Source organism: Cebidichthys violaceus, unplaced genomic scaffold, assembly GCF_023349555.1.
Source record: "Cebidichthys violaceus isolate CVI_PGR_0920_01 unplaced genomic scaffold, fCebVio1.0.p SCAF_75, whole genome shotgun sequence".
Lineage (NCBI taxonomy): Eukaryota > Metazoa > Chordata > Actinopteri > Perciformes > Stichaeidae > Cebidichthys > Cebidichthys violaceus.
The window spans coordinates 879,854-940,801 of NW_027176959.1; the positions used below are offsets into that span (position 1 = coordinate 879,854).

General features: G+C 42.4%; 3 protein-coding genes and 1 pseudogene across 3 annotated transcripts; all 4 read right to left on the reverse strand.

Annotated features, from left to right (window-relative positions):
• Positions 1-8,525: 8,525 nt before the first annotated feature.
• Positions 8,526-13,653, reverse strand: LOC137892117 (deoxyribonuclease-1-like; annotated as a pseudogene).
• A 1,803-nt stretch (positions 13,654-15,456) lies between these two features.
• On the reverse strand, positions 15,457-26,713 carry LOC137892120 (deoxyribonuclease-1-like). The gene is made up of 9 exons (XM_068737046.1): positions 26,413-26,713; positions 22,625-22,766; positions 22,274-22,362; positions 22,028-22,114; positions 20,099-20,211; positions 19,599-19,711; positions 19,314-19,465; positions 19,032-19,125; positions 15,457-15,647 (listed from the first exon to the last, which is right to left on the reverse strand). Exons 2-9 carry the CDS (start codon positions 22,763-22,765, stop codon positions 15,600-15,602), a joined length of 837 nt encoding a protein of 278 aa, XP_068593147.1. The 5' UTR covers position 22,766; positions 26,413-26,713; the 3' UTR covers positions 15,457-15,599.
• Positions 26,714-41,899: 15,186 nt separating this feature from the next.
• On the reverse strand, positions 41,900-46,998 carry LOC137892102 (deoxyribonuclease-1-like). Its single transcript, XM_068737020.1, has 9 exons — positions 46,912-46,998; positions 46,151-46,292; positions 45,231-45,319; positions 45,039-45,125; positions 44,093-44,208; positions 43,683-43,795; positions 43,418-43,572; positions 43,236-43,329; positions 41,900-42,119 (listed from the first exon to the last, which is right to left on the reverse strand). Exons 2-9 carry the CDS (start codon positions 46,289-46,291, stop codon positions 42,054-42,056), a joined length of 861 nt encoding a protein of 286 aa, XP_068593121.1. The 5' UTR covers position 46,292; positions 46,912-46,998; the 3' UTR covers positions 41,900-42,053.
• Positions 46,999-48,767: 1,769 nt separating this feature from the next.
• On the reverse strand, positions 48,768-60,073 carry LOC137892103 (deoxyribonuclease-1-like). The gene is made up of 9 exons (XM_068737021.1): positions 59,715-60,073; positions 55,952-56,093; positions 55,601-55,689; positions 55,355-55,441; positions 53,426-53,538; positions 52,926-53,038; positions 52,641-52,792; positions 52,357-52,450; positions 48,768-48,958 (listed from the first exon to the last, which is right to left on the reverse strand). Exons 2-9 carry the CDS (start codon positions 56,090-56,092, stop codon positions 48,911-48,913), a joined length of 837 nt encoding a protein of 278 aa, XP_068593122.1. The 5' UTR covers position 56,093; positions 59,715-60,073; the 3' UTR covers positions 48,768-48,910.
• Positions 60,074-60,948: the final 875 nt, after the last annotated feature.

Genomic DNA, 60,948 nt, shown 5'->3' on the forward strand with positions numbered 1-60,948 from the left:
AGAGGTCAGTCAAAGTGGGAGGCAATGTCACTGAAGGAAAAGACCAAGGGACCTGTGCTAACTGTAGAAGAATGTGAAGATGCACTCAGAGACCTCTTTCTCGCAGCTCAGGAAGGTGTAACTTTTCCAGACACGACTCTAAGCAGATTAGCAGTGTACAAAGATTTGGAATCTGGACTTCTTGTTTGTGGGGGTAGGATTCAGATGTTTGATGATGACAAGACTGCAGTGCCAGTTTTGCCAGATGAAGCATGGGTGTCTACATTGTTGGCACAAGAAGCCCATAACTCAAACCATGAAGGAGTGGCGGGGACCCTTCTCAGAATGAGGAAAAAAGCCTGGGTGATAAAAGGCAGAAGACATGCCAAAAAAATAGTAAACAGCTGTGTGGTCTGCAGGAAAAACAAGGCAAGGCAGTGTCAACAAATCATGAGTGAACCACCAGAGCAAACAGACACAGCTGCACCATTTGAATTCACAACCATGGACCTGTTCGGCACTTATGAAGTGAGGGATGAAGCAAAGAAAAGAGTCAGATGCAAAGTGTGGGGAATTGTGTTCTGTTGCATGGCCTCCAGAGCCATACACACTGATGTGGTGAGTGACCAGTCATCGAAAGGATTCCTGCTGGCTTACCAGAGGTTCACTTCACTGAGGGGATTGTGAAGAATTTAAAGTTAAAAAGCAATGTTAATGTGTTTAATAATCACTCCTAGTGGTGGATATAATGTTATAACATGTTTGTTTGGAAAAGTGTTAAATCATAAAAGTATAATCATTCTATGTATCAAACTATAAAATACAGTTACTGAATGTTTTGAGGGAAAGAGAGAGACCTTTGAGACAGGCTTTTCAGATCCGAAAACAACTGTATGATAATGTGATGAGTTTGGTGAGCTGACTTCAGGAACGTGGGGTGTTAACAGTGGGGGAAGGAGACGTATTGATCAAACAGAGATGTAGATGAAGACAGCCCTAAGAAAACATGGGGGTCGGGTAAACGCAGTTTTATGAGGAGGAGGACAGGTCGGACCAGAGGACACTATTCAGACATTATGCGGATCACTTAGACCAATGGAGAGCATTGTCCGAGGACAGGAGGAGACAATCGGATTCCAGCCAATCACAAAGCTGATAATGGACTTTTGAAAGTAAACTACTGACTTTTGGGTATAAAAACATTGTTCGGAGAGATGTTGTTCAGTTCTTGGCGATCCTCTTTACTGTAAACTGGCGTTTGTAGGCCGGTAGGGGGGGAGAGTCTTTGAACTCGGTTTCGCGATTCCTTACTGTCGACAGTGTAATTCAGTTTGTAATTGTCTTTTTAGCATTTGTGAATTATAAATACTTTTTCATTGTAAGCCGGATCCAGCTGATTTTTTTTAGCGTGACTTCGTTGCTCAAACAACAACGAAAGAGCGAGAGGTCCGCGGCCTCCTGCGAGCAGAGGTCTCACTCCATTACAGGATACCCCAGGAATCTGTGGTCAGACGCTGGCACTAACTTTGTTGAGGCCAAGCCTGCTCTGAAGCAGCTTCACAAATTTTTGGACCAACTGAACAAGTCTGAGCTTGAAGAAAATGCTGCCAAGCATGGAACAGAGTGGTCTTGGCGGATCCACCCTGCAGACTCTCCCCATAGGAATGGGGCAGCTGAGGTAGTTGTCAAGATTGTGAAGCGGACCTTGAGCAACCTTGGTGGAGACGGAGGTTTCACCTGGGGGGAATTCCAAACATTTCTCTTCGTGGCAGCCAACCTCGCAAATGAGAGACCCATCGATGCCAGAACTCAAAGCAGGGAAGAATGTGTGGAGTATATCACCCCCAATTCTCTGTTGCTAGGACGGGCCAGTCCAAAGGGTGACCCAGGAGACTTCAAGTTTGACGGCTACCCATACAAAAGACTCCAAAGTATTCAAGGAGAGGTCAGCAGATTCTGGAAGAAGTGGTGCCAGTTGGCTGGTCCTAATCTGTTTGTAAGAAACAAGTGGCACACCAAGGAGCGAAATGTTGCAGTAGGAGATTTGGTATGGCTGGCTGACCAAAATGCCCTGAGAGGTCAGTACAAGGTGGCTAGAGTGGTCAGTGTCAACGCTGATAGGAAAGGCATCGTAAGGCATGTATATGTGAGAACCTTTCCCAGCTACCCCGTCCCAGTCACGAAGCCAAACAAAGGAGAGATCACAAAAACAAACAAGGAAGGAACCAACAGGCTCTGAACAAAAATCCCTGCAACAATTCTGCATAGGGATGTCAGACGCCTAGTCATCCTACTACATTACATTACATTACATTACAGTCATTTAGCAGACGCTTTTATCCAAAGCATCTTACAATAAGTGCATTCAACATTGGTAATCAAAAGAACTACTCGTCACCAGAAGTCATAAGTACATTTCCTTTTCCAAACAAGCATCTAAGAGCATGAAGCAGAGCATAACTCAGAGCCAAAGTACAGTGCAGAAACAAGAAAAACAGTTAGTGCTATAAGTAATACGAATACAATAAGTGCAACAAGCTAGTATGAAAACAATAAGCACTAAGTGGAAGGCTCAGGGTAGCACTTCCTGAAGAGGTGGGTTTTCAGCCTGCGCCGAAAGATGGGCAGCGACTCCGCTGTCCTGACGTCAGTGGGAAGTTCATTCCACCACTGTGGGACCAGGACAGAAAACAGCCGTGACCGGGTCGATCGGCCGCCAGGACCTCTGAGCGATGGGGCAACCAATCACCCCGAGGCAGCAGAGCGAAGTGGTCGGGCGGGGGTGTAAGGCTTGACCGTGGCCTGGAGATAGGAAGGAGCTGTTCCTTTCACTGCCCTGTAGGCTAGCACCAGAGTCTTAAACTGGATGCGAGCTCTTACAGGTAGCCAGTGTAGAGAACGGAGAAAGGAAGTTGTGTGGGAGAACTTGGGGCGATTGAACACCAGGCAAGCTGCAGCTTTCTGGACAAGCTCCAGAGGTCTGATGGCTGACGCCGGGGCTCCGGCGAGTAGTGAGTTGCAGTAGTCCAGGCGGGAGATGACAAGAGCCTGGATGAGAACCTGCGCCGTCTCGTCAGTCAGGAAGGGACGAATCCTTCTGATGTTGTAGAGCAGGAATCTGCAGGAGCGTGTAACGGATGAAATGTTATGATGAAATAACAGTTGGTCATCCAGGGTCACACCCAGGTTCCTCGCAGTCCGAGTTGGCGTCACCACGGTATCATCAATGGTGATGGACAGGTCCTGGTGCGGGCAACCCTTCCCCGGGAGGAACAGTAGCTCAGTTTTGTCTAGGTTGAGCTTGAGGTGGTGTGTCGTCATCCACTTCGAGATGTCAGCCAAACACGCAGCGATGCGCGTCTCCACTTGGGTGTCACCGGGGGGAAATGACAAGACCAGCTGGGTGTCATCGGCATAACAATGGTAGGAGAAGTCATGTGAGCGAATAACAGAACCCAGAGATGTTGTGTAGAGCGAGAAGAGAAGGGGGCCCAGGACTGACCCTTGCGGAACCCCCGTAGTCAGCATGCGTGGTTCCGACACGGCCCCCCTCCAGGTCACCTGGTAGGATTGACCCGTCAGGTAGGATGCAAACAGGGAGAGTGCAGAGCCTGAGACGCCCATCCCCTCGAGGGATGAGAGGAGGATTTGATGGTTCACAGTGTCAAACGCCGCAGACAAGTCCAGGAGAATCAGGACAGAGGAGAGAGAGTTAGCTCTCGCGGCGTGAAGCGACTCTGTCACCACAAGGAGGGCCGTCTCTGTCGAGTGACCCACTTTGAACCCGGACTGGTGGGGGTCCAAAAGGCTGTTTTGGTGGAGATAGGAAGACAGTTGGTTAAAGACAGCACGTTCAAGTGTTTTGGATAGAAAGGGTAGAAGAGAAACCGGTCTGAAGTTCTTGACATCAGAGGGGTCAAGTGATGGTTTCTTCAGAAGGGGGGTGACTCTGGCGGCCTTGAAGGCCGTGGGAAAGCATCCTGAAACAAGAGATGTGTTGATGAGGTGGGTGAGGAAAGGAAGGAGTTCAGTCGCACTATCCATTAAAGAACAACCAGAGGCTTGAAAGACTGGTGTGACATCCCTGGGTTTAAAAAACCAGGAGCTCAAATGGGAGGTGTTGAGACAAAACGGTGGAACTCCCTGGAATTTTGCCATTTTTCAAGTTTAATTTCAGTTCCTCATCAGATCAGCTCACTTGACTTTGCCTAAAAGACTGCAAGTCCCATAATTCACCACCAGCAGGGCAGTGCAGGCTGCTCATTACTTTGAGTTGGAACACCTGCAATTGGAAGGTCTCTCTCAGCAAACATTTCAGCAGAGAGAGAGAGCCAAGGAAGGATTCAACTCATGGTACAACCAAAGAAGCCACTGGTACTGCAACAATACTTTTGTTGTAGTGATTGTTTGGTATTGGGAGTGGTTCTAAAGTCATTGATGGTGGGATGTATTGTTTGATGAATTTTACAGTGGTAAAATGCCAGCATGCATATCGGTTTGCTGAATGCGTGTGAGTTTGGCTTTTTGTTTGAGTGTACTTGGTTGATAGTTCAATTTGTATTGATAGTTTGATGTGCTTTCTTGAAACACCAGTGCTGCATACTGTTTGCATTAATTTGTTGGATTGAAATTGTTTGAAGTTTATTTACATTTCTGTATAACTTTAGCTTTTTGTGTTTTGAAGGTTTTCAACCTGATGGACCAACCAGTCAACAAATAAGGAAAAAATAAATATTGAACTTTGTTGGAAAGAGTTGTTCCGTGCGTCCTTTGGGGTTCATGTACCAGGCCATTTCAAGTTGGGCAAGAGTTGAACAAACACCTAGGAACTTGACAGTATGACAACAGCAAATCAATCAACTCTGCTGATCCCCTGCACTATTTCAGAGTATTGACTGTGGTAAACAATTGGCCATTCGCTAAGTCCCCGCCCCTCGAACGCAGACTAAAATAGAACTCACCAGAACCGCCTTGGTTTATCTTTCCACTTTTTCAACAATCACCAAATCTGGTTTTGACGAAAAATACCCTAAATTCACTGCCTTGGGTGTGAATATTTCTTCAGGGAGTGCAGTTAGTGACAGTGTGGGCTCCGTGCTAGCTCTGACAGCTCGACTGATCAGCTAACAAAGGGGCGCCGCTGAGCAAAAACTGAATTGCTGTCTGCAGGTTAATGGACACCATGAAAAACACATTGGGCCACAGAACCACAGCGGTGGCTCTTCAGTTGGGGCTGCTCTACAACCCATCAGAGGCCCTGAAGATAGGACTGGTGGACCAGCTGGTACCTGAAGACCAGATCCTCACCACAGCCAAGCAGACCATGACCAAGTGGTTGGCTATTCCAGGTATATTGGCACCTTTCATGCATGACCAGTGAACTTGCCAGTCTAGCTACATTTTTGTACTCTTCCACTTGTGGTACTTTAGCTTCAGTGTGCGTAGTCACATGTAAGACTAAGTTGTTACTACCTATTGATGCTACCAATAAAAGTACCACCGCCAGCATTAATGTAGGGGTAAAAAAAACAGAGACTTCACTTCACCTTTGGAATCGCTGCGCTAATTGTTCATCTGTCCACTTCACAGACCACGCCAGAGCGATCACCAAGTCCATGATGAGGGAGCCAACCATCGACAATCTGACGTCCAACAGAGAGGCTGGCATCAAACACTTTATCAACATCATCACCAAATGCCCAGAAGTCGCTGGGCATGTATATGGAGATGCTTAAAAAGAGAAGGGGCTAGAGGAGAGAGCGGAAACTTATAGGAACACTAAGGTCCCTAAATTAAAACCACGTATCATTTATAAGAGGAATCTTAAACATTTTAATGAACAAGGGTTTTATCATGATTTGTTTAATTTTAAAATTCGGATCATTTAAAATTTAAATGATCCGAGGAGATTTTGGAAAACTATAAAATCCCTCTGTGAGCAAGAACTCACAAGCTTTACCTGCTTTTATTATGAAGGATTCTGTCGCTGTTCATGACAAAATGGAGGTACTGAATTGTTTTAACAAACACTTCATATATTCTGGTTCTCTGTTTGACTCTTGTTGTCCAAGGTCTGTGAAACCCTGTACTGGTGTTCCAGTTTATACTGGTCAGCCTTTTAATTTTACCCCATTTTCTGTGCAGGAAGTTCATCAAGCCCTAAAAAGCTTAGATAATAGGAAATCTTCAGGGCCTGATTGTATAGACCTTTACTTTTTGAAATTGGCTGCTGATTTTGTTGCAGAGCCACTTGCATATCTTTTTAATCTGCAATGAAAAATAACGAAATACCAATGAAATGGAAATCTGCCTTTGTTCACCCACTGTTTAAAGGTGGTGACCCAGCTAGTTAAATAATTATAGGCCAGTATCTAATTTATCTGTACTTTATCTGTACTTCTTGAAGCTCTTGTGAGCAAACAACTTAAGGAGTTCTTATACACCAATGCCATTTTATCAACCGAACAGTCAGGCTTTAGGAAAAACATAGCACTATTACAGCTGCACTGAAAGTGGTAAATGACATTTCTGTTGCTCTTGACAAGAAGCAACATTGTGCGTCACTATTTATTGATCTGTCTAAAGCATTTGACACAGTTGACCATGATGTTTTAAGGCTAAGGCTCCTCAACTCGGGGCTCTCGGAGCAAACGGTTGCTTGGTTCACGAGCTACCTTGAGAATAGGTCTTAGTGCATCAGATATGAGGGTCTATCCTCTGATATTGCAACCGTCTATAAAGGTGTGCCACAAGGCTCTGTATTACGTCCACTTTTATTTACGGTTTATATAAATAATCTGGGCCAAAATGTGGTGGACGCTAACTTTCACTTTTATGCTGACGACACTGTGATATATTGCTGTGCGTCAACTCTTGTGCAGGCAATTGATCTCTTGCAAAATGCTTTCAATGTTGTTCAAAATACCCTTTATCAACTGAAACTGGTTCTAAATACAGGTAAGACAAAACTTATGTTTTAAAACTATCGGAGTAGGCCACAGAATATCCCTTTGGTGGTCACTCTTGAAGGAAGTGAAATAGAAGTTGTTCACTCTTATAAATATCTGGGTATTTTGATTGATGACTCCCTCACTTTTCAGCCACATGTGCAGTTCCTGGTGAAAAAGTTGAGGTTAAAACTGGGTTTTTATTTTCAAAATAAGCTGTGCTTTTCAACTAAAGTAAAAAAGCGACTAGTTGCTGCTACTTTTTTACCTGCGTTGGACTATGGTGATCTTCTTTATAAGCATACCTCTGCTAACTGTCTTCGTATGGTAGACACAGCTTACCATGGTTCACTGCAGTTCATTACCAATTGTAAAGCTCTGACTCACCACTGTGAGTTATACTCTCGGGTAGGATGGCCCTCTTTGGCCACCCGTAGGCTCTGTCATTGGTACACCTTCATTTATAAGGCAATCCTTGGTCTGCTCCCAAACTACCTGTGTGTCTTCATCATGCTGAAACGTGTCAGACAATACTCCTTGTGTTCTCAGGACTTCTTTATGCTCACTATCCCAAATTCCAGAACGGAAATGGATAAAAGGGCTTTTGTGCACCCTCATCGTGGAATATGTTGCGGAATGATTTAAAACTCAAAGAACTGATATCACTTACTGCTTTTAAATCTAAAATTAAAGAAATACAGGCAGGTTCCCAAAAATGTAAATGTTTTTAAATGAACTCAGATTCGTCATTGTCTCTTAACTTTTAGTTTCTTTTAACTTGTCTTGTTCTGTATTTTCTGTCTGTAACTATGTGTTTCTGATGTTGCTGCCTGTCTTGGCCAGGTCTCCCTTGAAAAAGAGATTTTTAATCTCAATGGGATTTTCCTGGTTAAATAAAGGTTTAAATTTTATTAAATTCATTTTATTTTGAGATGTATTCAGTAAGCTAGTTAGCCGGACATGCTAACATTTTAAGTTTATGACGAAGCAGATAAACACAATTCCATGTGTTACACTTTTTGCTCATTCTTTTCTTTTTGAAAAGCTAAATTCACTGCTTTGGTTTGTACAGAAATCCAAAACTTCACAAACATACCATGCTGGGTTACGGTTGCTGAACTGTGATTGGACATTTGCTTTTTTGGGGGCGGGCTTTAGTGAACAGTCAGTTATTGCCACGAACCGGTGGTCTCCAAGTGCCTAGCATTACTGTACCTTCAAGAACCATAACTAATGAAAGTGACCTTGGGTGCATTTTAACAGTCCACAGTGGGCGATGCCTTTGTGACAGATTTCTCAACATAACATGACTTGACTGCTTCTTAGCCTGAAATTGCTTGAGCAATGGGAGTTTTTATGTGGTCAGAGAATTGATTTGTGTGATTAAAGAATAAAAAGATTCACTTTCAGTTTTGTCAGTGTACTTCATCTTAAGAAATGATCTCCATGGTCGCATTAAGAAATAAAGTATCTTTCGATTTGTCTTTGAGACAGTCGTACTACTACTACTACTACTACTGCTGTATGCAGATAGCTTCAGTTTTTTGTGCAACATTTTTCGATACCTACCACTACAAATTGTGCTGCCACTTGATACAATACAGGTGCGTGGACTTCTGTTTAATAGCAGAAATTATTTGTTTATTTTGGTCTCATAAATTTAAGGCTGTGTGATTGCAAAGAGTTCCCCCACTGATCTCTCATGACTCCAGTTCAGCCTGGAAGTTTCTGCAACACTTGTGGGAATCGAGATTCAGGCAGCAGCAGCCTGGTCAATCAGCTCCACCTCCACAGGGAAATGGTCGCTGACAGCCAATGCCTGAGGGAGATGGAGAGAAAGCGTAGTAGGTTTCTCCTGTTGCACAATTTCTTGTTAGTCCAGCATAAGCATATAGAAGATTGCTTCGGTTAAACAGAAAACAGGCTTTTCCATGTAAAACATGATTTAGTATGTTAAAAAAATATATATATATATATATACTCAAAAGGTCGTCAAAAACATTTTTCACTTGCATCACTAAAGGACTACATACAGTACTGGTTTTACATTTCAGCCTTTCAACCAAAACTGCTGACCATTTTCCAAGTGTGTGCATTAAAAAAGAAAAAAAAAAAGATTAGACGCTTTATTTGGGGCTTTGAGTAGGACTATTACTCGGCTGATCTTGGTTTTGAAGCCTCGAGTTTGCCATTTTGGTCGTCGCCATCTTGGCTTTTTGCAACCGGTGAGCTGGAAGTGACCACATTTGGACTGCGGAGGAGTGACGTAGAGATGCAGTATACGACTCTGGTAGCGGTAGCGACATGTCAATAACAAGGTTGCCATGCCTTCAAGCTGACCCTGGAATTCAGGGTCTGCTTGAGGGCGTGGCTTGAGACCATAATCCAGGGCTTGGATTATGGTCTATTTGACTCTAAATGGACCATAATTTACTAAATGAACATCATGATGTATTGAAGAAGACTTGAACCTAGACACTGAGATTTACAGTGTTTACTGAGGTAATAAATCAAGTGAGCAGTAGAGTCATTTTCTCATAGACTTCTATACAATCAGACTTCTTTTTTGCGACCAGATGGCCTTTAGAGAGAATGCAAGTTTAAGGCACTTTTGCATTGGCTTCACTTTTCAGAACCGCAGCCAACCCGAGCGCATGAATGCAGCTTCCTAAGCATTTTAGAAGAAGTAGGTTGCTTTAAAGTGCACTGGGATCATCTTGTCTCACTCAAGGACGCTTTGACTTGTGGATAGAAGGAGTCAGTGATCATATAGCCAACGTTCTAGAAGACAACACGCTCTACCCACTTATTAATAGGGTCAAGAAAAAACGCGATCCCCAGCCGGTTTTAAGCAACTCCTACTAGACCCTGCCTTTTTTACTACATTGCAACTGATATTAATTCTATCATAGAGGAGATTTAAAGCTAAAGTTATCTTTACCAGACTGTGGCTGAGTTTCAAGTCCACCATGTAGTTGTAGACCTCAGCGCTGCCGGGCACCACTCCCTTCATCATGTCATCAGTGACCACAATCCTGCAGATACAGGAAGAGGGTTGGAATTAAGAGTCTCTGTGTGGCATGTGATGTGTGTACATGCAAGTGTCTATGCATGTGTGTCCACCTGTCGTAAGGGCAGTTAGTGTGTGACACCGTGGTGTCGGCCTCGTCGGTGATCAGCCAGTGGAAACTCTTGTCCGTGAAGAGGCGGATCTGCTGCCAGTCGGAGCCTGATACGTAACTGCAGCCTGTGTTGAAGTCGCCCAGCAGCACGATGTCCTGCAGGGAGAGCAGAAATAGTTTCAACCACCCACCATCTCATATTTTTAACAAATTAATCATCCTTTGCACTCTTTTTTTTCCTGTGTTTTCTGGAGGAGAGCATTCACATTGGTGTTCCAGCGGGCGCGGACATCAGTCACCACATCAAAGAGGGCGTCGGCTTCCTTCACAGCGGAGTCTGGAGAGGTGTGCTGGGGATCAGAGCAAAGTTCCTCACAGCTATAAAAAAAAGGAGGAAGGAGTGAATGAAGGGGGGAAATGTGTGAAGGAGGAAGTTGAGATTTTTGGATATGACAGAAAAGAGATGCCAACACTGCCAACATTTGTCTGACATAAATACTGTGTGACAGAAAGAATTTACAAGTCTTAGAGGGGTTTTTTTAGGGGCATTCGTGACCAATAGATCTGTGACCTCAGAATCTCACACAAGTTCTCAGTTGATTGCCTAATAAACGAGGTAATCGACATCACTGGTGACAGAGAAAAAGCGGACTTGCCACACTCCCCCCGGGGCCTACCGGTTTCTTTGGAGGTGAACATGACGACGAAGGGCTCTCGGCTGAAGGTGTCCGTCCCACATGGCTCGCAGCCGTCGTCGTAGGTGTAGTTTTTAGCCACGGACACCGTCTGCTCCCTGCAGAGGAGAGATGCTACTTGACCACATCTGTCGCTGTCTGTAAAAACTTTTACTTTTGAACAAGTAAGTCCTGTGCCTTCTGGGGCCGACCACTAGGGGGCAGCTCAATCCTGAAAGGGTGAATGTGGTGTGCAGATGTGTCATGCCTTTTTTTTTCGCCAAGGAAAATAATTTAGGTATAACTGCCATAGGATAGGACAGTTCTCTGACACGCTTGTGAAGGTAGAGGTCTTCAGTTGGTTTAAATCTGAAACCTCACCACTAGATGCCACTAAATCCTGCCCACTGGCCCTTTAAGTGAATTCGTTGAGAAATTGCATTCAATGCCACGAAAAGCAGTCAAAAGTGTAGCGTTTTCACCAACTTCAATCTGCTAATATGTATATTGAACCGGCTTTAATTAAACCTGTGGTGAGAAGTAACTAAGTACATGTACTCAAGTACTGCACCTCAGTACAGTTTTGAGGTGTCTTTGAGGTACTTGAGTGTTTCTATTTGCTGTTACTAAATACCTCTCTACTCCACTACATCTCAGAGGCAAATGTTTACAATTAAGGTTACTTACTTTACTCACTGTTACTTTTCAGATTGAGCTTTCACATACAAAACATATGACATACATTATAATATATGACAAATTGTTACAGATTAAACTGCCCCAGAGCATATCAAGATGTTAAGATGAGCTCCACTAAGACCAGCTACAACGTTAAAATCAACATTAATAATCCAACAATGTAAGTTTGTTTTCTGGTCACTGATGTGGGGTCTCAACGTAGGATTTCTTACAACAGATCGGTTGTTTTTGCCTCTCTCTGTTTACCTGTAGAGGAAGAGATATCTCTCCTTGTAGGAGCTGCGACCCAGAGGCTCGCTGACGATGTGGCTGTACCTGAACTGAGGAGAACCTCTGCGAAAACACACACAGATTAAATCCTAATTTTGTTTATCTTACATCATAATAAATATCATTATCATAATAATAACATGTGCGTTTTGTAAGGTGCAGTCTAACTTGTTGACATGCTCCATGAGTTTTTTGGTCGCTGACAGATCGCTGTCTCTGACCTCCTGGATCAGGATGATGTCATAGCGATGGACAATCTGAGAAACACAAAACACGTATGTCCTAAACATATTATTAGGGTTCTCGTAACAGTGGTGTCTTATTATATGAGTTGATTCATGTATGGTTCTCCATAAAACACACAGAAAACACAACTTAAAGAGGGGAACCAACAAGTCATCTCTTTTCCCGTAATGATGAATGTCGGTAGTAAAGGGGCACTTCACTAATTCTACTAGTTCAACTCTAATGTTTTTTTTCACTCGACCCTATACAAATTGTTTCATTGATCAGCTGTAATCAAATAACAACGAACACCAAAGTAAATTTGTCATGTTTATTCTTTATTTAACGCTTTCTTCTTGTTATGTTTTTGGCGACCCCTGTGGAAGAAAGTGGTATTGTTTCCAAGGACCAGAGTCTCTTTAAAGGATCCTTACAGTTGATCTCTGGGAAGTATTACTTTAAATACCTCTCAAAACAGCTGTATGATGTATTCTGGAGGAGAAAATGACCCTTATGATGTCATAGTGATGTCATTAGGATCATATGAGCTCGGGCTTGGACAGTACAAACTGAAAACATGCATTGCAAAGTGGGAAAGTAGAATTTAAAAGCCATGGATATTTACCAGACAAGGAGGGTCTGGAGAAATTATAAAATGCTAACGGTTGCATTGTGGGAAATGTAGGATGCATTTTTTTGTTTTTGTATTTAATCTACCTCTTGTGAGTCTCCCCAAACTCCACCGTTCAAATATATATTGTCTTTACACTTCAAATGTGGGTAATTGTAATGTGAAACAATCTGAGAAAAAAAGAAGGAAGAAAGAAAGAAAGAAAAATGTTTATATTTATACAGTTCCCGACCGTGCTGATGATGTTCATGAGAGTCGCGTTGGAGGATTTCTTGTCTCCAAATGACTTGATGTTGAAGGCTCCCAGCAGCAGCAGGGAGGTAGACAGATGCAGCAGGGCCGACAAGAGGCCCAACACACACACCCAACGCATCCTGGGCCAAAGAGGTCACATTAGTGTGAATATTTAAAATACATCATTATAAATCTTGATTTTATGACACATGGACAGAGTAATAATAGTTATACTGCATGCTAGAGGAGCCTGAAAGACTCTCTGCCCAGCTGTGGGAGTCAGAGACGCACCAACACCTGCACCCCTGGACACACGACAGCAGAATCTCTATTCCTGTAAGTTTATCTCACTGCGAGTCGTTTCATGCGCTGCTGTTTGCAGAGGGGATCCTGGGTAGAATATTACTTCCAGCATTGTGGGAGAATACATTTTCCTTTTACCGTGGTTACACTGGTGCGAAGAGGATTCCGGGTACAAAGGTTGTAAAATATCATCAGCTCGAGTGTGGTGGCTTTTTGTATTGGTGATCCAACATAAAATGTGACTGTAAGTTACATCTAGTCAGCCAGATTAAAAACCATAAACTGTGTTACTGTGACATAAAGTATGATCTGTGCATAGTGTTAGATAGTCTGCAAGAAAGATGATTCTCCGCGACAACAAACTGTTTTTTAATATTGTAATAAATAATTCATCCATGTTACTGTGACGAGAAAAAACATTTTAGCATGAAAGAAGAGTCCGAGGTGCATATTTACCTGCTTCTGTGAGTCGTGTGGGGAAGGAGAAGGCCTGTTGAGAGCAGGGCACAGAGGCTTTGCTTGTGTAAATCCCCGGAGGCTCCTCTGCAACTTCTGAGCAGAGCCGTCGGTAGTGTCTAATCAGGAGGTTTTTATTTACCTGCACAGTGCATGTGACCGGGTCAGGCTGGAGGGGAGGGGTGAAGAGAGGAGGTGTGTTGCAGGTGGGGATCGAGGTTTTCAGGTCAAGGAGGCCCGTTCGGCAAAATTGACTCTCACAGTGGTTTTATGTGTCGGCTACAATGTGTCAGTCTTATAATAGAAATTCAAAGAATTCCTGATTTTGATTTGATTTAGTTTCTAGAATTATTCAACTCAAATTCCAACTCACTGTGTTGATAGGTAACATTTGCAGGGCTCCACAGCAGGAGCGGATCCATTCAGGGCTCAGCCCAAACCTAAGAGGGGGCCGGGGATGGATTGTAAACTATTCATGTCAGCTATATACATTATTTTACTAGCCTTATGAGATAATGGACAGCCTAAAAATCTGCACATCATTCCCAAGGAAACAATCATCCTGCAGAGCCCACATCCTGGTTTGTTTTTAATTGTTCAAAAATAGGTTTCAAGAATAATAATGCTCTTTATGTTAAATTTCACCCCACTTATGTATGTAGGTATGTAACTTAAAAATAGTAACATAAGATCATTGTACCATTTTTTAGGTGCCTGGAGTGAAAATAAATCCTCCTCACCATTTGTTGTGTTTAAAAATGATGAAGAATTTGGAGAACAATTGTTCATCTGTCCACTTCACAGACCACGCCAGAGCGACCACCAAGTCCATGATGAGGAAGCCAACCATCGACAAGCTGACGTCCAACAGAGACGCCGACATCAAACACTTTGGAAACTTCATCACCAAAGACTCCGTTCAGAAGTCGCTGGGCATGTATATGGAGATGCTTAAAAAGAGAAGGGGCTAGAGGAGAGAGGGGAAACTAATAGAATGATACATGCGTTTGGGGAGTTTGTGACGCTAGTTGAAAAACGCATCTGCCTTTGGTGTCACGTGTTCATTTGTGTCAATTGTGCTAAGATCATTGAGTACAGCTCCCTGCAGCAGCTCACCTTCACTGTTCAACCAGCAAGCTCGTGAAACACTCACCATAATAAGTAGTTTGTTTGTTTCACTTATGTAGCAGAAAGGAACAACTGCATTTGGTTGCTAACCCTGTGTTGGACAATGACAATAACTTAACCTTGAACCTTGATAGACACCAGTGATTCAATGACAAAAATGTTTTCTATCCAAATTTCTAAATACTTTATTTAAAGTTACATCAATCCGTTCTAATTTACCATTAAACCATATTTTGTGAAATATTCAGTATGCTAGTTAGCCAAAGCTTCACAGACCTACTGTGCCCAGTTACGGTTGCTAAGCTGTGATTGGACATTTGCTTTTCGGGGGAGGTCTTTAGCGAACAGTCAGTTATTGCCACAGGCCGGTCTCCACTGAGTGCCTAGCCTTGCTGTAACTTCAAGAGCCATAACTAATGAAAGTAACTCTGGGAGCATTTGAACAGCCCACAGTGGGCGATGCCTTTGTGATCTCACAGTTTTATTTACATTTAGCCTGAAATATCTGAAGCAATGATAGTTTTTGTTGTCAGAGGATTGATTTGTGTGATTAAGGAATGAAATGAAGCTGTTAAAAATCACATCGTCACTTTCATTTTTAGCCGTGTACTTTATCTTTAACAATGATCCTCATAAAGTCTCTTTCAGACGTACTGCTACTGCTGCTGGCGTCACGACATGCAGATAGCTTTAGTTTATTGTGCAACATTTTCGATACATACCTCTGAAAATTGTGCTGCTACTTGATACAATGAAGGTGAAACATTGAAAAAAATGACAAAACAGAATAGCAGAAATAATTTGTTTATTTTGGTCTAGTCAATTCAATGCTGCATGGTTGCAGCGGGTTGCACCCCCATGAGTCATCATTATCCAAATTCACCGTGGAGGTCTCTGCAACGGTTTTGGCAGTCGTGATTCAGGTACTCTTTTACGCCAGCGTCACCTCCACAGGGAAATGGTCGCTGACAGCCAATGCCTGAGAGAGAGAGAGAGAGAGAGAGAGAGAGAGAGAGAGAGAGAGAAAACATTGTGGGTTTCCCCTGTGGCACAATTTCTAGTTGGTCCAGCTTCAGCAAGATGTCCTCGGTTCGACAGAAAACAGGTTTATTATGTTTTGTAAAACTCAAGTCATCAAAACACCCTCTTCACTTACATCACTGAAGGACTACACACAGTACTGGTTTTGCATGTTTCAGCACCATCAACCAAAACTGATGACCATTTACCAAGCATGTATGTGTGCAAGTTTGCTTTAAAAAATCAAACACTTGAAATAAAAAAAATAAAAATGTGCTGCATTATTTGGGGCCCTAAGCTGAACTATTGCTCGGCTGGTCTGAGAATTTCCTTAAGTCTCCTTCGGTTGCCTGGCAACTGCTCAAAGGAAAGAAACAGTCCAGCACATAACCTTCCTTAAAATCGGATTCTTTTGTGAGTTTTAGAGGTGCATGGAGGTGGACTTTGATACACTGATGCGCAATAATCATGCTCTTCTTGGCAAAACTGCCCTGTGTAGGTTTAGGCATTAGACCTTGACTAGTTTGGGCCAGTATAGCCCATTGGTCAGGGCATAGAACCTGAACAACTCAGGCTACCAGTACCTCGGTGAGCATGGTTGCTGGCCAATCCTTGCTCTTGAATGGCTGCGCAGGGCGGGTCTTGCCAAGAAGAACACTGGGATTCATAACAACGTCTTACTGACACCTCCTCGTGTTCACAATCTGTTTCACCTGTAACCTCCCAACAGGGATGTCACCGTGCATTGACCAAGCCGTCACTATACTTCTACATCACTGCTGCAAGGAGAAAACCATTGAAATGGAACAGAAGTAGAACGCAATGAACGGTTTTGTGTTCATTTGACCAGCACAAAAGAAAATTGTGATTTTTGATAGTTATGGTAGCTTGTCCTTCCCTGGAGTGGCGGGGAGTAAGACCCAGAGCTGCTGCTGAGCTCATATTCTGTAACCAGTGTAGCATTAAAGCATGCTGGAACTAGCAAGCTAGCCACTTAGTCAGCTGTCCACTAGTTAGCTAGCTAATTAATGCTGGTTACAATAAATGATCCATGGCAATAGCGATGTGCTTTCCTACGCTGTGACAAGAGGATGAAACATGAAGTGGTTTGTAGGATTTAATCACTGCAAGGAGCTACTCTTAAATACTCATGACTAAATCATTGCTTTTACAAACTTGTATAGAATTTGAAAAACAAAAAAATTCAGATCAAGATTAGAAGTCATTCATAATTGAGATACAACTAAATATCGTCTCTAGAGCAGCAACTGTAATGTTTATGTGCGCGGCCTTTGGGGGAAAATGAAGGAACCAACAACGCCACCTGGGGAATCACACCCCAGGAAGTTTAAGCTTAACCGTAAGATATCATTTCTTTTAGAATTGTTAAGGCCTACAGATTCATTACCATTATGAGACAGAGACATATTTCGTAAAAATTAACCAAAGGTTTTATTTAAGGAATCAAAGAAAATAGTCAAATTTGCAGGGATGAGAGCCGCGGGGAGGGAATAATATTAATGGACAAAAAAATGACTGGAACCAGTAAGGGATCTTAAATAATTATTACATATTAAGCTATAAAGGCCTTACTAAAAACTCTAAGACTACATTATAATATGATATCCTAAAATGTCCTATCCATCATAAACTAAGCAAAATGGCGGGCTTTAAGTAGAGGCCACAAAATAATACAAATGACCACCTTATATATGGGGTACTAACATATGCAGTCACTCATCGACGGCACAACGATGATGGAGCTTCTAAAAGAATTTCCAACCAACATGTTAGTCCAGAGTTATTAAAGGCGGCTGTATTTCATAATGGTTGGCATGTTCCTCTCATTTCATGTCACTTCACTTCCTGCCTTTGTGTTTTCCCGCCACAGTGATTGTCTGCCCCGCCCCTGATTGATCCCACCTGTGTCCCATCACCTACACCTCCCCACTGTACTTGAACCCTGTGTTCCCCTGTCTCTGTGCCGGTTCATCTTAGTCCTTTGTGTCCAGCGTTTCAGTGATTCTCCTAGTGTTATGTTCTCTGCCAGTTTTTCATCGACTACGTTTTTTTGACTGATCCATTTGAGTGCCTTTGAGTCCTGTTTGTCCCCGTGGTTCATTGATAGTATAGTATCAGTCATTGATTCTGTCCTCCTGTCTGCTTCGTCTCAGCCAGCAGAGAAGTTCATAAGGAACTAACAGAAACAGACTGAGGACAGACAGCTTCGGTTTTAGCATGTTTGTAAAAAAGAAAAGAAAAAGCTTTTGGCCGATCGTTGTGTTTGTTTAAACATAGCAGCGGTGGAGGAGAGGCTGCAGACAGAGCAGATTGAATTAGGTTTCACTTTCGTTTACATGTTCATGTTCGTTGAACAGATGTATTGATAAAGTTTTGGATTTTTCCTCTGCAGCCTCTGTGCTCTGTATGCTGACTTAGTTCCATGTGTGCGTGAGTGTCGTTGAAGGATGGGTGATCGTGGCTAAGTGGAGAGCAGGGCCGCCTTTCAATCAGAGGGTCGGCGGTTCGATCCCCCGGCTCCTGCTCTACTAGTCTCATGTCAATGTGTCCTTGAGCAAGACACTTAACCCCAAAATTGCTCCCGTAGCTGCGTCTACGGTGTGTAGATAGATACTGAATTGTAAGTTGCTTTGGATAAAAGCGTCTGCTAAATGACTGTAATGTAATGTAATCAGCCCTGACAGACAGAGCAGAGGAGATGCTCCCTGCAGCGTGATAATAAACTACACCGAAACATTACAACGTACTAATAAAAAGCACCAGTAACGTTGGAGCTTATCACTACCTTTAGTTAAAGAAAGGCTCATGGCGGTGCAACATGGCGGACTCTGTGGAGGAGGACCCGCTTCCTATAAAGATAAAAAATGTCTTTTTCTAAGCGAAGTAAAGCATAAGCCTTCTTAGTTTCAGTCATTATACAGTAATAAAAACAAATGTATGAATATTATGTTCTATTTCTGCCAATTAATCCACACTCTTGACACACTCTTCCTTTCTACTCATTTACTCATTTACTCTCTACACTTTGTAACCGTCAACCATCTGGTTGGAGGTCGACACGCTCTACTCACTGAGCTACAGCCGCCTCAAAATCAGAGAAGAGGTCAAACAATGTCTGCCACGCCCACAAATTATGTAGTCGACATCGTCACATTTGAGGAACGGTCCTGGATGATCCACCTTTTTGATCACTGATTCTCCCTTGCCGTGGAAGTATAAATTTAAACCGAAATTAGCCCGCTACAACGGCCACGATGACAACGGCACACATAAAAATGTGAATTCTATTATTGAGGAAAGTTAAAGCTAAAGTTGTTTTTACCTGCGGCAAGGTGAGACCAAAGGCCAACATGAAGTTGTAGACCCCAGCACTGTTGGGCACCACTCTAGTGTTCATGGCACCAGTGACCACAATCCTGCAGATACAGGAAGAGGAGTGGAATTTAGAGTCTGTACACCTGTGTGTGTGTGTGTGTGTGTGTGTGTGTGTGTGTGTGTGTGTGTGTGTGTGTGTGTGTGTGTGTGTGTGTCCGTGTATGTGTCCGTGTGTGTGTCTGTGTGTGTGTGTGTGCATGCAAGTGTGTATGTGTGTGTGTGTGTCCACCTGTCGTAAGGTAAGCCTGTTCGCACTGAAGTGGCCGCAGCGTTGTTGATCAGCCAGTGGAACTGCGGGTCCGTGAAGAGGCGGATCTGCTGCCATCTGGGGGGCGTTACGTAAGTGCCTCCAGCGTTGAAGTCGCCCAGCAGCACGATGTTCTGCAGAGAGAGCAGAAATAGTTTCAACCATCCCCATCTCGTATTTTAACAAATTAATCATCCTTTACACTCTTTTTAAAAAAAATTCCACCAAATAATTGGTTTTGCGTGTTTTCTGGAGGAGAACATTCACATTGGTGTTCCATTGATTGATGACATAAGTCGCCACGTCATAGAGGGCATCGATTTGCTGCACAGCGGCTCTTGGAGAGGTGTGCTGGGGGATCAGAACAAAGTTCCTCACAACTATAAAACAGGAGGAAGGAGAAAGGAGTGAGTGAACGAAGAGGGAAATGTGAGATGACAAGAGACAAGTTGATGTTTTGGATATGGCAGACATGATTCATATAACAAAAAAGTGAGCTCACTGTCTTTTAAATGTGGCAGGACAGAGTTGCCGGCCCTATGTGGCTGACATAAATACTGTATGGCAGTCAGAATTCAACTGAAGACAAAACAGTTTTTAAAGGGGCCTTGGTGACCAACAGATCGTGACCTCAGAATCTCTCACACACGTCTGGTGTTTAGCTCTCAGTTGGTCGCCTAACAAGAGAGGCAATCTACATCACTGGCGTCTGACAGTGAGAAAGAGTTATCGCTCTCTGTTCTTTGCCGCACTCTTTCAGAGCGTACCGGCTTGTTCGGAGGTGAACTCGACGATGAAGGGCGGGCGGCTGAAGCGACCGTAGAAACCGTAGGGAACGTCGTTGTAGATGGCGGATCTAACCACGGCCACCGTCGTCGTCCTGCAGAGGAAAGATAGTACTTAACCACATCTCTCACTAACTGTAAACACATTGCCTTTGAAGTAGTCTTCAAAAAGCGGTTAAAGCTCATCAACCCTTTCCTGTAGTCAGCTATTCACAGCATCGCTGGAGCATTTTCAGAAGTCATTTATCGGTCCTGTGACCACTAGGGAGCAGCTTGACCGGTCCTGAATGTGTGAATGGATGAATGTAATGTGCAGTTGTGTCATGTTTTTGTTTTTTTTGCCCAACAAATGTAAGTATAATTACCAAAGGAAGTCTGTGTTACTAAATACAGTTGGACCAAAAGGTATTCTGTATTCACCAGTATTCTTTGCAGAATTAAAATTTCATGATGTGTTTGGTGTTTTTAAAGTGGGCTATTTATATAGTAGCTAGTATGGTGGGCTATGCTGTATATTGTGCATGTTATGCAATTATGTGACACTCCATATGATATGGGAATTTCAAATGTATTTTATTTTTTCACAACACATCTGCAAGTAATTTGCATTCAAAAAGGAACAGTGTGTAGGATTTTGGGGGATCTATTGGCAGAGTGTTGTTTGAATGTTTTCATCACCTGAAGCTACGAATCGTTGCGTTTTTGTTAGCTTAGAATGAGTCTTTAGCTACGTAGAGAGTGGGTCTTCTCCTTCATGTTTCTACAGTAGCCCAGAATGGACAAACCAAACGCTGGCTTTTTGTGTTACCTGAAGGCGCCTGTAGTTCTCCATCATCTTTGTAAAAGGAGGGATGAGCGAAGGGGCGTTCAGTTGGTTTGAATCTGCAAACTCACCACTAGATGCTCCTAAATCCTGCACACTGGCCCTTTAAGTGCCTTTGTTGAGAAATTGCATTCGATGGCATGAAAAGCTGTCAATAGTGTAGAGTTTTGTAGTACGTGACACATGATCACCCATATTTACTGTAAACTCCGATCTGCTAATATCTGTACTGAACCATCTTTCATAAAAACCAGTGGTGGGGAGTAACCGTGTTGTGTGGATTATGTTGTGGAACAATCTGTGGATTAATCTGTGGACTTCTTGAGTGTGTCGAGATAAACAGCGATACTTTTAGGAAGAAAGGAAGTTGTTTCACCAACTTGTACGAGGGAATTGGATCAATAAAAGCTTTCTTGCTTTCACCTACGTCGGTGTGAGTTATGTGCATAGGACCAGAAACATGTGTCAACTTAAGGTTCACACTCTGCTACAAGTTTTGGACGCTATATACATGTACAATTTTGAGTTACTTGAACTTGAGTGTTTCCATTTCCTGTTACTAAATACGTCCGCCCCACTATATCTCAGAGGCAAATATTTACAATAACTTCAGTTTACTTCAGTTACTTTACTTAAGGTTACTTTTCAGATTGTGCTTTCACATACAAAACATATAACATACATTATAACATGAGGCATTGGTACAGATTAAATTAGGAAATTAGATCAATTAGTTCAAATTGGCTCCACCAAGACCAGCTAACAATAATAATCTAGCATTGTAATCTATTACTCTGACAGGGCCCAGTCTGCTTCATTATGTGGTTATACTTGTGATACTTTACGTTTTTCTGATAATACTTATGTATTCGATGTTGAATGCTTGTAGTTGAGTATTTTAATTGTAATGTTGGCTACTTTTACATAAGTAGTTTTCTGGCACTAATCGCTGACAATAAGGACAAAGACACTGTGCAGATCTGAAGTATAACTTTAAAAGAGAAATAGTTTGTTTTCTGTTCACTGATGTGGGATCTCAACGGAGGATTCCAACAGAGGATCGGTTGTTTTTGCCTCTTTCTGTTTACCTGTAGAAGAAGGCATATTTCTCCTTGTGTACATTAGGACCCAGAGGGTTGCTGGCGGTGTAGTCGTACCTGTGCTGACCACACACACTGTGAAAACACACACAAACACACAGATGTAGACCATCATTTTGTTTGTCTCAAATCATAATGTGAGTTCATGAGCCGTCCAACTTAACTTCTACAGAAGGTCACTATATTCTGTGTGTAGTAATATAAGCACTATATAAGGTGTGTGGTTAGTCTAACCCGTTGACGGCCGTCCTGAGTCTGTTAGTCACTGTCTGATCATTGTCTCTGACCTCCTGGATCAGAACGATGTCGTAGCGACAGACAATCTGAGAAACAGAAAACAACACATATCTGATTAGAGTTCTTGCGGCAGTGCCGTCTTATTATATTAGTGGTCTGTTTAGTTTCGTTCGATTCAAGTAGAGTTCTCCTGAAACTATTGCAATTGAAGGGAGGCCAGATGTCGAGTAAACCTTGTGGTATTTTAACGTTACTCAGCGCTGTTCAAAATATATCCTCTTTATATTGATGAGATACAGTCTTAAAAAAAGGAATATTGGATGCCAAAAAAACAAAACATTTTCAGACCGTGCTGATGATGTTCATGAGAGCCGGGTTGGAGGATTTCTGGTTTCCAAATGTCTGGATGTTGAAGGCTCCCAGCAGCAGCAGGGAGGTAGACAGATGCAGCAGGGCCGACAAGAGGCCCAAGGCACACACCCAACGCATCCTGGGCCAAAGAGGTCACATTAGTATGTATATTTAAAATACATCATTCTAAATCTTGATTTTATGACACATGGACAGGTAGCATGTAATAGTTATACTGCATGCTAGAGGAGCCTGAAAGACTCTCTGCCCAGCTGTGGGAGTCAGAGACGCACCAACATCTGCACCCCTGGACACACGACAGCAGGATCTCTATCTTCTATCATTATTCTGTCACCCTGGTCACACTGGTGTGGAGGTGATTCTTGGTACAAAGGTTGTAAAATACAATGTGGTGAACTTTTTATTATCCTATACGCATACTGTTGCCATATTTTACATTTAGTCAGCCAGAGTAAAAACCATATCCTGTGTTTAATGAATCATCTTCACCTTTCAAATAACATCTTATTAAAGATCAAGCAAAACCAGTCCCTGTGTATATTGTTAGATAATCTGCAAGACTAGTTCTCCAACTGTGTAACAAAAATAAGTTCCAGATTATTAATGCTGTTAACGCTTAATTCCTAGCCTAATTAAGTATGTTATGGAATTCAAAAATAGTAATAAGACAATCTTTGACTTTTTTTCATCCTCAACATTTGTTGGGCTACGGTGTCAGAATGATGAATACAGTTTGAGAACAAGAAGATAAAATATAGGATGATTGTTTCCTTGGCAACTCTCATGTTTTTCCCGAAAGATGTATAAGTTTTAGGCGTTCTATTATCTCAATTTGCTTGCGTGCATAAAGCTGCCGTAAATAGGGCACAAAAAAAAGACTGGCCCCCCCACCAGGTTTGGGCTGAGCCCCGAATGTTTACAACGTCTGGATCCGCCCCTGCTGTGTGACATTTAGAGTGTGTACTGCTAAATGAAATACATTTTCTGTCAGCTCCCATGTAAAGGTTGCATGCAAACGCATTGAACCTGACAGTAGGTGTATGTGGAAGAACTTTTTGGGAAAATATTATGGAAGTAAAATTCCAAATAGCAATATTTGCAGTATGTTTTGTGGAAGAATTTCACAATTGATTTATAATAAATCTGTTAGGCACCAACCACTGAGAATACAAGCATGTACAATATAACTTAGATAGAGCATTTAATGGCTCGTGTTGTTTTTGTGTTTAGAAATAATAAGATTTCTAAAATTATAAGAGAAATTTACTTTCAAACCTGCACCTTAAAAACTTTAAATTGTTAAAAACAAAAATGCTAGCATTGTGTAGCTACATATTTTAACGTGTGTTTACATGAAGAAAAAGATAATTTAAGTGCTTACATTTACAATGTAAATCACAATATTAACATTAGAAAGGTTATTAAGGATTATTATCTGATAATTCCACCGGTCAAAGCACCTCTTGAACTAGAGTGTACAGATGATCAACAGAGGCTATTTTTAGCTGCGGTGTTCACGGTAGCAGTGAGAAGGCAACAGATGGCGTGAATATGTGATAAAGGGAGTTGATTTGAGGTCATGTGTGATGAAATCTCTCTCTTCTATTGAGTCATGTTTACATGGTTTTCACGCCAAAATGAAAAATAATATCTCCCAGTAAAAACATGAGGTGAACCAAACTACAGCCTGGAAATATAACATGTGTCGTCTTAAGACACACTTGTTTTCTGAAGGCTGGACTTACTTATACACTTATTAATTTATTTTTTCAGAGGTAGATGCATTCTTAAATATAATCATCAATCAAGTTTCACATTGTTTCCAAATTCATTCATATTTCAAAAGATGGGCAGAGATGAGTGTGATGATGGGTGCGCCATTATTGAGACCTCAGAAAATGTTCTATTGTGCTGTGATGGATGGAATCAGTAAGTGGCATTTAGTGGTGGAATGAGTACATTTACTCAAGTAGGCCTACTGTACTTTTGAGGTACTTTTACTTGAGTATATCCATATCTCTGCACCGTACATCCATTTTGTGCTCCTGTGTATTTCTATTCCACTACAATTCAGAAGTATGTATTTTTTACTCCACTTTATTTATTTGACAGCTTTAGTTACTTTGCAGCTTCAGATTGTTAAAACAAAAAAAACATTGATAAAGTATGATGTATTAATATTGATCATGCTAAATCTCAGCATATACATTTGTTACAATTAGTTTTGCCTTTACCAGCTGTAACAGTAACAATTACACATAAATCCATCAGTTATGATAATCCAGTATTATAAAATACATTATAATGAAATGGGACATTCAACACAATGAATAGCTACTTTTACGTTTGGTTGTTTAAGTAAATAAGCTATATTTTGATGCTACTTTTTTGAATGCATGACTTTTACTTGTAACAGAGTATTTAAACCCAGTTGTGGGCCATCAGGGCCAGCAAGGCCTTCTCTGCTGGCCTAGACAGAATCACAAAGTTATGCTATTTTATAATTGAAATTTTTTTCTTAAATACACTACATATATTCTAAATATTTTTTCCCATTAGCTTATTATCTCATTGCACAGTTACTGTCTTCCTCAGTTGCTCTGCTTAGCACCAAGAGGTCTTCAGACTGACAAGTGAATCTCTTTGCAGTTTAAGTAAATGGGGACGATACTGTTGATTGTCATAGTCTTCAACCAATCAGATCTTTAGTTTGACATGTTGGGCGTATTCTTTGACATGTCAGAGCCTTCTTACTGGCCTACAAGTACGTCAGCATTAACGTGCGACTCGATTGGTCAGTGGGCTAGCGTGACTGTTGTGAAACTAGGTAGCAGACCTTTGTAGTAGTAAGAGTTCAAGTTTAAAGATATGTAAGACGTTTTTATGTGACATTACATTTTTAGCGTTTTGGCATGTTTGGCGGTGACAATCCCAATATCTACTGCTTCTGTCTAGCGGACATTTTCAGCCCTCAAACGCATTGAAACAAATTCAAGAAGTAAAACTGGGGAGGCTCCACTGTCATCACTGTCATCACTGTCATCACTGTCGTCCATGGCAATCAAAAAGGACCTCTTGATGTACTGAACAAACGCGGTAATAAACTCTTTGTATTCAAAGAATTAATATTGTTCCCTCTGATGTGAATAATATTTGAATGGTGCCCTTTAGTGTGTGACAGAATGTGTGTTTTAGCGCGGCAGTGTTGCTGGAATGTGCAGAGGCCTGTTGAATTGTGTTATTTGGGTTTTCTACCTGCTTTGTTGTCATATACATATATGTGACTGGTTCTTATCAATTACATTCATTTTGATTATATGCATTGTCCGTTAATGATGAAGCATCCTGTTATGCGTGTATTCATGTGTCTGCACTTAGTTAGTTGCATTTAGTGTATTTGTAGCCCTCGTAGGTGTTGAGCTTCATTTAACATTGTATTTCACTTGTCAAATGTTTCAGTGTTATGTGAATATGCAGATTTTTTTTTTTCACCTACGTTTTAGTATAGTGTAGTGCTCGGATAGCAATTGGTTTTAAAAAGATATTTTTTATATCTCAGCTCTGAGATCCACAGGTTTGAATCTCTTTCAAACTCACGGTCGTTGGTGACCGGAGGTGTCCCCAGGTCTCTCCTACTTTAAGAATGCATGTGACTATGTGTGTGTGTGTGTGTGTGTGTGTGTGTGTGTGTGTGTGTGTGTGTGTGTGTGTGTGTGTGAGATGGTATCAGTGATGTGCCGTGGTGTGAGCGTGCTGCAGCTTACTTCAGTGGCTGAATGATCTCCCCCTAGAGGAGACCCCTCTCTCTTGGTTTCGATGTCCTGTCCGGGATGGAAAAATGGAGCAAAATAAAATAGTTTTCACTTGTTTATTTAATTCAATTCAAAATATATTTCTTTGGATTCCAATTCAGAGAAAAAGTGGTCTACAACAAGTTTGCAACACCAGAAAAAGAATAAAACCTAAACCAGTGAGCAAAGTGTTTTGCCAAAAAGTCCGGAGATTGGTTAAATTAATTTTAAATTTAACACAGGTTACGACCTGCCGCTCCTCCTTCTTCTGCCTTGATCTTCTAAAATCGAAGGTATTTATCATCAGCTGAGCAAGAGCCAGAGGAAGTCCAGCCCTCTGTCTTGTGAGACAGCTAGGAGCGCTGTACTCCGCCCAGACAAGCTATTGCTCTGGTCAGGGCCTTACCTGACCCCCTTCCGTCTATTCTGACTTTAGTGACCCCCCCCCCCCCCCCCACACTGTTACTCAGGACGTATGGCACATCTGCTCACTGTTAGGTACAAGACAATGGAAACATGATATCACAGTGAAAAACGATTATACAGGTTTGTTGCAAAGCATGGATTATATAACAGATTCAGCTTTCAAATATATGTTCTCTTTGGCAAGGTTATTTGACTGCTACCTTTATGAGGTAGGAGCCCTATCCCTAAGCAATAAGTGTTAAAATATCAAGAATAAAAAAAGGTTATATGCAAAAAAGGTTATATAGGTCATATGTTATAAAAGGTTACCTTTGTCTGTATGTGTACGTGGCTAAAACGCATGAAACATCAAAAGAGGAACTGTGTGTGTATACGTGGCTAAGCACAGGTATCAGTAGGTCACAGATTCATGGTTAATCGTTCTGCCATCTGTTTATGTGTGTGCGTTTTGCAATAGGTTCAATGCTCGGCCATATGACTTTGCTATGTTGTGTTGATGTGTGTGTGTGTGTGTGTGTGTGTGTGTGTGTGTGTGGGGGGGGGGGGGTTACAATAGGTGTGTGTGTTCAATGCTTGGCCATATGACTTTGCTATTGTTGATGTGGGTGGGGGGGGGGGTGTAGCAATAGGTGTGTGGGTTCAATGCTTGGCCATATGACTTTGCTATTGTTGATGTGTGTGTGTGTGTGTGTGTGTGTGTGTGTGTGTGTGTGTGTGTGTGTGTGTGTGTGTGTGTGTGTGTGTGTGTGTCTGTCTGTGTGTGTGAAAGTAACATCTCCTTCCTATCTCCAGGCCATGGTCAAGCCCTACACCCCCGCCTTGACCACTTCGCTCTGCTGCCTCGGGGCGATTGGTCGCCCCGTCGCTCAGAGGTCCCTGCGGCCGATCGACCCGGTCATGGCTGTTTTCTGTCCTGGCCCCACAGTGGTGGAATGAACTTCCCACTGACGTCAGGACAGCGGAGTCGCTGCCCATCTTTCGGCGCAGGCTGAAAACTCACCTCTTCAGGAAGTGCTACAATGAGCCTTCCACTTAACACTTATTGTATTGTATTAGCACTTATTGTATTCATATTAGTTCGTTGCACTTATTGTATTTGTATTAGTTTGTTTCTGCACTATACTTTTGCTCTGCTTCATGCTCTTAGCTGCTTTTTAAAAAAAGGAGATACACTTATGACTTCTGGTGACTAGTAGTTCTCTTGAATACCTATGTCGAATACAATTATTGTAAGTCGCTTTTGATAAAAGCATCTTGCTAAATGACTGTAATGCAATGTCATGTAATGGGTGTTGCAATAGGTGTGTGTGTTCAACGCTGGGCCTTATGAATTTGCTATATGTGTGTGTGTGTCTGTGTGTGTGTGTGTGTGTGTGTGTGTGTGTGTGTGTGTGTGTGTGTGTGAGTGTGTGTGTGTTGAACTGCACTATGTGTAGAACACTGTATACAGCTGGCGCCTGCTTTGGAGCGCCACAGATCCCTATGTCTTCTCCAAGTTACATTTTACTAACAAGGACCACACCAATAACAATATGAGTTTCAAGAGGTTTATTGCATGATGGAATGATTGTTAGATTTAGGAAGCGGAAGGGGTTGAGGGATGAAGGGGTCGAGGGATGAAGGGATGTAAAGGATGGGGTAGAGGGATGAAGGGTAGGGGATGAAAGGGTGTAGGGAAGAATAAACAAGGAGGGTAGAGAGGGTTGTAGAAAGAAGGTTGGGGGAGCGATGGGGGAGCAATGGGGGACCGTTGGTGTCCGGTGGCTGGCGGGAACGGGGGGAATGGAGACTGTAGAGTGGGGGCCGTCTCTTCGGAAGCTCAGTTGGTGCAGAGTCCCCCGTTGTTCCTGTAATCCTGCAGGAAAAACTGCACGAGAGAGAGAGAGACAAAAACAGGGTTGGAGGGAGGGATCAGAAAACTCTGTCGAAGAGGAAGAATCAGAATCAGCTTTATTGGCCATGTATGCGTATGCAAATAAACAAGAGAAATATAAAAAAAACATGAAACAAGGACAACCAAAAAAAGTAGAACAGATGTAAGTATAAACATTTAACGTTTAACAACTATGTACAAATAAATAAAATATGTATCAAAAAGTATATATATATATATATATATATATATATATATATATGAACATAAACCTCTACAACAACGACAGTGGAATTGAGGTGATAGTGCAATTAGAGGTGGTAGTGCAGTATATCTGATTAATTGTTCTTCAGAGTGACGGCCAGTGGAAAGAAGCTGTTCCTGTGTCTGGTGGTTTTGGCGTACAGAGCCAGAGGGGAGGAGTTGGAACAGCTTGTGTCCAGGGTGTGAAGGGTCTGCAGTGATCTTTCCTGCCCGCTTCCTTACTCTGGAGATGTACAAGTCCAGGATGGAGGGCAGGCTGAAACCAATGATCCTCTCTGCTGACAGTCCGTTGTAGTCTGTTCCTGTCCTGTTTGGTGGCCGATCCAAACCACACAGTGATAGAGGAGCAGAGAACAGACTGGATGGTGGTGGAGTAAAACAGGATCAGCAGTCTGCCGGGCCTTTTTCCTGATGGTGTCAATGTTGGAGGCCCACTTCAGGTCCTGGGAGATTGTGGATCCCAGAAACCTGAAGGTCTCCACAGCAGACACAGTGCTGTTGAGTATGGTGAGGGGGGGGCAGTGTTGGGGGGCTCCTCCACTGTCATCTCCACAGTTTTGAGCCTCTTCAGCTCCAGGTTGTTCTGACCACACCAGAGGACCAGCTGTCCAACCTCCCGTCTGTACGCAGACTCATCACCGTCCCTGATGAGGCCGATGACCGTTGTCATCGAAGTGAACAGGTTCGTTGTGCTTAAATACTTTGTGCGGAGCTGTGTTCGAGGCGTGGTGTAATGGCATTTTTTACGTAGTATATATATATATATATATATATATATGTTTTTACTTAGTATATATTTTTATTGAGTATATTAGTATATGTTTCTACTTAGTATATATTTATATTGAGTATATTAGAATATTGTATGCATGCATAAGTACTTCTGCTCTGAACTTTGTTGAACTGCACCACTGTGACTTTGTTGTGGGAAAGAAGTATTCTCTCTTTCCTTTTCACATAGATAACTAACTGTGTTTTGAGAATGTTGTATGAGAATATCCCAGCGCCAAAGCCTTCGGGCCGCTTGTTTTGGTTGCTGGCCGTTTGTTTTCACTTGTTGTTCCTATGTCTGTAACATTGGCCATCAGCCCCGACCTTTGCTCATTCTGCATAAAGAAAGCTTGTTCATTTTTTTCGAGGTTCTTCCTCACTGAGACTGTACGCATTCTGATGTGATGATTGAACCTTTTCTGCGCAGAAAATAAATATACAGAAGGGAACCTCTGGTCTTTGGTATTCTTTATTTCAGCAGCAAAAGACTCACGCAAAGCGGGTACAGGATATTTTTTTTCCACGACAGTGGTCCCTGTTCCTGAACTAAGTTTATAAAACTCAATTTATTTATTTTTTTGGTCTTTTTGTACATTGTTTTGCTATAGTGTGTTCTAACACCTACTGACCAGGGCAGTCTATCCAGAGGAATTCGTAAAAAAATATTTTTACAGACCCTCTAACAACTGTAATTTTGCTACTTTTATTCCAGAAAAAGGTTTGAGTATTACTTATTGCATGAATATTGATTGCATTCACAATGCTGGCCACTGGAAATTTGGAAAACACCTTGGTAGTTCTCGTGTGCCACCGTCGACACACCGGGTGATAATTCAATATGACAATTTATCGCCTTTTTAATGAAATCTTATCGTAATGAAATCATACGGTATGTTGAGATATTGTGATACACAATTATGTCCTCTTCATTGATAATAACACTAACATACTAATTCAGATTTCTGTGCACTAGAGTTCTTAATTAAATGAGAAAAGTACTTTTCACTTGTCAATCAATCAGTCAAACTTTTATTTCAGACTCAGGGTCCAGATAAGACAGGACATTCAATATAATAAACTACATACAAAAGCACATTAAAAGTACATAGGCCTACCAATGCCTGACAAAGAGACAGTTGTACCAATGTCTCCACAACTGAGATTTGTAGCGTGTAGTACTTATTTCAAACAAAAGTATACAAGACCATGTGGTTCACTAACAAGGACCATGCCAATAACAGTATGAGTTTCAAGGTTTATTGCATGATGGAATGATTGTTAGATTTCGGAAGCTGAAGGGGTAGAGGGATGAAGGGTAGGGATAGAGGGATGAAGGGATGTAGGGGTCGAGGGATGAAGAGTAGGGATAGAGGTAGGGGGATGAAGGGGTCGAGGTAGAGGGATGAAGGGGTCAAGGTAAGAGCCTTTGAGCAAAGGTAAGCGGTTTTAAGATGTCACTTGTTTTTCGTACATCGTATTGAAGCTGAGTTGAAGTTTGTTTGTTGTCGTCGTACGTGGTGTTGAAGCTGAGCCAGAGAGCGTTTGCTCGTCTGTCTTGCATCTTGTTGAAACTGAGCCAGAGAGCGTTTGCTTGTCTGTTGTGCATCGTGTTGGAGCTGAGCCAGGGAGCGTTTGCTAGTCTGGATGTAGGGTAGGGGTCGAGGTAGAGGGATGTAGGGTAGGGATGGAGCGTTGCTCGTCTGTTGTACGTTGTGTTTGAAGCTGAGTCAGAGAGCATCTGTCGTACGTCATGTGAAAGCAGAGTCGAAGAGGAAGTGAACGGGTTAGTTGTGCTTAAATACATTGTGCACAGGAAATGAGCCCCGTTCTGGGCGTGGTCCCTGTTCCTGAACAAAGTAATCCTTGAGAGGCTTGAACAGCTAAGGATTGTGGAGAAGATGGAGAAATCAGGCCACGATGACGATGGATATTGCAGAGATACCTTCCTATGCCGAAATAAACACTGTAAAAAGGGAGGAGGCACCCCAGACCACCATTACTTTCTCTGCCCAAAACGAGAAGTAAGAAGGGATGAGGATGAAAGAGTGGAAAAGGCAGCAGAGGTAAAAGCAAGCTAACAGAGGAACAAGAGGAGTTATTGTCTGAACTTTCCCCAGAACTAGCAGAACGGTGCAAAGAAGCTTTCGCCAACAAAACCGCAGTTACAAACAATGCTAAAGACCAGTCAGAGCTTTTAGAGAAAAAGGGGCTGTCTGAACTTCCTGTCATCATGATGCTGATGGAGGTCACTGCAAATGCAGGGCAGAAGATTGGGACTCTGGTTGACCTTGCATCTGACACAAACTACATTACCCATAAGGCTCTGACAGGCTGAAGTTACAAAGTGAGAAGATAACCTTAGTTGTGCACGGGGTTGGTGAAATGACCATGAAGGTGAACACTGAGAGAAATGTCCTCAAAGTCAGAGTCAAAACTCCTCAAGAAACAGAGAGGGCACATGAACTTGTTTGCTACGGCTTGGATGAAATTGCCAAAGTGCACAAAGTAATTGAACCTGAGAAGTTGCAGAAATTCTTCCCAGAGGTCGAGCTTGAGGAATTGAGGAGGCCAGAAGAAGTTGAACTCCTCATTAGCCACCGAGAGGGAAGACTCACTCCGCAGAGGGTGAGAGTTGTAGGAGATCTTGTCTTATGGCAAAGTCCATTGGGTAAGACAGTGGGCGGAGCACACCTCGACTTGTTTGAGGAAGTAGAAGCGGCAGCACACAAGTCCAAAACACACTTTGCTCGCTCCATGAGGACAGCTGCTGTCAAGCATGAGGAAATCCTCAGGAGTTCAACACCTGAGGCAGCCCAGTCACAACAGGAGGATGTGGCTCAGGCCAAGTTTACAGCTGCTGGTAACCGCGACTTCCTGGAGTGGTGGAGGTGGGACAGCATCAGAGCTGCATGTGAACCAAGATGTGGAGGATGTCGATGCGGACACTGCCAAGCAGGAGGAAAAGAAATGACCTTGGCAGAGGAGAGGGAGCTTGAGATCATAAAAGAAGGCCTCACCTACATCAGAGAGGAAGCTCACACAAAATCTCCACATTGGGATGCAAGATATCCATGGACTGTAGATCCCACCTCTCTCCCCAACAACAAAGCTGCAGTTCAGGCTACATTCTTGAGGACCATGAGGCAACTGAAGAGAGAACCAGAGTGGCAAGTTGCATATGCAACCCAAATCCATGAGATGGTTGAACGAGGGGCAGCCATAAAACTCACTGAAGAAATCATGAACAAGTGGAAAGGACCAGTGTGGTACGTAAGCCATCTGGTGGCACCAAACCCTCATTCAGTGACAACTCCAGTGAGAGTTGTATGGAATAGCAGCCAGAAATTCAAAGGTGTAAGCATGAACAATCTTCTTCGAAAGGGACCAGATGTTCTGTGGAGGAAGACAAACTCTACATGATGACATCAATTAACTTTTCCAAAAGGAAAAAGAAGATGAGAGGTGGCAAGGATCTTCTCAAACAGGAGGTGAGACCTGAGACACCTAACCCGCTGACTAGGAGGGGACTCCTAAGCCAAGTAGCTGGACTGTACGACCCAATTGGCTTAGTTACACCTGCCAAACAGAAAGGGGCAATCCTTGTCAGGAAAGTGTTCCAGGAAGGTCGAGGTGGTAAGCTGACCCACGAAACGTGGGATAAACCTCTTTCAGAAGGCCTCAGAGAAGAAGCCATTCAGCTTTTTGAAGAGTATGTGCAGCTTGGACAGAATAGATTCCAAAGGAGCCTCACACCAGCTGAATGGACAGGTAAACCATGGGGGATCACATTCTCAGACGGGAGTGACAAAACCTATGGAGCTGTGATGTATTTGAGGTGGGAGACAAGTCAAGGAATTGAAGTCCGATTTGTTGAATCGAAAGCCAAGCTTACACCGCTGGATCAAAAGGGAGAAGCAGTCAAAGCTGAGGTCTGTGGAGCTGTCTTTGCAGCCAGGATCAGGAAATATATTGAAAAGCATGGACGAATGGAGATTGAGAGATGGTTCCATCTAGTTGACAGTCAAACAGTCCTGGGGGCCATTCAAAGAGAAAGCTATGGTTACCAGACCTTCTTCGCAAATAGAGTGGGCGAGATCCAGAAGGCTGGACCAGTGCAAGATTGGTGGTGGATACCTGGAGATCTGAACATTGCTGACATCATTACAAGGGGCGGCACACCTGATGATCTAAAGGAGAATTCCACATGGCAGAATGGACTGGACTTCTTGAAGTGGCCAGTAGAGGAGTGGCCTAAAAAGTCTGCTGGAGAGGTTGCAGCTCATGCCAGGGAGAGTGTAAACAAACTCCAGAGGAAGGCATTCGCAGCTGTATTGACAAGAGCTCAAGCAAAAATGGGCCAGGAAAAGGAAAACCTGCGAGCTCTGCAGGAGAGCCAAAAAAGTGAAGTTCAAGAGGAAAAAACTGCATCAAACCCAAGTCCTCCTCTTCCAAGAAGGAAACCTGCTGGCTGGGTAATCAAAAATCTGGTGGAATTGAGGAAGTTCAGTAGCTTGTCTAAACTGGTCAAGGTCATCGGCTGGGTGTGCAGAGCTGCACATATGTGGCTGGAGAAGAAAGGCCAGCCCAGAGGTCAGTCAAAGTGGGAGGCAATGTCACTCAAGGAAAAGACCAAGGGACCTGTGCTAACTGTGGAAGAACGTGAAGATGCACTCAGAGACCTCTTTCTCGCAGCTCAGGAAGGTGTAACTTTTCCAGACACGACTCTAAGCAGATTAGCAGTGTACAAAGATTTGGACTCTGGACTTCTTGTTTGTGGGGGTAGGATTCAGATGTTTGATGATGACAACAAGACTGCAGTGCCAGTTTTGCCATATGAAGCATGGGTGTTTACATTGTTGGCACAAGAAGCCCATAACTCAAACCATGAGGGAGTGGCGGGGACCCTTCTCAGAATGAGGAAAAAAGCCTGGGTGATAAAAGGCAGAAGACATGCCAAAAAAATAGTAAACAGCCGTGTGGTCTGCAGGTAAAAACAAGGCAAGGCAGTGTCAACAAATCATGAGTGAACCACCAGAGCAAACAGACACAGCTGCACCATTTGAATTCACAACCATGGACCTGTTCGGCACTTATGAAGTGAGGGATGAAGTAAAGAAAAGAGTCAGATGCAAAGTGTGGGGAATTGTGTTCTGTTGCATGGCCTCCAGAGCCATACACACTGATGTGGTGAGTGACCAGTCATCGGAAGGATTCCTGCTGGCTTACCAGAGGTTCACTTCACTGAGGGGATACCCCAGGAATCTGTGGTCAGACGCTGGCACTAACTTTGTTGAGGCCAAGCCTGCTCTGAAGCAGCTTCACAAATTTTTGGACCAACTGAACAAGTCTGAGCTTGAAGAAAATGCTGCCAAGCATGGAACAGAGTGGTCTTGGTGGATCCACCCTGCAGACTCTCCCCATAGGAATGGGGCAGCTGAGGTAGTTGTCAAGATTGTGAAGCGGGCCTTGAGCAACCTTGGTGGAGACGGAGGTTTCACCTGGGGGGAATTCCAAACATTTCTCTTCGTGGCAGCCAACCTCGCAAATGAGAGACCCATCGATGCCAGAACTCAAAGCAGGGAAGAATGTGTGGAGTATATCACCCCCAATTCTCTGTTGCTAGGACGGGCCAGTCCAAAGGGTGACCCAGGAGACTTCAAGTTTGACGGCTACCCATACAAAAGACTCCAAAGTATTCAAGGAGAGGTCAGCAGATTCTGGAAGAAGTGGTGCCAGTTGGCTGGTCCTAATCTGTTTGTAAGAAACAAGTGGCACACCAAGGAGCGAAATGTTGCAGTAGGAGATTTGGTATGGCTGGCTGACCAAAATGCCCTGAGAGGTCAGTACAAGGTGGCTAGAGTGGTCAGTGTCAACGCTGATAGGAAAGGCATCGTAAGGCATGTACATGTGAGAACCTTTCCCAGCTACCCCGTCCCAGTCACGAAGCCAAACAAAGGAGAGATCACAAAAACAAACAAGGAAGGAACCAACAGGCTCTTAACAAAAATCCCTGCAACAATTCTGCATAGGGATGTCAGACGCCTAGTCATCCTACTACATTACATTACATTACATTACAGTCATTTAGCAGACGCTTTTATCCAAAGCGACTTACAATAAGTGCATTCAACATTGGTAATCAAAAGAACTACTAGTCCCCAGAAGTCATAAGTACATTTCCTTTTCCAAACAAGCATCTAAGAGCATGAAGCAGAGCATAACTCAGAGCCAAAGTACAGTGCAGAAACAAGAAAAACATGGGCAGCGACTCCGCTGTCCTGACGTCAGTGGGAAGTTCATTCCACCACTGAGGGGCCAGGACAGAAAACAGCCGTGACCGGGTCGATCGGCTGCCAGGACCTCTGAGCGACGGGGCAACCAATCGCCCCGAGGCAGCAGAGCGAAGTGGTCGGGCGGGGGTGTAAGGCTTGACCATGGCCTGGAGATAGGAAGGAGCTGTTCCTTTCACTGCCCTGTAGGCTAGCACCAGAGTCTTAAACTGGATGCGAGCTCTTACAGGTAGCCAGTGTAGAGAACGGAGAAAGGAAGTTGTGTGGGAGAACTTGGGGCGATTGAACACCAGGCGAGCTGCGGCTTTCTGGACAAGCTCCAGAGGTCTGATGGCTGACCCCGGGGCTCCGGTGAGTAGTGAGTTGCAGTAGTCCAGGCGGGAGATGACAAGAGCCTGGATGAGAACCTGCGCCGTCTTGTCAGTCAGGAAGGGACGAATCCTCCTGATGTTGTAGAGCAGGAATCTGCAGGAACGTGTAACGGATGAAATGTTTGCCGAGAATGACAGTTGGTCATCCAGGGTCACACCCAGGTTCCTCGCAGTCCGAGTTGGCGTCACCACGGTATCATCAATGGTGATGGACAGATCCCGGTGCGGGCAACCCTTCCCCGGGAGGAACAGTAGCTCAGTTTTGTCTAGGTTGAGCTTGAGGTGGTGTGTCGTCATCCACTTCGAGATGTCAGCCAAACACGCAGCGATGCGCGTTTCCACTTGGGTGTCACCGGGGGGAAATGACAAGACCAGCTGGGTGTCATTGGCATAACAATGGTAGGAGAAGTCATGCGAGCGAATAACAGAACCCAGAGATGTTGTATAGAGCGAGAATAGAAGGGGGCCCAGGACTGACAATTGCGGAACCCCCGTAGTCAGCATGCGTGGTTCCGACACGGCCCCCCTCCAGGTCACCTGGTAGGATCGACCCGTCAGGTAGGATGCAAACAGGGAGAGTGCAGAGCCTGAGACGCCCATCCCCTCGAGGGATGTGAGGAGGATTTGATGGTTCACAGTGTCAAACGCCGCAGACAAGTCCAGGAGAATCAGGACAGAGGAGAGAGAGTTAGCTCTCGCGGCGTGAAGCGACTCTGTCACCACAAGGAGGGCCGTCTCTGTCGAGTGACCCACTTTGAACCCGGACTGGTGAGGGTCCAAAAGGCTGTTTTGGTGGGGATAGGAAGACAGTTGACAGCACGTTCAAGTGTTTTGGATAGAAAGGGTAGAAGAGAAACCGGTCTGAAGTTCTTGACATCAGAGGGGTCAAGTGATGGTTTCTTCAGAAGGGGGGTGACTCTGGCGGCCTTGAAGGCCGTGGGAAAGCATCCTGAAACAAGAGATGTGTTGATGAGGTGGGTGAGGAAAGGAAGGAGTTCAGTCGCACTATCCATTGAAGAACAACCAGAGGCTTGAAAGACTGGTGTGACATCCCTGGGTTTAAAAAACCAGGAGCTCAAATGGGAGGTGTTGAGACAAAACGGTGGAACTCCCTGGAATTTTGCCATTTTTCAAGTTTAATTTCAGTTCCTCATCAGATCAGCTCACTTGACTTTGCCTAAAAGACTGCAAGTCCCATAATTCACCACCAGCAGGGCAGTGCAGGCTGCTCATTACTTTGAGTTGGAACACCTGCAATTGGAAGGTCTCTCTCAGCAAACATTTCAGCAGAGAGAGAGAGCCAAGGAAGGATTCAACTCATGGTACAACCAAAGAAGCCACTGGTACTGTAACAATACTTTTGTTGTAATGATTGTTTGGTATTGGGAGTGGTTCGAAAGTCATTGATGGTGGGATGTGTTGTTTGATGAATTTTACAGTGGTAACCAAGCAGCACACAGCCAGCATGCATATCGGTTTGCTGAATGCGTGTGAGTTTGGCTTTTTGTTTGAGTGTACTTGGTTGATAGTTCAATTTGTATTGATAGTTTGATGTGCTTTCTTGAAACACTAGTGCTGCGTACTGTTTGCATTAATTTCTTGGATTGAAATTGTTTGAAGTTTATTTACATTTCTATATAACTTTAGCTTTTTGTGTTTTGAAGGTTTTCAACCTGATGGACCAACCAGTCAACAAATAAGGAAAAAATAAATATTGAACTTTGTTGGAAAGAGTTGTTCCGTGCGTCCTTTGGGGTTCATGTACCAAGCCATTTCAAGTTGGGCAAGAGTTGAACAGACTGTGGTAAACAATTAGCCCTTCGCTAAGTCCCCGCCCCTCAAACGCAGACTAAAATAGAACTCACCAGAACCGCCGTTATCTATCTTTTTACTTTTTCAACAATCACCAAATCTGGTTTTGACGAAAAATACCCTAAATTCACTGCCTTGGGTGTGAATATTTCTTCAGGGAGTGCAGTTAGTGACAGTGTGGGCTCCGTGCTAGCTCTGACAGCTCGACTGATCAGCTAACAAAGGGGCGCTGCTGAGCAAAAACTGAATTGCTGTCTGCAGGTTAATGGACACCATGAAAAACACATTGGGCCACAGAACCACAGAGGTGGCTCTTCAGTTGGGGCTGCTCTACAACCCGTCAGAGGCCCTGAAGATAGGACTGGTGGACCAGCTGGTACCTGAAGACCAGATCCTCACCACAGCCAAGCAGACCATGACCAAGTGGTTGGCTATTCCAGGTATATTGGCACCTTTCATGCATGACCAGTGAACTTGCCAGTCTAACTACATTTTTGTACTCTTCCACTTGTGGTACTTTAGCTTCAGTGTGCGTAGTCACATGTAAGACTAAGTTGTTACTACCTATTGATGCTACCAATAAAAGTACCACCGCCAGCATTAATGTAAGGGTAAAAAAAACAGAGACTTCACTTCACCTTTGGAATCGGTGCGCTAATTGTTCATCTGTCCACTTCACAGACCACGCCAGAGCGATCACCAAGTCCATGATGAGGGAGCCAACCATCGACAATCTGACGTCCAACAGAGAGGCCGGCATCAAACACTTTCTCAACATCATCACCAAATGCCCAGAAGTCGCTGGGCATGTATATGGAGATGCTTAAAAAGAGAAGGGGCTAGAGGAGAGAGCGGAAACTTATAGGAACACTAAGGTCCCTAAATTAAAACCACGTATCATTTATAAGAGGAATCTTAAACATTTTAATGAACAAGGGTTTTATCATGATTTGTTTAATTTTAAAATTCGGATCATTTAAAATTTAAATGATCCGAGGAGATTTTGGAAAACTATAAAATCCCTCTGTGAGCAAGAACTCACAAGCTTTACCTGCTTTTATTATGAAGGATTCTGTCGCTGTTCATGACAAAATGGAGGTACTGAATTGTTTTAACAAACACTTCATATATTCTGGTTCTCTGTTTGACTCTTGTTGTCCAAGGTCTGTGAAACCCTGTACTGGTGTTCCAGTTTATACTGGTCAGCCTTTTAATTTTACCCCATTTTCTGTGCAGGAAGTTCATAAAGCCCTAAAAAGCTTAGATAATAGGAAATCTTCAGGGCCCGATTGGATAGACCTTTACTTTTTGAAATTGGCTGCTGATTTTGTTGCAGAGCCACTTGCATATCTTTTTAATCTGCAATGAAAAATAACGAAATACCAATGAAATGGAAATCTGCCTTTTTTCACCCACTGTTTAAAGGTGGTGACCCAGCTAGTTAAATAATTATAGGCCAGTATCTAATTTATCTGTACTTTATCTGTACTTCTTGAAGCTCTTGTGAGCAAACAACTTAAGGAGTTCTTATACACCAATGCCATTTTATCAACCGAACAGTCAGGCTTTAGGAAAAACATAGCACTATTACAGCTGCACTGAAAGTGGTAAATGACATTTCTGTTGCTCTTGACAAGAAGCAATATTGTGCGTCACTATTTATTGATCTGTCTAAAGCATTTGACACAGTTGACCATGATGTTTTAAGGCTAAGGCTCCTCAACTCGGGGCTCTCGGAGCAAACGGTTGCTTGGTTCACAAGCTACCTTGAGAATAGATCTTAGTGCATCAGATATGAGGGTCTATCCTCTGATATTGCAACCGTCTATAAAGGTGTGCCACAAGGCTCTGTATTACGTCCACTTTTATTTACGGTTTATATAAATAATCTGGGCCAAAATGTGGTGGACGCTAACTTTCACTTTTATGCTGACGACACTGTGATATATTGCTGTGCGTCAACTCTTGTGCAGGCAATTGATCTCTTGCAAAATGCTTTCAATGTTGTTCAAAATACCCTTTATCAACTGAAACTGGTTCTAAATACAGATAAGACAAACCTTATGTTTTAAAACTATCGGAGTAGGCCACAGAATATCCCTTTGGTGGTCACTCTTGAAGGAAGTGAAATAGAAGTTGTTCACTCTTATAAATATCTGGGTATTTTGATTGATGACTCCCTCACTTTTCAGCCACATGTGCAGTTCCTGGTGAAAAAGTTGAGGTTAAAACTGGGTTTTTATTTTCAAAATAAGCTGTGCTTTTCAACTAAAGTAAAAAAGCGACTAGTTGCTGCTACTTTTTTACCTGCGTTGGACTATGGTGATCTTCTTTATAAGCATACCTCTGCTAACTGTCTTCGTATGGTAGACACAGCTTACCATGGTTCACTGCAGTTCATTACCAATTGTAAAGCTCTGACTCACCACTGTGAGTTATACTCTCGGGTAGGATGGCCCTCTTTGGCCACCCGTAGGCTCTGTCATTGGTACACCTTCATTTATAAGGCAATCCTTGGTCTGCTCCCAAACTACCTGTGTGTCTTCATCATGCTGAAACGTGTCAGACAATACTCCTTGTGTTCTCAGGACTTCTTTATGCTCACTATCCCAAATTCCAGAACGGAAATGGGTAAAAGGGCTTTTGTGCACCCTCATCGTGGAATATGTTGCGGAATGATTTAAAACTCAAAGAACTGATATCACTTACTGCTTTTAAATCTAAAATTAAAGAAATACAGGCAGGTTCCCAAAAATGTAAATGTTTTTAAATGAACTCAGATTCGTCATTGTCTCTTAACTTTTAGTTTTTTTGAACTTGTCTTGTTCTGTATTTTCTGTCTGTAACTATGTGTTTCTGATGTTGCTGCCTGTCTTGGCCAGGTCTCCCTTGAAAAAGAGATTTTTAATCTCAATGGGATTTTCCTGGTTAAATAAAGGTTTAAATTTTATTAAATTCATTTTATTTTGAGATGTATTCAGTAAGCTAGTTAGCCGGACATGCTAACATTTTAAGTTTATGACGAAGCAGATAAACACAATTCCATGTGTTACACTTTTTGCTCATTCTTTTCTTTTTGAAAAGCTAAATTCACTGCTTTGGTTTGTACAGAAATCCAAAACTTCACAAACATACCATGCTGGGTTACGGTTGCTGAACTGTGATTGGACATTTGCTTTTTTGGGGGCGGGCTTTAATGAACAGTCAGTTATTGCCACGAACCGGTGGTCTCCAAGTGCCTAGCATTACTGTACCTTCAAGAACCATAACTAATGAAAGTAACCTTGGGTGCATTTTAACAGTCCACAGTGGGCGATGCCTTTGTGACAGATTTCTCAACATAACATGACTTGACTGCTTCTTAGCCTGAAATTGCTTAAGCAATGGGAGTTTTTATGTGGTCAGAGAATTGATTTGTGTGATTAAAGAATAAAAAGATTCACTTTCAGTTTTGTCAGCGTACTTCATCTTAAGAAATGATCTCCATGGTCGCATTAAGAAATAAAGTATCTTTCGATTTGTCTTTGAGACAGTCGTACTACTACTACTACTACTACTACTACTACTACTACTGCTGTATGCAGATAGCTTCAGTTTTTTGTGCAACATTTTTCGATACCTACCACTACAAATTGTGCTGCCACTTGATACAATACAGGTGCGTGGACTTCTGTTTAATAGCAGAAATTATTTGTTTATTTTGGTCTCATAAATTTAAGGCTGTGTGATTGCAAAGAGTTCCCCCACTGATCTCTCATGACTCCAGTTCAGCCTGGAAGTTTCTGCAACACTTGTGGGAATCGAGATTCAGGCAGCAGCAGCCTGGTCAATCAGCTCCACCTCCACAGGGAAATGGTCGCTGACAGCCAATGCCTGAGGGAGATGGAGAGAAAGCGTAGTAGGTTTCTCCTGTTGCACAATTTCTTGTTAGTCCAGCATAAGCATATAGAAGATTGCTTTGGTTAAACAGAAAACAGGCTTTTCCATGTAAAACATGATTTAGTATGTTAAAAAAATATATATATATACTCAAAAGGTCGTCAAAAACATTTTTCACTTGCATCACTAAAGGACTACATACAGTACTGGTTTTACATTTCAGCCTTTCAACCAAAACTGCTGACCATTTTCCAAGTGTGTGCATTAAAAAAGAAAAAAAAAAAGATTAGACGCTTTATTTGGGGCTTTGAGTAGGACTATTACTCGGCTGATCTTGGTTTTGAAGCCTCGAGTTTGCCATTTTGGTCGTCGCCATCTTGGCTTTTTGCAACCGGTGAGCTGGAAGTGACCACATTTGGACTGCGGAGGAGTGACGTAGAGATGCAGTATACGACTCTGGTAGCGGTAGCGACATGTCAATAACAAGGTTGCCATGCCTTCAAGCTGACCCTGGAATTCAGGGTCTGCTTGAGGGCGTGGCTTGAGACCATAATCCAGGGCTTGGATTATGGTCTATTTGACTCTAAATGGACCATAATTTACTAAATGAACATCATGATGTATTGAAGAAGACTTGAACCTAGACACTGAGATTTACAGTGTTTACTGAGGTAATAAATCAAGTGAGAAGTAGAGTCATTTTCTCATAGACTTCTATACAATCAGACTTCTTTTTTGCGACCAGATGGCCTTTAGAGAGAATGCAAGTTTAAGGCACTTTTGCATTGGCTTCACTTTTCAGAACCGCAGCCAACCCGAGCGCATAAATGCAGCTTCCTAAGCATTTTAGAAGAAGTAGGTTGCTTTAAAGTGCACTGGGATCATCTTGTCTCACTCAAGGACGCTTTGACTTGTGGATAGAAGGAGTCAGTGATCATATAGCCAACGTTCTAGAAGACAACACGCTCTACCCACTTATTAATAGGGTCAAGAAAAAACGCGATCCCCAGCTGGTTTTAAGCAACTCCTACTAGACCCGGCCTTTTTTACTACATTGCAACTGATATTAATTCTATCATAGAGGAGATTTAAAGCTAAAGTTATCTTTACCAGACTGTGGCTGAGTTTCAAGTCCACCATGTAGTTGTAGACCTCAGCGCTGCCGGGCACCACTCCCTTCATCATGTCATCAGTGACCACAATCCTGCAGATACAGGAAGAGGGTTGGAATTAAGAGTCTCTGTGTGGCATGTGATGTGTGTACATGCAAGTGTCTATGCATGTGTGTCCACCTGTCGTAAGGGCAGTTAGTGTGTGACACCGTGGTGTCGGCCTCGTCGGTGATCAGCCAGTGGAAACTCTTGTCCGTGAAGAGGCGGATCTGCTGCCAGTCGGAGCCTGATACGTAACTGCAGCCTGTGTTGAAGTCGCCCAGCAGCACGATGTCCTGCAGGGAGAGCAGAAATAGTTTCAACCACCCACCATCTCATATTTTTAACAAATTAATCATCCTTTGCACTCTTTTTTTTCCTGTGTTTTCTGGAGGAGAGCATTCACATTGGTGTTCCAGCGGGCGCGGACATCAGTCACCACGTCATAGAGGGCGTCGGCTTCCTTCACAGCAGAGTCTGGAGAGGTGTGCTGGGGGATCAGAGCAAAGTTCCTCACAGCTATAAAAAAGGAGGAAGGAGTGAATGAAGGGGGGAAATGTGTGAAGGAGGAAGTTGAGATTTTTGGATATGACAGAAAAGAGATGCCAACACTGCCAACATTTGTCTGACATAAATACTGTGTGACAGAAAGAATTTACAAGTCTTAGAGGTTTTTTTTTAGGGGCATTCGTGACCAATAGATCTGTGACCTCAGAATCTCACACAAGTTCTCAGTTGATTGCCTAATAAACGAGGTAATCGACATCACTGGTGACAGAGAAAAAGCGGACTTGCCGCACTCCCCCCGGGGCCTACCGGTTTCTTTGGAGGTGAACATGACGACGAAGGGCTCTCGGCTGAAGGTGTCCGTCCCACACGGCTCGCAGCCGTCGTCGTAGGTGTAGTTTTTAGCCACGGACACCGTCTGCTCCCTGCAGAGGAGAGATGCTACTTGACCACGTCTGTCACTGTCTGTAAAAACTTTTACTTTTGAACAAGTAAGTCCTGTGCCTTCTGGGGCCGACCACTAGGGGGCAGCTCAATCCTGAAAGGGTGAATGTGGTGTGCAGATGTGTCATGCCTTTTTTTTTTTTTTCGCCAAGGAAAATAATTTAGGTATAACTGCCATAGGATAGGACAGTTCTCTGACACGCTTGTGAAGGTAGAGGTCTTCAGTTGGTTTAAATCTGAAACCTCACCACTAGATGCCACTAAATCCTGCCCACTGGCCCTTTAAGTGAATTCGTTGAGAAATTGCATTCAATGCTACGAAAAGCAGTCGAAAGTGTGGCGTTTTCACCAACTTCAATCTGCTAATATGTATATTGAACCGGCTTTAATTAAACCTGTGGTGGGAAGTAACTAAGTACATGTACTCAAGTACTGCACCTCAGTACAGTTTTGAGGTTTCTTTGAGGTACTTGAGTGTTTCTATTTGCTGTTACTAAATACCTCTCTACTCCACTACATCTCAGAGGCAAATGTTTACAATTAAGGTACTTACTTTACTCACTGTTACTTTTCAGATTGAGCTTTCACATACAAAACATATGACATACATTATAATATATGACAAATTGTTACAGATTAAACTGCCCCAGAGCATATCAAGATGTTAAGATGAGCTCCACTAAGACCAGCTACAACGTTAAAATCGGCATTAATAATCCAACAATGTAAGTTTGTTTTCTGGTCACTGATGTGGGGTCTCAACGTAGGATTTCTTACAACAGATCGGTTGTTTTTGCCTCTCTCTGTTTACCTGTAGAGGAAGAGATATCTCTCCTTGTAGGAGCTGCGACCCAGAGGCTCGCTGACGATGTGGCTGTACCTGAACTGAGGAGAACCTCTGCGAAAACACACACAGATTAAATCCTAATTTTGTTTATCTTACATCATAATAAATATCATTATCATAATAATAACATGTGCGTTTTGTAAGGTGCAGTCTAACTTGTTGACATGCTCCATGAGTTTTTTAGTCGCTGACAGATCGCTGTCTCTGACCTCCTGGATCAGGATGATGTCATAGCGATGGACAATCTGAGAAATACAAAACACGTATGTCCTAAACATATTATTAGGGTTCTTGTAGCAGTGGTGTCTTATTATATGAGTTGATTCATGTATGGTTCTCCATAAAACACACAGAAAACAGAACTTAAAGAGGGGAACCAACAAGTCATCTCTTTTCCCGTAATGATGAATGTCGGTAGTAAAGGGGCACTTCACTAATTCTACTAGTTCAACTCTAATGTTTTTTTTCACTCGACCCTATACAAATTGTTTCATTGATCAGCTGTTATCAAATAACAACGAACACCAAAGTAAATTTGTCATGTTTATTCTTTATTTAACGCTTTCTTCTTGTTATGTTTTTGGCGACCCCTGTGGAAGAAAGTGGTATTGTTTCCAAGGACCAGAGTCCCTTTAAAGGATCCTTACAGTTGATCTCTGGGAAGTATTACTTTAAATACCTCTCAAAACAGCTGTATGATGTATTCTGGAGGAGAAAATGACCCTTATGATGTCATAGTGATGTCATTAGGATCATATGAGCTCGGGCTTGGACAGTACAAACTGAAAACATGCATTACAAACTGGGAAAGTAGAATTTAAAAGCCATGGGTATTTACCAGACAAGGAGGGTCTGGAGAAATTATAAAATGCTAACGGTTGCATTGTGGGAAATGTAGGATGCATTTTTTTGTTTTTGTATTTAATCTACCTCTTGTGAGTCTCCCCAAACTCCACCGTTCAAATATATATTGTCTTTACACTTCAAATGTGGGTACTTGTAATGAGAAACAGTCTGAGAAAAAAAGAAGGAAGAAAGAAAGAAAGAAAAACGTTTATATTTATACAGTTCCCGACCGTGCTGATGATGTTCATGAGAGTCGCGTTGGAGGATTTCTTGTCTCCAAATGTCTGGATGTTGAAGGCTCCCAGCAGCAGCAGGGAGGTAGACAGATGCAGCAGGGCCGACAAGAGGCCCAACACACACACCCAACGCATCCTGGGCCAAAGAGGTCACATTAGTGTGAATATTTAAAATACATCATTCTAAATCTTGATTTTATGACACATGGACAGAGTAATAATAGTTATACTGCATGCTAGAGGAGCCTGAAAGACTCTCTGCCCAGCTGTGGGAGTCAGAGACGCACCAACACCTGCACCCCTGGACACACGCCAGCAGGATCTCTATTCCTGTAAGTTTATCTCACTGCGAGTCGTTTCATGCGCTGCTGTTTGCAGAGGGGATCCTGGGTAGAATATTACTTCCAGCATTGTGGGAGAATACATTTTCCTTTTACCGTGGTTACACTGGTGCGAAGAGGATTCCGGGTGCAAAGGTTGTAAAATATCATCAGCTCGAGTGTGGTGGCTTTTTGTATTGGTGATCCAACATAAAATGTGACTGTAAGTTACATCTAGTCAGCCAGATTAAAAACCATAAACTGTGTTACTGTGACATAAAGTATGATCTGTGCATAGTGTTAGATAGTCTGCAAGAAAGATGATTCTCCGCGACAACAAACTGTTTTTTAATATTGTAATAAATAATTCATCCATGTTACTGTGACGAGAAAAAAGATTTTAGCATGAAAGAAGAGTCCGAGGTGCATATTTACCTGCTTCTGTGAGTCGTGTGGGGAAGGAGAAGGCCTGTTGAGAGCAGGGCACAGAGGCTTTGCTTGTGTGAAATTTATTTACCTGCACAGTGCATGTGACCGGGTCAGGCTGGAGGGGAGGGGTGAAGAGAGGAGGTGTGTTGCAGGTGGGGATCGAGGTTTTCAGGTCAAGGAGGCCCGTTCGGCAAAATTGACTCTCACAGTGGTTTTATGTGTCGGCTACAATGTGTCAGTCTTATAATAGAAATTCAAAGAATTCCTGATTTTGATTTGATTTAGTTTCTAGAATTATTCAACTCAAATTCCAACTCACTGTGTTGATAGGTAACATTTGCAGGGCTCCACAGCAGGAGCGGATCCATTCAGGGCTCAGCCCAAACCTAAGAGGGGGCCGGGGATGGATTGTAAACTATTCATGTCAGCTATATACATTATTTTACTAGCCTTATGAGATAATGGACAGCCTAAAAATCTGCACATCATTCCCAAGGAAACAATCATCCTGCAGAGCCCACATCCTGGTTTGTTTTTAATTGTTCAAAAATAGGTTTCAAGAATAATAATGCTCTTTATGTTAAATTTCACCCCACTTATGTATGTAGGTATGTAACTTAAAAATAGTAACATAAGATCATTGTACCATTTTTTAGGTGCCTGGAGTGAAAATAAATCCTCCTCACCATTTGTTGTGTTTAAAAATGATGAAGAATTTGGAGAACAATTGTTCATCTGTCCACTTCACAGACCACGCCAAAGCGACCACCAAGTCCATGATGAGGAAGCCAACCATCGACAAGCTGACGTCCAACAGAGACGCCGACATCAAACACTTTGGAAACTTCATCACCAAAGACTCCGTTCAGAAGTCGCTGGGCATGTATATGGAGATGCTTAAAAAGAGAAGGGGCTAGAGGAGAGAGGGGAAACTAATAGAATGATACATGCGTTTGGGGAGTTTGTGACGCTAGTTGAAAAACGCATCTGCCTTTGGTGTCACGTGTTCATTTGTGTCAATTGTGCTAAGATCATTGAGTACAGCTCCCTGCAGCAGCTCACCTTCACTGTTCAACCAGCAAGCTCGTGAAACACTCACCATAATAAGTAGTTTGTTTGTTTCACTTATGTAGCAGAAAGGAACAACTGCATTTGGTTGCTAACCCTGTGTTGGACAATGACAATAACTTAACCTTGAACCTTGATAGACACCAGTGATTCAATGACAAAAATGTTTTCTATCCAAATTTCTAAATACTTTATTTAAAGTTACATCAATCCGTTCTAATTTACCATTAAACCATATTTTGTGAAATATTCAGTATGCTAGTTAGCCAAAGCTTCACAGACCTACTGTGCCCAGTTACGGTTGCTAAGCTGTGATTGGACATTTGCTTTTCGGGGGAGGTCTTTAGCGAACAGTCAGTTATTGCCACAGGCCGGTCTCCACTGAGTGCCTAGCCTTGCTGTAACTTCAAGAGCCATAACTAATGAAAGTAACTCTGGGAGCATTTGAACAGCCCACAGTGGGCGATGCCTTTGTGATCTCACAGTTTTATTTACATTTAGCCTGAAATATCTGAAGCAATGATAGTTTTTGTTGTCAGAGGATTGATTTGTGTGATTAAGGAATGAAATGAAGCTGTTAAAAATCACATCGTCACTTTCATTTTTAGCCGTGTACTTTATCTTTAACAATGATCCTCATAAAGTCTCTTTCAGACGTACTGCTACTGCTGCTGGCGTCACGACATGCAGATAGCTTTAGTTTATTGTGCAACATTTTCGATACATACCTCTGAAAATTGTGCTGCTACTTGATACAATGAAGGTGAAACATTGAAAAAAATGACAAAACAGAATAGCAGAAATAATTTGTTTATTTTGGTCTAGTCAATTCAATGCTGCATGGTTGCAGCGGGTTGCACCCCCATGAGTCATCATTATCCAAATTCACCGTGGAGGTCTCTGCAACGGTTTTGGCAGTCGTGATTCAGGTACTCTTTTACGCCAGCGTCACCTCCACAGGGAAATGGTCGCTGACAGCCAATGCCTGAGAGAGAGAGAGAGAGAGAGAGAGAGAGAGAGAGAGAGAGAGAGAGAGAGAGAGAGAAAACATTGTGGGTTTCCCCTGTGGCACAATTTCTAGTTGGTCCAGCTTCAGCAAGATGTCCTCGGTTCGACAGAAAACAGGTTTATTATGTTTTGTAAAACTCAAGTCATCAAAACACCCTCTTCACTTACATCACTGAAGGACTACACACAGTACTGGTTTTGCATGTTTCAGCACCATCAACCAAAACTGATGACCATTTACCAAGCATGTATGTGTGCAAGTTTGCTTTAAAAAATCAAACACTTGAAATAAAAAAAATAAAAATGTGCTGCATTATTTGGGGCCCTAAGCTGAACTATTGCTCGGCTGGTCTGAGAATTTCCTTAAGTCTCCTTCGGTTGCCTGGCAACTGCTCAAAGGAAAGAAACAGTCCAGCACATAACCTTCCGTAAAATCTGATTCTTTTGTGAGTTTTAGAGGTGCATGGAGGTGGACTTTGATACACTGATGCGCAATAATCATGCTCTTCTTGGCAAAACTGCCCTGTGTAGGTTTAGGCATTAGACCTTGACTAGTTTGGGCCAGTATAGCCCATTGGTCAGGGCATAGAACCTGAACAACTCAGGCTACCAGTACCTCGGTGAGCATGGTTGCTGGCCAATCCTTGCTCTTGAATGGCTGCGCAGGGCGGGTCTTGCCAAGAAGAACACTGGGATTCATAACAACGTCTTACTGACACCTCCTCGTGTTCACAATCTGTTTCACCTGTAACCTCCCAACAGGGATGTCACCGTGCATTGACCAAGCCGTCACTATACTTCTACATCACTGCTGCAAGGAGAAAACCATTGAAATGGAACAGAAGTAGAACGCAATGAACGGTTTTGTGTTCATTTGACCAGCACAAAAGAAAATTGTGATTTTTGATAGTTATGGTAGCTTGTCCTTCCCTGGAGTGGCGGGGAGTAAGACCCAGAGCTGCTGCTGAGCTCATATTCTGTAACCAGTGTAGCATTAAAGCATGCTGGAACTAGCAAGCTAGCCACTTAGTCAGCTGTCCACTAGTTAGCTAGCTAGTTAATGCTGGTTACAATAAATGATCCATGGCAATAGCGATGTGCTTTCCTACGCTGTGACAAGAGGATGAAACATGAAGTGGTTTGTAGGATTTAATCACTGCAAGGAGCTACTCTTAAATACTCATGACTAAATCATTGCTTTTACAAACTTGTATAGAATTTGAAAAACAAAAAAATTCAGATCAAGATTAGAAGTCATTCATAATTGAGATACAACTAAATATCGTCTCTAGAGCAGCAACTGTAATGTTTATGTGCGCGGCCTTTGGGGGAAAATGAAGGAACCAACAACGCCACCTGGGGAATCACACCCCAGGAAGTTTAAGCTTAACCGTAAGATATCATTTCTTTTAGAATTGTTAAGGCCTACAGATTCATTACCATTATGAGACAGAGACATATTTCGTAAAAATTAACCAAAGGTTTTATTTAAGGAATCAAAGAAAATAGTCAAATTTGCAGGGATGAGAGCCGCGGGGAGGGAATAATATTAATGGACAAAAAAATGACTGGAACCAGTAAGGGATCTTAAATAATTATTACATATTAAGCTATAAAGGCCTTACTAAAAACTCTAAGACTACATTATAATATGATATCCTAAAATGTCCTATCCATCATAAACTAAGCAAAATGGCGGGCTTTAAGTAGAGGCCACAAAATAATACAAATGACCACCTTATATATGGGGTACTAACATATGCAGTCACTCATCGACGGCACAACGATGATGGAGCTTCTAAAAGAATTTCCAACCAACATGTTAGTCCAGAGTTATTAAAGGCGGCTGTATTTCATAATGGTTGGCATGTTCCTCTCATTTCATGTCACTTCACTTCCTGCCTTTGTGTTTTCCCGCCACAGTGATTGTCTGCCCCGCCCCTGATTGATCCCACCTGTGTCCCATCACCTACACCTCCCCACTGTACTTGAACCCTGTGTTCCCCTGTCTCTGTGCCGGTTCATCTTAGTCCTTTGTGTCCAGCGTTTCAGTGATTCTCCTAGTGTTATGTTCTCTGCCAGTTTTTCATCGACTACGTTTTTTTGACTGATCCATTTGAGTGCCTTTGAGTCCTGTTTGTCCCCGTGGTTCATTGATAGTATAGTATCAGTCATTGATTCTGTCCTCCTGTCTGCTTCGTCTCAGCCAGCAGAGAAGTTCATAAGGAACTAACAGAAACAGACTGAGGACAGACAGCTTCGGTTTTAGCATGTTTGTAAAAAAGAAAAGAAAAAGCTTTTGGCCGATCGTTGTGTTTGTTTAAACATAGCAGCGGTGGAGGAGAGGCTGCAGACAGAGCAGATTGAATTAGGTTTCACTTTCGTTTACATGTTCATGTTCGTTGAACAGATGTATTGATAAAGTTTTGGATTTTTCCTCTGCAGCCTCTGTGCTCTGTATGCTGACTTAGTTCCATGTGTGCGTGAGTGTCGTTGAAGGATGGGTGATCGTGGCTAAGTGGAGAGCAGGGCCACCTTTCAATCAGAGGGTCGGTGGTTCGATCCCCCGGCTCCTGCTCTACTAGTCTCATGTCAATGTGTCCTTGAGCAAGACACTTAACCCCAAAATTGCTCCCGTAGCTGCGTCTACGGTGTGTAGATAGATACTGAATTGTAAGTTGCTTTGGATAAAAGCGTCTGCTAAATGACTGTAATGTAATGTAATCAGCCCTGACAGACAGAGCAGAGGAGATGCTCCCTGCAGCGTGATAATAAACTACACCGAAACATTACAACGTACTAATAAAAAGCACCAGTAACGTTGGAGCTTATCACTACCTTTAGTTAAAGAAAGGCTCATGGCGGTGCAACATGGCGGACTCTGTGGAGGAGGACCCGCTTCCTATAAAGATAAAAAATGTCTTTTTCTAAGCGAAGTAAAGCATAAGCCTTCTTAGTTTCAGTCATTATACAGTAATAAAAACAAATGTATGAATATTATGTTCTATTTCTGCCAATTAATCCACACTCTTGACACACTCTTCCTTTCTACTCATTTACTCATTTACTCTCTACACTTTGTAACCGTCAACCATCTGGTTGGAGGTCGACACGCTCTACTCACTGAGCTACAGCCGCCTCAAAATCAGAGAAGAGGTCAAACAATGTCTGCCACGCCCACAAATTATGTAGTCGACATCGTCACATTTGAGGAACGGTCCTGGATGATCCACCTTTTTGATCACTGATTCTCCCTTGCCGTGGAAGTATAAATTTAAACCGAAATTAGCCCGCTACAACGGCCACGATGACAACGGCACACATAAAAATGTGAATTCTATTATTGAGGAAAGTTAAAGCTAAAGTTGTTTTTACCTGCGGCAAGGTGAGACCAAAGGCCAACATGAAGTTGTAGACCCCAGCACTGTTGGGCACCACTCTAGTGTTCATGGCACCAGTGACCACAATCCTGCAGATACAGGAAGAGGAGTGGAATTTAGAGTCTGTACACCTGTGTGTGTGTGTGTGTGTGTGTGTGTGTGTGTGTGTGTGTGTGTGTGTGTGTGTGTGTGTGTGTGTGTGTGTCCGTGTATGTGTCCGTGTGTGTGTCTGTGTGTGTGTGTGTGCATGCAAGTGTGTATGTGTGTGTGTGTGTCCACCTGTCGTAAGGTAAGCCTGTTCGCACTGAAGTGGCCGCAGCGTTGTTGATCAGCCAGTGGAACTGCGGGTCCGTGAAGAGGCGGATCTGCTGCCATCTGGGGGGCGTTACGTAAGTGCCTCCAGCGTTGAAGTCGCCCAGCAGCACGATGTTCTGCAGAGAGAGCAGAAATAGTTTCAACCATCCCCATCTCGTATTTTAACAAATTAATCATCCTTTACACTCTTTTTAAAAAAAATTCCACCAAATAATTGGTTTTGCGTGTTTTCTGGAGGAGAACATTCACATTGGTGTTCCATTGATTGATGACATAAGTCGCCACGTCATAGAGGGCATCGATTTGCTGCACAGCGGCTCTTGGAGAGGTGTGCTGGGGGATCAGAACAAAGTTCCTCACAACTATAAAACAGGAGGAAGGAGAAAGGAGTGAGTGAACGAAGAGGGAAATGTGAGATGACAAGAGACAAGTTGATGTTTTGGATATGGCAGACATGATTCATATAACAAAAAAGTGAGCTCACTGTCTTTTAAATGTGGCAGGACAGAGTTGCCGGCCCTATGTGGCTGACATAAATACTGTATGGCAGTCAGAATTCAACTGAAGACAAAACAGTTTTTAAAGGGGCCTTGGTGACCAACAGATCGTGACCTCAGAATCTCTCACACACGTCTGGTGTTTAGCTCTCAGTTGGTCGCCTAACAAGAGAGGCAATCTACATCACTGGCGTCTGACAGTGAGAAAGAGTTATCGCTCTCTGTTCTTTGCCGCACTCTTTCAGAGCGTACCGGCTTGTTCGGAGGTGAACTCGACGATGAAGGGCGGGCGGCTGAAGCGACCGTAGAAACCGTAGGGAACGTCGTTGTAGATGGCGGATCTAACCACGGCCACCGTCGTCGTCCTGCAGAGGAAAGATAGTACTTAACCACATCTCTCACTAACTGTAAACACATTGCCTTTGAAGTAGTCTTCAAAAAGCGGTTAAAGCTCATCAACCCTTTCCTGTAGTCAGCTATTCACAGCATCGCTGGAGCATTTTCAGAAGTCATTTATCGGTCCTGTGACCACTAGGGAGCAGCTTGACCGGTCCTGAATGTGTGAATGGATGAATGTAATGTGCAGTTGTGTCATGTTTTTGTTTTTTTTGCCCAACAAATGTAAGTATAATTACCAAAGGAAGTCTGTGTTACTAAATACAGTTGGACCAAAAGGTATTCTGTATTCACCAGTATTCTTTGCAGAATTAAAATTTCATGATGTGTTTGGTGTTTTTAAAGTGGGCTATTTATATAGTAGCTAGTATGGTGGGCTATGCTGTATATTGTGCATGTTATGCAATTATGTGACACTCCATATGATATGGGAATTTCAAATGTATTTTATTTTTTCACAACACATCTGCAAGTAATTTGCATTCAAAAAGGAACAGTGTGTAGGATTTTGGGGGATCTATTGGCAGAGTGTTGTTTGAATGTTTTCATCACCTGAAGCTACGAATCGTTGCGTTTTTGTTAGCTTAGAATGAGTCTTTAGCTACGTAGAGAGTGGGTCTTCTCCTTCATGTTTCTACAGTAGCCCAGAATGGACAAACCAAACGCTGGCTTTTTGTGTTACCTGAAGGCGCCTGTAGTTCTCCATCATCTTTGTAAAAGGAGGGATGAGCGAAGGGGCGTTCAGTTGGTTTGAATCTGCAAACTCACCACTAGATGCTCCTAAATCCTGCACACTGGCCCTTTAAGTGCCTTTGTTGAGAAATTGCATTCGATGGCATGAAAAGCTGTCAATAGTGTAGAGTTTTGTAGTACGTGACACATGATCACCCATATTTACTGTAAACTCCGATCTGCTAATATCTGTACTGAACCATCTTTCATAAAAACCAGTGGTGGGGAGTAACCGTGTTGTGTGGATTATGTTGTGGAACAATCTGTGGATTAATCTGTGGACTTCTTGAGTGTGTCGAGATAAACAGCGATACTTTTAGGAAGAAAGGAAGTTGTTTCACCAACTTGTACGAGGGAATTGGATCAATAAAAGCTTTCTTGCTTTCACCTACGTCGGTGTGAGTTATGTGCATAGGACCAGAAACATGTGTCAACTTAAGGTTCACACTCTGCTACAAGTTTTGGACGCTATATACATGTACAATTTTGAGTTACTTGAACTTGAGTGTTTCCATTTCCTGTTACTAAATACGTCCGCCCCACTATATCTCAGAGGCAAATATTTACAATAACTTCAGTTTACTTCAGTTACTTTACTTAAGGTTACTTTTCAGATTGTGCTTTCACATACAAAACATATAACATACATTATAACATGAGGCATTGGTACAGATTAAATTAGGAAATTAGATCAATTAGTTCAAATTGGCTCCACCAAGACCAGCTAACAATAATAATCTAGCATTGTAATCTATTACTGTGACAGGGCCCAGTCTGCTGCATTATGTGGTTATACTTGTGATACTTTACGTTTTTCTGATAATACTTATGTATTCGATGTTGAATGCTTGTAGTTGAGTATTTTAATTGTAATGTTGGCTACTTTTACATAAGTAGTTTTCTGGCACTAATCGCTGACAATAAGGACAAAGACACTGTGCAGATCTGAAGTATAACTTTAAAAGAGAAATAGTTTGTTTTCTGTTCACTGATGTGGGATCTCAACGGAGGATTCCAACAGAGGATCGGTTGTTTTTGCCTCTTTCTGTTTACCTGTAGAAGAAGGCATATTTCTCCTTGTGTACATTAGGACCCAGAGGGTTGCTGGCGGTGTAGTCGTACCTGTGCTGACCACACACACTGTGAAAACACACACAAACACACAGATGTAGACCATCATTTTGTTTGTCTCAAATCATAATGTGAGTTCATGAGCCGTCCAACTTAACTTCTACAGAAGGTCACTATATTCTGTGTGTAGTAATATAAGCACTATATAAGGTGTGTGGTTAGTCTAACCCGTTGACGGCCGTCCTGAGTCTGTTAGTCACTGTCTGATCATTGTCTCTGACCTCCTGGATCAGAACGATGTCGTAGCGACAGACAATCTGAGAAACAGAAAACAACACATATCTGATTAGAGTTCTTGCGGCAGTGCCGTCTTATTATATTAGTGGTCTGTTTAGTTTCGTTCGATTCAAGTAGAGTTCTCCTGAAACTATTGCAATTGAAGGGAGGCCAGATGTCGAGTAAACCTTGTGGTATTTTAACGTTACTCAGCGCTGTTCAAAATATATCCTCTTTATATTGATGAGATACAGTCTTAAAAAAAGGAATATTGGATGCCAAAAAAACAAAACATTTTCAGACCGTGCTGATGATGTTCATGAGAGCCGGGTTGGAGGATTTCTGGTTTCCAAATGTCTGGATGTTGAAGGCTCCCAGCAGCAGCAGGGAGGTAGACAGATGCAGCAGGGCCGACAAGAGGCCCAAGGCACACACCCAACGCATCCTGGGCCAAAGAGGTCACATTAGTGTGTATATTTAAAATACATCATTCTAAATCTTGATTTTATGACACATGGACAGGTAGCATGTAATAGTTATACTGCATGCTAGAGGAGCCTGAAAGACTCTCTGCCCAGCTGTGGGAGTCAGAGACTCACCAACATCTGCACCCCTGGACACACGCCAGCAGGATCTCTATCTTCTATCATTATTCTGTCACCCTGGTCACACTGTTGTGGAGGTGATTCTTGGTACAAAGGTTGTAAAATACAATGTGGTGAACTTTTTATTATCCTATACGCATACTGTTGCCATATTTTACATTTAGTCAGCCAGAGTAAAAACCATATCCTGTGTTTATTGAATCATCTTCACCTTTAAAATAACATCTTATTAAAGATCAAGCAAAACCAGTCCCTGTGTATAATGTTAGATAATCTGCAAGACTTGTTCTCCAACTGTGTAACAAAAATAAGTTCAAGATTATTAATGCTGTTAACACTTAATTCCTAGCCTAATTAAGTATGTTATGGAATTCAAAAATAGTAATAAGACAATCTTTGACTTTTTTTCATCCTCAACACTTGTTGGGCTACGGTGTCAGAATGATGAATACAGTTTGAGAACAAGAAGATAAAATATAGGATGATTGTTTCCTTGGCAACTCTCATGTTTTTCCCGAAAGATGTATAGATTTTAGGCGTTCTATTATCTCAATTTGCTTGCGTGCATAAAGCTGCCGTAAATAGGGCACAAAAAAATGACTGGCCCCCCCACCAGGTTTGGGCTGAGCCCCGAATGTTTACAACGTCTGGATCCGCCCCTGCTGTGTGACATTTAGAGTGTGTACTGCTAAATGAAATACATTTTCTGTCAGCTCCCATGTAAAGGTTGCATGCAAACGCATTGAACCTGACAGTAGGTGTATGTGGAAGAACTTTTTGGGAAAATATTATGGAAGTAAAATTCCAAAAAACAATATTTGCAGTATGTTTTGTGGAAGAATTTCACAATTGATATATAATAAATCTGTTAGGCACCAACCACTGAGAATACAAGCATGTACAATATAACTTAGATAGAGCATTTAATGGCTCGTGTTGTTTTTGTGTTTAGAAATAATAAGATTTCTAAAATTATAAGAGAAATTTACTTTCAAACCTGCACCTTAAAAACTTTAATTTGTAAAAAACAAAAATGCTAGCATTGTGTAGCTACATATTTGAACATGTGTTTACATGGAGAAAGAGATCATTTAAGTGCTTATATTTACAATGTAAATCACAATATTAACATTAGAAGGGTTATTAAGGATTATTATCTGATAATTGCACCGGTCAAAGCACCTCTTGAACTAGAGTGTACAGATGATCAACAGAGGCTATTTTTAGCTGCGGTGTTCACGGTAGCAGTGAGAAGGCAACAGATGGCGTGAATATGTGATAAAGGGAGTTGATTTGAGGTCATGTGTGATGAAATCTCTCTCTTCTATTGAGTCATGTTTACATGGTTTTCACGCCAAAATGAAAAATAATATCTCCCATAAAAACATGAGGTGAACCAAACTACAGCCTGGAAATATAACATGTGTCGTCTTAAGACACACTTGTTTTCTGAAGGCTAGACTTACTTATACACTTTCAGAGGTAGATGCATTCTTAAATATAATCATCAATCAAGTTTCACATTGTTTCCAAATTCATTCATATTTCAAAAGATGGGCAGAGATGAGTGTGATGATGGGTGCGCCATTATTGAGACCTCAGAAAATGTTCTATTGTGCTGTGATGGATGGAATCAGTAAGTGGCATTTAGTGGTGGAATGAGTACATTCACTCAAGTAGGCCTACTGTACTTTTGAGGTACTTTTACTTGAGTATATCCATATCTCTGCACCGTACATCCATTTTGTGCTCCTGTGTATTTCTATTCCACTACAATTCAGAAGTATGTATTTTTTACTCCACTTTATTTATTTGACAGCTTTAGTTACTTTGCAGCTTCAGATTGTTAAAACAAAAAAAACATTGATAAAATATGATGTATTAATATTGATCATGCTAAATCTCAGCATATACATTTGTTACAATTAGTTTTGCCTTTACCAGCTGCAACATTAGTAACAATTACACATAAATCCATCAGTTATGATAATCCAGTATTATAAAATACATTATAATGAAATGGGACATTCAACACAATGAATAGCTACTTTTACGTTTGGTTGTTTAAGTAAATAAGCTATATTTTGATGCTACTTTTTTGAATGCATGACTTTTACTTGTAACAGAGTATTTAAACCCAGTTGTGGGCCATCAGGGCCAGCAAGGCCTTCTCTGCTGGCCTAGACAGAATCACAAAGTTATGCTATTTTATAATTGAAATTTTTTTCTTAAATACACTACATATATTCTAAATATTTTTTCCCATTAGCTTATTATCTCATTGCACAGTTACTGTCTTCCTCAGTTGCTCTGCTTAGCACCAAGAGGTCTTCAGACTGACAAGTGAATCTCTTTGCAGTTTAAGTAAATGGGGACGATACTGTTGATTGTCATAGTCTTCAACCAATCAGATCTTTAGTTTGACATGTTGGGCGTATTCTTTGACATGTCAGAGCCTTCTTACAGAACTCCAAGTACGTCAGCATTAACGTGTGACTCGATTGGTCAGTGGGCTAGCGTGACTGTTGTGAAACTAGGTAGCAGAACTTTGTAGTAGTAAGAGTTCAAGTTTAAAGATATGTAAGACGTTTTTACGTGACATTACATTTTTAGCGTTTTGGCATGTTTGGCGGTGACAATCCCAATATCTACTGCTTCTGTCTAGCGGACATTTTCAGCCCTCAAACGCATTGAAACATATTCAAGAAGTACAACTGGGGAGGCTCCACTGTCATCACTGTCATCACTGTCATCACTGTCGTCCATGGCAATCGAAAAGGACCTCTTGATGTACTGAACAAACGCGGTAATAAACTCTTTGTATTCAAAGAATTAATATTGTTCCCTCTGATGTGAATAATATTTGAATGGTGCCCTTTAGTGTGTGACAGAATGTGTGTTTTAGCGCCGCAGTGTTGCTGGAATGTGCAGAGGCCTGTTGTATTGTGTTATTTGGGTTTTCTACCTGCTTTGTTGTCATATACATATATGTGACTGGTTCTTTTTCTAATCATTTTGATTATATGCATTGTCCGTTAATGATGAAGCATCCCGTTATGCGTGTATTCATGTGTCTGCACTTAGTTAGTTGCATTTAGTGTATTTGTAGCCCTCGTAGGTGTTGAGCTTCATTTAACATTGTATTTCACTTGTCAAATGTTTCAGTGTTATGTGAATATGCAGATTTTTTTTTTTCACCTACGTTTTAGTATAATGTAGTGCTCGGATAGCAATTGGTTTTAAAAAGATATTTTTTTATATCTCTGCTCTGAGATCCACAGGTTTGAATCTCTTTCAAACTCACGGTCGTTGGTGACCGGAGGTGTCCCCAGGTCTCTCCTACTTTAAGAATGCATGTGACTATGTGTGTGTGTGTGTGTGTGTGTGTGTGTGTGTGTGTGTGTGTGTGTGTGTGAGATGGTATCAGTGATGTGCCGTGGTGTGAGCGTGCTGCAGCTTACTTCAGTGGCTGAATGATCTCCCCCTAGAGGAGACCCCTCTCTCTTGGTTTCGATGTCCTGTCCGGGATGGAAAAATGGAGCAAAATAAAATAGTTTTCACTTGTTTATTTAATTCAATTCAAAATATATTTCTTTGGATTCCAAATCAGAGAAAAAGTGGTCTACAACAAGTTTGCAACACCAGAAAAAGAATAAAACCTAAACCAGTGAGCAAAGTGTTTTGCCAAAAAGTCCGGAGATTGGTTAAATTAATTTTAAATTTAACACAGGTTACGACCTGCCGCTCCTCCTTCTTCTGCCTTGATCTTCTAAAATCGAAGGTATTTATCATCAGCTGAGCAAGAGCCAGAGGAAGTCCAGCCCTCTGTCTTGTGAGACAGCTAGGAGCGCTGTACTCCGCCCAGACAGGCTATTGCTCTGGTCAGGGCCTTACCTGACCCCCTTCCGTCTATTCTGACTTTCGTGACCCCCCCCACACACACACTCACACACTGTTACTCAGGACGTATGGCACATCTGCTCACTGTTAGGTACAAGACAATGGAAACATGATATCACAGTGAAAAACGATTATACAGGTTTGTTGCAAAGCATGGATTATATAACAGATTCACCTTTCAAATATATGTTCTCTTTGGCAAGGTTATTTGACTGCTACCTTTATGAGGTAGGAGCCCTATCCCTAAGCAATAAGTGGTAAAATATCAAGAATAAAAAAAGGTTATATGCAAAAAAGGTTATATCGGTCATATGTTATAAAAGGTTACCTTTGTCTGTATGTGTACGTGGCTAAAACGCATGAAACATCAAAAGAGGAACTGTGTGTGTATACGTGGCTAAGCACAGGCATCAGTAGGTCACAGATTCATGGTTAATCGTTCTGCCATCTGTTTATGTGTGTGCGTTTTGCAATAGGTTCAATGCTCGGCCATATGACTTTGCTATGTTGATGTGTGTGTGTGTGTGTGTGTGTGTGGGGGGGGGGGGGGGGGTGTTGCAATAGGTGTGTGTGTTCAATGCTTGGCCATATGACTTTGCTATTGTTGATGTGGGTGGCGGGGGGGTGTAGCAATAGGTGTGTGTGTTCAATGCTTGGCCATATGACTTTGCTATTGTTGATGTGTGTGTGTGTGTGTGTGTGTGTGTGTGTGTGTGTGTGTGTGTGTGTGTGTGTGTGTCTGTCTGTGTGTGTGAAAGTAACAGCTCCTTCCTATCTCCAGGCCATGGTCAAGCC

Bases quoted from the DNA above. Each gene is read 5' to 3' on its own strand.
- LOC137892103 (XM_068737021.1), bottom strand. From the start codon at position 56,092: ATGCGTTGGGTGTGTGCCTTGGGCCTCTTGTCGGCCCTGCTGCATCTG. The intron at 52,793-52,925 runs GTGAATGTTCTC...CTCTCTCTGCAG, and splicing joins TCAATCAATGGAACACCAAT to AACATCGTGCTGCTGGGCGA. The intron at 52,451-52,640 runs GTGGACACACAC...CTGTATCTGCAG, and splicing joins ACAGGCTTACCTTACGACAG to GATTGTGGTCACTGGTGCCA.
- LOC137892120 (XM_068737046.1), bottom strand. From the start codon at position 22,765: ATGCGTTGGGTGTGTGCCTTGGGCCTCTTGTCGGCCCTGCTGCATCTG. The intron at 20,212-22,027 runs GTAAACAGAAAG...TTTCCTCTGCAG, and splicing joins AAATATGCCTTCTTCTACAG to GACGACGACGGTGGCCGTGG. The intron at 19,466-19,598 runs GTGAATGTTCTC...CTCTCTCTGCAG, and splicing joins TCAATCAATGGAACACCAAT to AACATCGTGCTGCTGGGCGA.
- LOC137892102 (XM_068737020.1), bottom strand. From the start codon at position 46,291: ATGCGTTGGGTGTGTGTGTTGGGCCTCTTGTCGGCCCTGCTGCATCTG. The intron at 43,573-43,682 runs GTGAATGCTCTC...CTCTCCCTGCAG, and splicing joins GCGCCCGCTGGAACACCAAT to GACATCGTGCTGCTGGGCGA. The intron at 42,120-43,235 runs GTAAAGATAACT...CATCTCCCTCAG, and splicing joins TGAAACTCAGCCACAGTCTG to GCATTGGCTGTCAGCGACCA.